General features: G+C 43.7%; 2 protein-coding genes across 10 annotated transcripts; one reads left to right on the top strand and one right to left on the bottom strand.

Annotated features, from left to right (window-relative positions):
• Positions 1 to 15,957: 15,957 nt before the first annotated feature.
• Positions 15,958 to 50,671, bottom strand: LOC144247053 (centrosomal protein of 89 kDa-like). 9 transcript variants are annotated; one of them, XM_077786274.1, is made up of 19 exons: positions 49,983 to 50,051; positions 48,190 to 48,296; positions 46,814 to 46,969; positions 44,294 to 44,492; positions 42,951 to 43,053; positions 41,102 to 41,130; positions 39,876 to 39,930; positions 39,058 to 39,276; positions 38,500 to 38,642; positions 38,097 to 38,147; positions 36,917 to 37,000; positions 35,989 to 36,090; positions 35,005 to 35,116; positions 34,189 to 34,264; positions 33,171 to 33,338; positions 32,210 to 32,351; positions 30,868 to 30,957; positions 23,841 to 24,010; positions 15,958 to 18,865 (listed from the first exon to the last, which is right to left on the bottom strand). In XM_077786274.1, the coding sequence occupies exons 1-19, from the start codon at positions 50,019 to 50,021 to the stop codon at positions 18,643 to 18,645; spliced, it is 2,268 nt and encodes a 755-aa protein (XP_077642400.1). In that variant the 5' UTR covers positions 50,022 to 50,051; the 3' UTR covers positions 15,958 to 18,642. The 9 variants fall into 9 exon arrangements, with proteins under 9 accessions (XP_077642400.1, XP_077642398.1, XP_077642397.1 ...); XM_077786272.1 differs by having other exon boundaries at positions 34,189 to 34,369; positions 44,294 to 44,462; positions 49,983 to 50,049; XM_077786271.1 differs by having other exon boundaries at positions 32,219 to 32,351; positions 34,189 to 34,369; positions 49,983 to 50,049.
• On the top strand, positions 50,559 to 53,637 carry LOC144247057 (Fanconi anemia core complex-associated protein 24-like). The gene is made up of 5 exons (XM_077786291.1): positions 50,559 to 50,673; positions 50,960 to 51,111; positions 51,730 to 51,869; positions 52,150 to 52,302; positions 52,892 to 53,637. The coding sequence occupies exons 2-5, from the start codon at positions 51,000 to 51,002 to the stop codon at positions 53,132 to 53,134; spliced, it is 648 nt and encodes a 215-aa protein (XP_077642417.1). The 5' UTR covers positions 50,559 to 50,673; positions 50,960 to 50,999; the 3' UTR covers positions 53,135 to 53,637.
• The last annotated feature ends 17,410 nt before the right edge of the window (positions 53,638 to 71,047 follow it).

A 71,047-nucleotide genomic window follows, 5' to 3' on the forward strand; every position in this document is an offset into this window, starting at 1 on the left:
ATGCTGGCTGCTCTGGAGCTTTGGAGCTGGGCTGCTGCTCTTGGGAGGCACTGGGTCAAGGCAGTAAAGAAATTAAAGCAATCTGCAGTCAATTATACCAATGAGATAAGGGAGATGGAAAAAAAAGAACAAGAAAGTTACTATTTAGCAAGAGAAAAGTGGTGAGTAGGTCTGCCTATAGTAGAGAAACAATCATGCTGGCTTTGTTTTTGGAGGAAAAGTCCTGCTTTTTTTATTTTGGAACTCAAGAGGGAATCTTTCACCATCAAACAATTGATTCTCCTCTGTCCATCCTCCAAACTGTTCATGGGATGTTTCTGCATAAGCAGCTTTCTCCTTGAGCAAGGGCAGGTGTCTCTTGTTGAGAGGTGTAGAGCAGAGCCAGTGGCAGTCCTGTGAATACAACAGAAGGCACAGTTCACTGGTCCTTGATTTTTAACCAGAAGGCAGAGTGGGCATTGATTGGCATCTGCCATGAAATAAACTCGTGAGTGTTGTGCAGCTTCAAGTGCTGATTTTCAGTTAGTGACTTTTGGAGTCTGTCTGCTGAGGTCAAGGACAGGTGAGGTGCTGTGCTAGATGCAGGACACCCTTTTTTGTTTGTTGAAGCTTTTGCCCTTGGCTGTGCCAGCTGGTGCACTGCTGACAAGCTGCTCCTTCTCTCTAGGATTCATCTGTCCACTGCGTAGAACTGTTGCTGCTCTTTTCAGAGGATGTTTGGGGCTCCCCTGGATTCATGTCTCAAACCTCTCTCTGTAATGATTGTGTGGGTCAAGCTCCTCCATGGGAGCAGCAGTTCCAGCTCAGAAGTAGCAAAGCAGGGAACCTGTGGTTGGAAAGGCTGCTTACAGAAGTTTGTGGGGATACCTTTATGTCCATCACGTTACAGATGGGGAAACTGAGGCACAGGGCAATGTCTGGGTGTGTGTTCAGGGTCCTTCATGGGACCACCAGCAACCAGGGGGCTTTTCCTGCCTGCCCTGTCCCCAAAGCCCCATCAGTGGCTGTTGGCTGCTGGCCACTTGGCTTTAGCTGCCTCCTGTCCACAGGGGCCCTGCGCTGAGCTCATGGGGACGTGTTGATTTGAGCCCCACAGTGCCTGACACCAGGTTTTGCACCGCCGAGCCACGACAGCCGGACCTTTGCAATTCCCTTTAACCAAGCCATGTCCTCCTCTGTCCTCGCCATTGCAGGGGCAGTGTCATTCGACCAGCTTTACACTTCAACGTCGATGAGCTCAGCTTCGGGGACATCTCCTTTGGTGAGTGTTCCCTGGGCTGGGACACAGCGTGAGGGATCTGTGTGTTCCACAATGGAGCACTTGAACATCAAAGCATCCCTCGCTCCTGTTCTGCCACAGCAGCCTCTTCAGGGTGTGAACTCCAGGGCTGCTGGTGCCTCAGGTAGCCTTTTGCCATTGTGAGATCAAACAGAGCCAAGGCATATCGGGTCAGGACAGCAGAGACAACAATGCAAGAGCAGATGTTTCCCACCCGCCAAGTAGTGCTTCTGCCCTTTGGTGTAGTTATGATCACAGCAGGAGGAGCTGTGGGGATCTGGGCACTGCCCAGCAGCAGCAGGCAGGAGCGGGGAAGGCAGGCAGGCTGGATCCCAGCGCTGAGCCGCAGCCCAGGGCAGTCCCGGGCCAAGCACACAACCTCCCGCAGCAGCAGCAGCCGACCTTCGATCCCGAGCGGGAGGAAGGGAAGCTCCGCTCCCTGCCGAACCTCGGCTCCGGCCTCACAGCCGCCCGTGGCATCATGCCACAACTCCCAAAAACCCGAATTGAAAAGTCCACCCCCAGAGCCAAAACCCCCCAAAACCCCTATCTCCCTTCCCAGCCCAAGGGCAACATTCACTACTACGACTAAGCCTTTAACAATGAAATTCAGGAACTAATTGCCGTTCCTGATCTGCTTCTTCCCCACCCTACATCACCACTGAGGCACTTTGTTAAGTTGCCTTTTGAATAAATGGAACAAGAAAAGCAACAGTAATCACAGGGGGCAGCATGGGTGTGAACTCATGTTCACTCACTTGTTTATGTACCTTGAAAACGGTGGGAGTGTTGGCAGCCTTAATGGAGAAATTTACAGCTTGAATTCTCAGAGTAAATGCTCGGTCTGGGTGCACACTCACCACTGAGAAATAACTGATGCTGGTTTGGGGCAGGTGAGGCAGCTCCTCCCCATCACAAAGAGAGAAGCTTGCAGTGTTCAGCAGGGCTAGGAGTGGGCATTTTCAAGGCTGCAGTCTGGAATCGGTGTCAAAGGGAACTAAGTGATGATCAATTCCTCCTGCAGCTTCTCGGTGAGCTGTAGTTCAGACAATAAAGAGCTGAACTCCAGTGACACTTTCATCCTACCAGGATATTCACCCCAAGGGTTATGCCATAATTGGTGCCTAAATGGATATTTGTGTCCTTTCCTAGGCTTTCCCTACACCCAGAGCTGTCGCCTGACTAACACCTCCTCAGTGGCCATGACATTCAAGCTCCGCATGTCCGATGATGGCACACAGCCTTCTGTGAACGTCTATGATCAGATAGGCAGAGACAATGACCCGTCCTGGAGGGAGGGAATTCGTTTTTATGTGGAGCCAAGGGAGTTTACAATGAATCCCAGCCAAGGGACCATCCTACCCCAGGGACACCAGGATATCGAGGTATGGGAAGAGCCCAGCCACAGACGCTTCAGCACCAGGGCTGAAGCTTCCCTGGAGTGTGGGAGGGCTTTAGCTCAGGTGCCAGCTTTGAGCACTTGGAGCCCTGTGTGAGTGAGAGATCTGCACTGGGGAGAGGCCTCTGCTGGCTGGCTTCCTCGGGATGTTCCTCAAGGAGCACCGTGTTGTTTCCAAAATCACAAGCTGAGATCACATACCATATGGTCAAGTACTGAAGCCATTCTGTGTTTTTGAGAGAGATTTCTTTGACTGCAAGTGGGCAGAGGAGGGATGAGAACAGAAGGTGGCTGTTAGAGAGATGTCATTGTATAACTCAGTTTTTCTTCTTGGTCTCATTTCCCCTCTCCTGCGGAGGAGAATGATTTGTGTTCACTGTAGGGATCTCCAGTGGACGCAAAAAAAATGCAACCATGAACTGCCCAGCACCTGTTTGGCCCCACTTTGACCTCAGCTTCCTGCTGTAAAGATGAACTCATTCTGTTCAAGTCAGCAGATTTCCTCTGCATTTATGTCATTGCAGTCAGTTGAAACACTGGGCCCTTAATTTGAATACAGTGGTGCATAGAGCTTTAGTCGAATGTTTTAATGTAGATGACCTATGCCCTGATAGTAAGGTTTATTTAACAAATCTGGTCTTGCCAGAAGGCTTTTGTTACTCCCAGACTGTGCTGTACACATGAACCAGCAGAAGAATTAAGGCAAAATCTGCCCTTTCTTTACCATGAAACAAGAGCTGGAGGATATCACACGTGGGTAATGAGCTTTTGTAAGGAAGAATTTACTGCTCTTCTCTTCACCAGGTGACCCTGTGTTCCAACACAGTGATGGAATTCTGTCGGAGAATGCTGGTGGACCTGGAGGGTGTTGGCAAGGGAATGGCATCACTGGTCATCACAGCCAGGTACCAGCCCTTCCCTGGCCTCCCCCAGCCGCTGCCTTGCACGGGGTTTGCTGGCTGCAGCTCCCAAGGAGAAGTGCTGTCTAATGACCTCCTGTGGTGCCCCCCTGGACATGAGAACAGCGGTGCTTGGACAGCAGCCTGTGCTGAAAAGCACCCCTGCTCACAGCCCAGCACGGTTCTGGGCCCTTTCCTAAAGGGACCAGGAATGATAAATTTTATTGGCCTGGTTTTTGCTGCTTGAGCTGGAGCAAATTTCCCAAGGGCCTCCTCTCCTTCTTCCTGCAAGAGGTGGAGTTGTGCTGGTTGTGGCCACCCTGCACTGGTTTGGGACACACCAAGCAGCCTGCTGAGAGTCAGGGTCTGGTTCTGTCAATGAGGGCACATGGCAGGGGAAGTGGCTCACAGCAAGAGTGGTGAGGGCAAGGTCTTACAAGGGGAAAACAGCCCTTGATGTGGCAGGTCAGCTCTAGTTTTTCTCCCTCCCTCTGCTTCCCATTTTGAGCTTTAATGTTCTCAGGCTCAACCCAAAAGTCGTTCTTGCTGCAGCAGAATTCCATCCTGCTATGCTGCTCTGGCTGTCATTTAATGACAGGAGGGATGCAGCTCCCTGGTGCTGTTCCCTGTCCCAGGCAGAGCCAGTCAGTGCCTGGGCTGCCATTTTGTCAAGCAAGTGCAACTGGGGACAGTCAGTGCATGGAGCTGTGGAGTGAGGGACTGAGGGAGCTGTAGGACCTGGGAGGGGAGATCACCCACTCTGCAGGGCAGGGGGTGTCTCGTGCCCTCCAAGGCTGGGACAAACAGCTGAGTTCTCAGGCAGGGCAACAGCACCGTGGGAGAGAAGAGAATCATTTTTACTGAGACGCTGGAGTTGTGTGTTCCTGGGGCCCTAGTGAGCACTGATCCTTGTTGGGAAGGCTCCCCCAGAGCTCATGGATGATTGGGACTGTTACTGGAGTCCTTGCAAGCCCCCTTGGGTAAAGGAGGGGCTGAGGCAGCCCCTGTGGGACAAAGTGCCCTGCCTGGGGCACTTGGCAGCCTCTGGGCTGTCTCTCAGGATTTGCCCCTCCTTGACAAGACGTGTTCAAGTGGGAAGACTTTAAAGGCAATTTATCACTGTAGGGCTGTTAAATGTCTGTTTGACAGTGACAAATGTGTTATGCTCCATTTCACAATCTTTGGGGGTAAACATTCTCCATTCTCTCAGTATCTCTGATTCCCCTGGGGTCATCTCTTTGCCCAGGTGTCTTGTCCCTGAGCTGCAAGTGTACCCCGAAATCCTGCTCTACGATGAGTGTCAGCTGAAGGTGCCATACCAGAGGAAGTTCCTCGTTGCAAATAACACCGACCTTCCTGGCTGCTACGGGCTTATTCCCCAGGTTTGGCATCGCATCTACCTCCTCCTCCTCTCAAATATTACTGAGGAGATTATTATGGGAAAAAGGGTTTGGATAAGACCTTGCTGGTTTCTGTTCAGTCTTAAAGATCTGCGGAGAACAGCATCCTACCTGAATGCAAACTTTAGGAGGCAGTTTAACCTCCTGAGGAAACAGTTCATGTTCTAGTCTTCAGGGTGTTTTCTTGTGGGAGATCTTAGAGGGTTGTGAAAAGCTGCTGCATCCACAGACACCAGTGCCCGTGCTGGCAGCCTCCTTGCAGGAGGACCCCCTGAGAATGCTAAGCCTACAATTCTTGCATCTTGTTTGTGCCTTTTACCTTTGTCCTGGGGATTTTTAAAAATGTGTGTAAGTTGCTGTTGCGGTGGATGTTAAGGAGTCTATAATTTATTCAGAGGTCCCTCTGAAGCTGCATTTGATTCTGTCCCTTCCAGGAACGCAAGGAGGACTCTCCTGTATTCTACTCCAGCCCCAAACCGTGTGGGATTGTCCAGCCTCACAGCATTGCGGAGATTCCACTTACAATTGAAGTCCAAACACTGGGCAAGCATCGCACCAATGTTCTTATCGGCGTGTTTGGGGATGAGAGAAACCCACTGGTGAGTGCAAGGGGAGATGTGTGCCTTTGTGCAACTGCTCCTGGCAGGGTGCAAGGGTACAGGGATTCTCCTGGGGAAAACAGGCACAGGCTGCTGAGGAGAAGGACAGGAGGGATCGGTGGCACAAACAGCTCACGCCTTAGAGGTGGTAATCTCAGTGTCTGACACAGAAGGTAGTTCATCTAAGCAGCAATCAAGGATAATGTTAGTTAATTGTTCTTTAAAATGCTATTAACTTTGGAAACCTCTGTTTTTAAATGTCATCTCTCTGAGCACAAAAGAGGATGGCAGACTTCTGGGAACGTTGAGCTTTCTGTAAAAGAAAGGAAAGCTGGCATTTGAAGAGTGGTTGCAAGGATTTAAACTTATATTAAAACATAAGGAAATGACAATGCCAAATTCCCTGGACGGCACCAAACATCTGAACCTGGGCCATTGTGGCACTGCATGTAAAGCAGTCAACAGGAAGGGCAGGCGATGCAGGCTGTGCCAGGGAGCCTGAAGTTTGACAAAACAGTTTCTTTCAACTATCAGGCTGCTTGCCTTAAAGAGGAGGGTGTCTCCCCAGCAGAATAACCAGTTGTTTAACTATCAGCCTGGTCTTAACTAGAGATTTCTTGCAAAGTTTTTACCTTTGGGCCAATAATTTGTAGTTTGAAAGTTTCTTGTACCTTAATCCTTTTTAATTTGGAGTTGACTATGTATTTTTTTTTTTTTCCCTAAAAGCCCAGCATTGCAGGTGAAGAGTAGCTGTCTCTAAAGAAATAACTTGGGCACGGTTTTTTAGGTTTCCTTGTTGTGGTTTGTTTTGTGTTTTTCTTTTTTTTTTAATCTTTCTTGCTTGTTTCCTGGAACAGAGACCAGAATTACGGAGCTCTGGACAGCTGGCAGGAATCTACCCAAGTCCCAGGCTGATAGACTTTGGCATGCTCCCAGTACTACAGCCTACATCACAAAGCTTTACCCTCTTCAACTACAGTCTTGTCCCTACAGACTTCAGGATGGAGATTGTAAGTATCTGTGGGGCTGTTTTCCAGGGAAATTGACTGGTCAGTAGCTGCCATGACTTGGTTTTTATATGCAAGATTTCCATATGGCCCTGTGTGAGAGGAGGCAAGATACTCCAATGTTCCATCTGAGCGAGGCAAGAGGAACCTGGCTCTGGAGTGCTGTTAGCTGGGGCACCCCTCAGTGAAGCCAGGTGCCTCTGGAGCAGAAACTAGTCTGCATTGTGTTGACAAGTTCTCCCTTAATTTTATCTTTTTCTTTAGCTGTGTGTGTCACATTTTTGGAGCTCTGAGATCAAGAGAAACCTGTGCTCCTTTGCTCCCCAGAGAACGTGGACTTCCCTATGGTTTCCCTGTTCCATCTGCATTTGCTTTGTGCCAGACTGCTGTTCATAGTAGAGAGCAGGGTGCGGGGTCTGTCCTCAGACTGCTCGTGGGGAGGCAATTTTCACACCTCCTGTGGGTCAGGCCAGCTGGGCTGTCCACACAAAGACGTGTGGGGCTGTGCACCCCCACAGCCTGTGATCTCTGTGCCATTGAAGAGCATCTTTGGGCACCAGCTGCAGAGAAAGGCAGTTCAATATTGGAGGCTGCACAGGGCAGAAGGAGCTGGGGCTGCTCCCCTGGCAGGGGGAGCAGGGCTGGTGCAGCCAGGAAGGGCCTGGGCTGGGTGGGATGTCTGCTGGAGGGGGAGCTCTGTGAGAGGCTTGAGGTTTGTTCTTCTTCATGCTGGGTGTGTTGGACTTGTGGAGTTGCTTAAAACCTGATACTAAGGACTTGTTTGTGGCCTTGAGCCTTTGTGAGAAGCCAGGAGACAGAAAGCAGCTTTCCTTGGCACACACCCCAGAGAAAGACTGGGGAAGGAACACACTCCTGAGGATAAGCGTCCCTTGGGTTGGGCAAAACTGGGTTGATGGGGTGAGCCTATTAAAGGAGAGCAAAAGACAGGTTGTATGAACTCTGCTGTTGCCCAATATTGTATTCTAGGGATTTTAAGCCTTTATGATTTTTATCCTCACCTCTTTAGTCTTTTTTGTTTGTTTCCCACAAGACACCAGGGTGTATGGTTCCCATCCTAAATGTGTATTATGCTTGTCTTACAGATTCACAGACCCCACTGCTTTGTCATCGAACCCAGAGAAGGAGTGATCCCAGCTAGGGGTGAGGTGCCTGTGACTGTCACAGCAACCCTGGATCACACTGGGATCATTGCTGACATTGTCCGGCTTTTCCTTGGGAACGACCTTCGCATTCCCGTCTGGCTGGTGGCTTTGGGCACTGGCACACAATTGTCCTAGAAAAAACATTTGCCCCAGAGCTCAACTTGGGACACTAATTCCAGCAGGAGATCACTCCCACCTCTCCTCCTGTCGCCACAAGAAGCAGTTTTGCTGCCGTCATTCAGGCAAGATCTTCTTCAGTGTCCAAAGCCCTGACTCTTTCCCTGAAGACAGAGATTTGTTGCCCTGATGTTTAAAAGTATTAAAGTTCTCATAAAACTTCTTTAGCCTTCGATAATGTTTACATATTTGAGAGTCAGAGTTCCCACACCATTTCATGTATAGAGTAGTTTACATATTTCTCTGTGGGTGGAGAGAAGTGATTGATTGATTGATCGATCTTTGGACCAGTGTGGTTGGAGAGGTGGTAATTCCATCCTCCAGTCCACTGTGACCTTTAGAATTCTATAAATACCAGATGTTTTAATAAAACTTGGTCTTTTTCTCTTTTGAACTTATCAAGCTTCTGTGTACTCATTTCATGTCCAGTGGCAACAGATTCCTTTAGAAACATGCGATGGCCAGTTGAGAGTTGTTAGATACCCTCAAAAGCCACTGACACAGGGAAGCCAGTTGCTAAATTGCCACTGAATTGTCTTTAGTTCTAATACATTGATGTCCTCACTTGATCAAGTAAGGCTCAAGTGATGATGGCAGGCTCCCCCAGAACAAAAGGTTCCCAAAATGGTGCCCGGATGAGGCGGTCCCTCTGTGTGGCTGAGGGACCAAGGGAAGATGGCATCACACCCTTCCCTTCCAAAATGGCATGCAGGGGCCCTGGGATCAAAGAGACAGGAGGGTGGCAATCTCCACCAGGAAAGCAGGAACCCACAGAGCAGTTCCAGAGGCAGAGTTGCCAGCAGAGTTTGCAAAGTTCACTTCCAAACCGTTTATAATTGCAAAATGAAGTTTCTACAAGTGACACTCAATAATTTTGTTTGTAATTTCCCCCTTAATCTCTTCTGGTATGAGAGAAAAAGAAAAAAAATCAAAACCTAGATTATTGAATCTAATTAGAACAATCTTCGCCTTGTGGCTATTACCAGAAAATGGCTAGTCAGGTCTTCCTCCTGCTCAGAGCACTTCCCACACAACCCACTTGGTTTAATTCAGTAATGAACAGCCCAAACTTTATGACAGTATTTGCGAGAGGATAATAGTTACACTCTGGCACAGAACGTCTGATAGAGTTGCTCTCAGTCATTTACTTGTCCGGCCGCAGGGTTATCTTCAAATCTCGGGTGGAGGGAGGTGATTTCCCACTCCGGTGCCCGTCCTGGAGATCGACTTTCTTCACCCTTGACGCGTGTGTCTGCCCCTTTTCTGCAGTTTGTATAGCAGTATCTGTAGTTAAAAGGACAATGTAGGGTCCCTCCTAATGAGGCGTGAATGTTGACTCCTTTGATGCTTTTATCAGTATTCTGTCTCCAGGCTGTATTTTACTCATTGTTGTATCTTATATATCAAGAAGCCCGGGGGCAGGCGGCGGGGGGAGGGTGGGTGGGGTGGGGTGCTGTGCTGCATGATCACCCCCTCGAGATTCTTATTTTATGCCATCAGGTATGGTTGTATCTGTCTATTCTCTACTCCCCGATGCCCTACAGGCATACCATGGGTATAAGGCATCCCATGTTACATTTCAAAAGGTGAAAATCCCATTTCAGAATGAGGCATAGTTCTTGTGTTTAATAAGGCGAATGGGATGCATTTTATTTATGACAGTTGTTTTTAACATCAATTTGGCTAATTTGGCTTCTAACATTTGCTTAATTCTTTTGACTGGTCCGGAATTCTGAGGGTGCCATGGGGTGTGATAGCCCCACCAAATACCTAAGGTATCTGCTAGTTGTCTGACAAGTTTTGAAGTAAAATGTGTTCCTTGGTCCAAATTAAGGCAGCTTGCTAACCCGTATCGAGGTATGATTTCTTCCAATAAGATTCTTGATACTGTTTGGGCTGTAGCCCAGGAGCTTGGGAAAGCTTCCACCCAGTGGGTTAGTTTGTCCACTATGACTAATAAGAATTTGTATCTCCCGACCTTAGGTAGATCAGTGAAATCTCCTTGGATTCTTTTAAAAGGTTGGTAAACTACTGGGCAACTCCCCATTGTTAGTTTTTGTGAGTTTGCCCTATTTATTTTCTTGCAAATTATGCACCCTTGCACCTCTTGTTTAGTCAATTGTATATACCTTTGTAGCCAAAGAATCTCAGGAATTGCTCTGTTAGGGCTTGGGCCCCCCAGTGTGTTTGTTAATGCAATCTCCTTAGAATTTTCTTAGTATATTCCTTTCACAATAATTCCCTCCCGTCTGGTAACTTCCACTTACCTTCTTCCAGATGCCCCCCCCAATCTTCTGTGTTTTCTCTCCTCGTCTTACACTGAGTTCTACTGGCGGGAGGAGATGTGTTTTTCCCCAGTGAGAAGCGTGTGTGTGTGTGTGTGTGTGTGTGTGTGTGTGTGTGTGTGTGTGTGTGGTGTGTGTGTGTGTGTGGTGTGTGTGTGTGTGTGTGTGTGTGTGTGTGTGTGTGTGTGTCCCCGTGTTGTGTGAGATGAGGGAGGAAGGCTGAGAAGGTCTCGGCGTGTCTGCAGCTGATATTTGTGCATTAGGGGCGATGCAGACTGATCTGGAGGTGGGGGGAGCTGCTGAGACCTGTGCTTGTGATGGAGGAATTTGGTATGGGGGTGGCAGCTTCCCCGTACTTACCTTGCAGCCAGTTGTCTTAATAGGGAACAGCCGCGCGCTGGCATATTCCTACAGCCTGGCATAATCCAGCTCCTCATTGTCCCACTCCCATTTGTTATAAATGAGAATTTATTCAGCCAGATTAAAAATAAAAATAATTTTATTTGCGGTCAGATTCTATCTAATCAGCCACACGGAAAGGACAGAGCCGAGCCCGGGATCGACCCTGGGTGTGCAACAAGGAGTCAGCCTCAGCAGAGGTTTTCTCCTATGCCCACACCTCCATCCTGGCACAGGCGGTTTTTATAGGGAAAATTCTGCCTGAGGCCAAGGTTTTAGCAATCAGTCCTTTCTTCTATTTGGAGTCCATATGTTAAAAAGGATTTCTTTTTGGTGATGAGTAGAAAAATTCAATGTTGGGTGTTTACCGGAAGGCTTCATCCACATGGATCTGTCTGAGTATTTCCATGATATCCATCTTGGACGATCAGCAGACAATGGCCCATCTCCCGGCCGAGCCACATCCCTTTACTTGTAAATCAGTTTCCAGTATACACTCAAGTCTCACCTACAAAAGGGGGGAGGAGGGGGGGAGGAACTAATACAACGGGCATGATTTAACAAGCATCCAATATTACATATTTCATACAAGAAATGGCGCGAATTATATTTACTATACATAACCTATTTTAGGCGTAAAATGCACAGCACAACTTTATACTGAGCAGAAACAAAACAAATTCGCTACCGGTTTCTAAAAACCGCAGTTGAGAAGCGAAAGCACTTAGATTTCAGCCCTGCAGAGCAGCAGCAGCTTGTGCTGCTTTTAAAACTGCCGCCTGCAGGAACGGGGACTTCCCACGGCCCAGAGTGGGTGAGGTTTACCAATTTCTCAAGTCCACGAGACCCTTCCCTCCCCCGACCTGTCCATAGATGGATCCCTGTAACTCCCAGAGTTTCAGGTCGTATGGGTGTTGTGAGTATACCCAAGTTCTTTTGCTTCCCCCATGACCTCCCTCGCGGGCTGGTGGAACCGCGGTTCGTTGGGGTTCGCTCTCGCACCGTGACTATGTCACGTCTCTCACACACCACCCACACAGCACCCAACCACCCAGTACTTCTGGCTCCTTTTCCCGCGTGGATTCTTTGTGCACGTTGATTTTACGAGTGAAAGTTTGCTGCTGCAGCCTTGGAGATTTAGCTCCGAGCTCCAAGAGTTCTGGGCCCGTTTATACCCTTTCCTTAACGTGGCTTTTTGGATGTTTTTGGAATCTGGTTGGTTCTGTGGAGTTCCTCAGTCCTGTCCGGCCGCTGAAATCAGTGGGGCACCGCCCGGATCGAGGATAGGGAACTCCCTGGATAGCCCCAAACCAGACGGCGTAGGAGTCACCAAGTTTGTTATGAATGAAAATTTGTCCAGCCAAATTTAAAGTGAAAAAATAAAATATTTACTTGCAATCAAATTCTATTTAGCCAGTCACAAGGAAAGAACAGAGCTGAGCCCGGGGTTGGCCCTGGGTGTGCCACAAAGAGGTCAGCCTCAGCAGAGGTTTTCCTCTGTGCCCACATACCTCCATCCTGGCACAAGCGGTTTTTATAGGGAAAATTCTGCCTGAGGCCAAGATTTCGGCAGTCAGTCTTTTCTTCTATTCAGAGTCCATAGGTTAATGAGATTTTCTTTTTTGGTGATGAAGAAGAACAATTCAGTGTCCAGAGTTGTTGAATCCCTTGATGAAATTTACTGAACGCTGCATTCACATGGATCTGCCTGAGGATTTCCATGAGATCTATCTCGGGTTTTTCACAGGATGATCAGCACCTGGGGTCCCGTATCTCCCCAGCCATGGTCCATCCCCATCTCCTGGCCCAGCCGCATCCTTTTACTTGTAAATCGGGTTTCAACAGACACCAGGTTTCACCTGTGAGGGTGGGGGGGAGTCCTAGTACAAACGTGTATACTCCAACAAATATTCAATATCACATATATCATATTAGAAATGGCACAAATTATATCTACTACACATAACAGTGTTAAAAATAGCTTAGAAACGGTTGTAAAACAGTTGAAATTTGTTAAGTACACGCTGTTAGTTTGGTTACGGTAAAAGAGGTTAAAAGGGTACTTATAAGAAATACGGTACTTAACGTACTGTATTACACCTAAGTAAAGCGCACCACCCCCAGCAAATGAGCCTGGACAGAACCGTCATGGGCCAATCGAGGCCTTAAACCTTCATGCAGATGAGGGATCCAAACAGAAACCAATCCACAGGGACAAAAAAACAGGATAAAAAGGGTATCTGATCCACTGAACCCGTGCCGCTCCACCTGGAACAGGGACTCAGCAGCCCCAGCGCCGGCACCGCAGCATCCTCGACGTGAACATTCCTGCTCGGCCCGTGGGCCCCCTTGCTTCAGGCCTTTCCTTTTATTATAATAAATGCTGAAATCACTTCTAGTACTGGGAGTGTCGTCCCATTGCGAACAATGGGGATGCAGCAATCCACCACAGCCCATGGGGATCCATGGGGGATGCAGAGATCCATGGGGGATGCAGAGATCCACCACAGCCCCTGGGGATCCATGGGGGATGCAGCAATCCACCACAGCCCCTGGGGATCCATGGGGGATGCAAAGATCCACCACAGCCCCTGGGGATCCATGGGGGATGCAGAGATCCACCACAGCCCCTGGGGATCCATGGGGGATGCAGAGATCCACCACAGCCCCTGAGGATCCATGGGGGATGCAGAGATCCACCACAGCCCCTGGCAGAGGTGCCCACACTTGAGCAGTGGTGCCTGGAGGGGGCCCAGAACTGGACACAGCACTCAAGGTGTGGCCTCACCAGTGCCCAGCACAGAGGGACAATCATTGCCCTGGTCCAGCTGCACTATTTTTGATGCAAGCCAGGTCATGCCATTGGCCATCTGGGCACTCCTGGGCCCAGGTTCAGCTGTTGTGGACCAGCATCCCACCCACTCTTCCCCCAGCCTCTAGCACTGCATGGGTTTGTGACCCAAGGATAGGAGCTGGAACTGCACCTGAACCTCAGCCCATCTACACAGCCTGCCTGGATCCCTCTGCAGAGCCTTTCTGCCCTCCTGCACAGCAACATCCCCACCCAACTTGGTGGTGCCTTCCAACTGACTGGGGGCATACTGGATCCTCTCATCAAAATAAAGAATGCCTGGAGCAGATGCTCTGCCCTGGAATGTGGTCAAGAAACTTGGACAATGCCTATTTACAATGTTATCAATGACAGGGGTTTATGCTGCTTTTGGTGTTGAATTAACCTAAAACCACTATTACACATCAATCCCAAATTAATATTCTGACAATGAGGCAAAGATTTGGCAGACAAGCTGCTAAGCTACCTGGACACATATGACTGGCAGCCAATCCTATAAAAGTTCAGTCCTCCATATGACACACTGCTTCTTGGAGTGTGTATGGAGATTCCTCCTTTGGCTGGAGACACCCCTCAAAATTACTCTTCAAGACTGAGCGAACAGGATTTGCCCCAAGCCTGGGTGAGTTGTATGGCTGAGTTACATCAATCTCTATTTAATAATTTGGTTTTTTGATAGCTTTGATGTAATTGCTTTAATATGACTGCTTTGATATAGTGCAGTCATGCTATCCTATGCTATACCATACTAGTAGTTTTGGCTTCTATACTAATGCAGTAATTAATTCTGATTAAGATCCTTTGTCGAATAATCTATCAAAATAAATAATTTTTATATAAATACATCTAATTTGCCATCCTTAATTCTGCAGGACAAAGTTGTACAAATGATCAATCACGCCTCTGTAATTCCTGAGACTTCAGTTGCTGACAGTTTGGGGCTAAGATTGGATCCCGCCGCCCCCGGGCCCCTCTCTGGGGAGTTTAGAAAGAACAGGGTCCTTTGCACCTCACTGGAAGCTTCTCTAATAAACTTTATCTGAAGTTTCCTTTCCACCCATGATGATACTGAACAGGACTGGCCCCAGTAGTGACCCTTAGAGAACTCCACTAATTTCCAGCTGCCCACTGGATTTGACTCCCTTCACCACCACTCCCTTGGCCCAGCCATCCAGCCAGTTTTTAACCACGTGAAGATGTCTAATCCATGAGCTGCCCACTTCTCCAGGAGAATGTTTTGAGACACAGTAGTGAAAGCATTGCTGAAGTCTTGGTTGTGGATATCAACCTTTCCCTCATCTAAGAGGTCATTCATTGGTCATCAAAGGAGATCAGGTTTGCCAAGCAGGACCTGTATTCCCTAAATCCGTGCTGGCTGGGCCTGATCCCTTGCTTGTGCTGTATGTGCCATGTGAAGGTACTCAATAAGATTTATGACAGTGGCATAAATCATTAAATGGTCTTAAGACTAAAACCCTCATCTTCCAGAATGCTGATTTGGTTACAGCAGGACACACTTAGAAGATATGAAAATCATCTAGAGACTGAAGAAAAGGAGAGCAGGAAAAAATGAGAGCTATAAAAAATGCTATTAAGAATGAGAGCAGGAAATGCATGTGAAATCAGTTAAGGGCTGCAATATCAAGACAGTATCTGATCTCCTGTGATCTTAGCACCTTTGTTAATCTTTGATATTTTTTTGATTGCAACAAATGTGCTTCTACTTAGATTAAAAAGCACTCGCCATGTTACGCTGTACCTTTTGCACTTACACTGATCCAACACCAAATGACACTCGGTAAAACCCTTCTGCCAGCTCTTGCAAAAAGCTATTCAGCTGATTGGAACCGAGGTGACACAGCTCCACCCACCTGGCTTCAGCTGAGAAAGAAATAATGGCAGCAGATAATGTGAAAGAATAAAGGGTAAACAACAGAGTGTATTTTACTATAGCAAATTCTTATGGAATTAAATCTAAACATATTACCTCATACAGTATTAGATAGAGCTGCAGCTGAACCCTAATTAACTACTTGGATCTGGTTATCTTTCCTCTACAGAGTGAAAGATGACTTACAGAATCACAGAATATCCTGAGTTGGAAGGAACCCACAAGGATTGAGCCCAGTTCCTGGCACTGCACACACATTTTGAGTTCTTCCTTCTAGACAGCTTTTGAGACATTGGATTTTCATTTGATTAGGTAGTGGTATTGCCTACTAGGCAATTTAACTCCTAAAATTACCAACTTTGTTAGACATTTTAGCAGGACTTTTCTCTTGGTTTTTATTTTTCCTTTTATGTTTAAATGTTGCATGTTTTAATAAAAAACATATTTTCTTTTTTTCAAAAGAATATTTATTCATGTAATGCTAGCCTTTTAATATTTTCTTTCTAGTCCTAAAATCAATGGCCAACAATAAGCATTATATTGCATGTTTACTGTAGATAGAATTATACTACAACCAAGTTGCAAAACTTAATGCAAGACGAAAAACATACAGAGCATAAGGTTTATGTTTCATCTCAAAGAGATTTACAGGAAAACACTTTCAGCTGTTAATAAAAGAGAATCAACTTGGAAGGAACTGGAGGGAAGCACCTGTCTAATTATCAATTCTACTTGTACAGCACTTGGCACACTTGCAAATGGGTTTACTTTTGCTGATCTGAAACAATTCCAGTATTTTACATCCAAATATGTCAAATGGGTTCATGTGTATTTGAAATATGTTCATATGTATTTAAAATAGCCTATAACCGGATTTTTGTTATGCCAGAAAAGTGTTCCTGAGCCACAGAAAGACTTTTTCATCCATGGGACGTAACGTTTTATCAATTTTCTTCCTGTGGAAACTGAGTATGGAGAATCAACCAGGGATTTGATTAAATGTTAGTTTATTTAAAGTTTAATGTCGTATTTTAATGATATGCGAATGGCAAAGTAAGTGTAGCATTTCTGAACAAAGCTGCTGCCCTTTGAACCATGTATTGAAATCTACTCTAAAACAAGAGCTGTGAAAACGGGCAGCAGGTGTGGCAAAAGTACAGTTCTAAGACATTCCCAGGTCACGTCAGTGGAAGAACAGTTAGGCCAACATTGAGAGTTTTGAAAATCTTGCTTCTGTTTCTAAGAAATTACCAGTACAATAGCTTTTCCTTGTGAAGCTGCTGATTTTTACAAACTCTCAAAACATACTCAAAAGGGCAATTAAACCCAGATGAGGATAATATTGTAAATAATGAATCAGCTCTGAGATTGTATTTGCATATTGAGAGATGCTTATATTAAAAAATATGACCTGAAGGACTTATTTTCCAAACCTGCCTTTAAAAAGGTGAGAAGCTGAGGGTATGGCCATGTTCCATGCTGCTCCAGAGTCTGCACAACTGCAGATTGGAGCTTGTGTGGAAACCAGAGGAGTGTGTACGCCTGTCTAACTGACCTGAAGAGGTATTTCAGACCTGACATTTCAAATTCGTTTCTTTTTCAAATTCAAGGAACATAGGGGACAGGACTGGTTTAGTGATAGACCATCCCCGTGACAATTTCACATATTAATGAAGTTATTTAAGACTGTGCTTAAAAATAGTTTCTGGTTGTTATGCTGAGGCATGGAGTCCTAAAATAATGAAGTTGAAAAAGCCAGGAGAGTGAAAGGATTCAAAGTGTAGCTCTTGTTAAGTCTCTGGGCAGAGACCAAAAGCTAGTGTGCTGTTAGACAGTAGTTCTGTTAATCAGTGTCTAAAGACTCTGGCATGCTGAAGTCGTATCTTGATGAACTGGTAAGGCTGTTGCACTCGTGTTATTCCTATTATAGGGAAGGAATTAAAGTACATCCTGAAACCTTGCCTGCATATATATGACTCAGCTACTTTGGTGCTTTCCTACAATCAGGGCAGTATCTGAGGGCACTGAGGTTCTGACAGTGCTCTGGAAGCCTGTAGATATTTTAGCTTTGCACTGCACTGCAGAACCTGGCTTTGAAAGCTGAAAATCTGCCTGTCCCTGAACATCACTGTGTGATAGGAAGTGCTGTCCCCACCCTCTCCTGAACAAAGCCATAGCATGATGAAAAACGCTGCAGGAACCTTTTTAGACACAAACATTATGTATTTTTTTTAGTATTTTAACATGGCATTATGCTCTTTTTGTTAATTTTGCTCAAAGTCAATGAAATTCTTCATTATTTCTAATTCTACACAACTATGATATAGTTACATGCTTTTTGTATTGTTACAATTTTCTGGTATCATTTGTGTTCCGTTATGAAAATGAAGCAAAACCAAAAAGCTCATCCAGCAAGTTAAATGTCAATCCAAAACAAAGCCATATCAGAGCAATACATACTACTAGAAAGTTGATGTGCAATATTGTGAAAATCAACAAATCTGAAAGCTAAGACAAATACAGGTCAATAATCTAAAGGCATATACAGGAAGCACTGTTTCAGAGAATACTCTGGGTGGCTTTTGAAGCCACAGAGTCTGAAGCAGGATGAACCAAACAATCTGGAAGAGCATTCTGGGCTGGCAGCTCCTCCCCTTGGCAAACTCATGGTAGGAGCTTCCCAACACCTCCAGGGATCCTGTAAATCTACACACAGCACAGTTGTGCATTCAGGCACCAGGAGTTGTCATGAGCATGTTTCAGTCTTGTCTGCTCCACAGTCAAATTTTTCTCTGTCCTTGATTTTTGGCACACTATCTAGGACATCCTTGCATCTGAGGAAGTCAAGATGCTTCCTCAGGAGAAAGATTACAAGCCACACTTTTTGGATCATCCTCCATCTGGCACTTTAGGGAGAATTTACTGAAAGTTGTCCTTTTAATTTTAACAAGCACTGTCTTGCTGCTCACTGGTTTTGTGGCATGGTGTGTGCCTGTGCTGAGCACCAAGCTTACCAGCACCTTATCCTGTTAACTAGTTATTTGTCTTGACATGTTAAGGTTGTACCACATTTTGTCTTAAAAATTAATAGCTTTTGCTTCAAAGAGCAAAGTAATATTTTAGGCTAGATTTACATTATTCACAGTACAAGTAGAGAATGTGCTGCTGTCATTTTGATGACTTTAAAAATACACTAATATTGATGACAGCAAACATTCCATCACACCTTGTGCTGCTGAAAAAGTCAAATTAAGGCACCAAGTTTTCTTTCTTGGATGAGAAGCAGATTCTTATCACTGACATTCTTGCTGAATTTCATTTTCAGTAGGGAATGAAGTTTTCACATCACAGTAGCTAAAATCATGTCCATAAACTAGGTCCTGAGAGTGTGGTTCATGAACTGTGACAGCATTCCAGGTGTTGTTCTTCCTCAGGGATTTCTGTAAGAGTTCTCTCATTCTCCTGTTTTCTTTGGCTGTGGATTCCCACATGATTTCAAGTTCCCCTTCTGTTTTCCTAGGAAAAAAATGAAGAGAAATCCCAACTTTAACAATGTTTCAGCAGTGCAGAATTACACTATGTGGATAAGCAAATTAGAAATGGCCTGTATTTAGGTGCTTGAAATTGCCTGATTGAAATGAATTCATTTCTTGCTTTTGAAAAAGCTCATTAAATGTAATGCTAAAAAGGATATGACCAGAAAAGTACCCATATAAAACTACCCATTATGTAATAAAACTTGGATTAAGTGTGCACACAGAGCAGTGCACGTGAGACCCAAATAGTGTGATACCACTCTCCACTGACTGAGGCTCCCTGGTGAGCACAGCTCTGCTTCCCACACAGCACTGCCCCTTCTGCCCAGAGCACTGTGCTCACCCCTTGAGCCCAAAGGTCTGATCAGTGCCAGACTCTGTGCTCAGCTTCTTTGTGGGAGCCAAACAAAGTGGTAGCAACTTAGAAGGTAGATAAATCCCAGGAACCTGGATTTCCTTTGACTCCTAGTGTATGCCAAAATACAAAATAAGGAAATGAAGATCAATTGACGTGGAAAGCATAGCTGATGTATGGAAAATAGGAACACATATTTTAATACAGAACCAGAGGACACAGTCTCAAGCAGTGTCAAGGGCAATATCTGTTGGACATTGGGAAAAAGTTTTTTACAGAATGAGTGATAAAGTTCTGGAATGGCTGCCCAGGGAGGTGGTGGAGTCACCATCCCTGGATGTGTTTAACTAAGCTGGGATGTGGCACTGGGTGCCAGGGTTGAGTTGAGGTGTTGGGGCTGGGTTGCACTCGATGTTCTTGAATGTCTCTTCCAAGCCAGTCATTCTGTGAATCTGAACTCTTCTTGGAGGACTAATTTTAAACAGAGCTGAGAGCTGCAGAGCCAGAGAGTGCAGACTGACCTGGCTTTGGAGCAGTCAGAGCACCCTGCTGCACACACAGCACGCTGCAGTCCCAGGTAAGGCTCTGCAGTGTGGCACAACGTGCTGCTTCACAGTTCAGCTGCTTCCCAGGTCAGCATCTGAGAAGAAGCAGCGGCATCCCAAGTGTAGTTACACAAGAGGGTTTTGCTTGAAAATTCTGACCTGATTGGAATTTAAAAATGCACTCAGCAGAGCTGGCTGAGGAGAGGGTGTCTTTTTGCTAGTCACAACTTCCCTTCCCTTAAGGAATTTGGATTACAGAGCAGTTTGGTTGCTACAGCTGCTGGTGGTCTGTACATCTTTCTCAACACCAAAATTTCCTTGCCTCTACAGCTGGTTTGCCTCTTGAAATACAAGTCTTGGCCACTTGGCATTTAAAACTAGATACATATGCTGTTTCCAGATGCCTTCAGACAAAAGGCATTAATTTCTTATTAATGTAGGCTATTATTAATTAAAAATAAAAATTTCATTCAACCTCTAACCTAGCCAAAATGTAGGATTTTATAACTTACTGAGAGTAAGCAAAATTCCAGTGCCCCACTGATGTTTGAGGGTGAAAAAATTACTAGAAGTAGGTTCTGAAAGATTCTGCTTTAAAAAAGCCATGCTCTCATTGAACAAAATTCATTCAGCCTTAAATCTCAGAATCTTATTTGGGCTGCTCAAGAATCCATTTTCATCTATCCTGTGACAGTTTATTTGTATATGCCTCATCACAAAGGTTTTTATTATGGTTATAATTTTGTATGTCACCTCAGATAACACAACTCCTCCCCCTTGCCTACGCACAACTGCAAAGCTTTTCTGCTGTTGATCCTCTTCCAAGGACAGTTTAATGCACTTTCAAATTTACATTCTGCATCCAAAGCACAGCAGCTGTAACTACCTTGAGGTACTGTTTCTCAGCAGAAGTCTTATGAAATAAACTTTGACCAAGAAAACTCATAAAGGTCTATGACCTGTCAAATAAGACTGGAAACACTTATGAACCTGGTTTTTTTACCCTAGAATCACGTAATTAACTTTGTTTATATCTCAAACCTCTTATTTAAGGAAAGGTTGATATTGATATCTCTTAAGGTTACTCAGTGACTAATAAAGATGTCATTATCAGCTGCCTGAAAAAAAAAATGCTATTGCTTTCTCATTAAAGGTTGCTGGGAATTTGCAATATTGTCTAGCAAAGGCTGTAATTACCAATAAGGCTCTAAAGAGCAGCTTCCAGGAAGGGAAATCTGCCTATCTTTAAAAGCTTTTATTTATCAAAAGTACAACTATATCTATATGTGTTTCTTTTTGAAAACTAAGTAGAAAAATTCTCATCCCTTGGATGCAATGACTAAGTAGTGGAACTCCTGATTTTTGTTATGAGGTGAAAGAATGCAGGAGGGGAGAAAAAAAAAGGCAAGTCATGTCTGTTCTGTTTGATGAAAGCCCATGCTAGTTTGGATACACTTGTTAAGAACAGAAGACATCTCAGTCTCCACAGCATTCCCTGGGGCCGTGCTGTGACTGCAGCTTCTCTGCCCCTGGGCACACGGGGCTGTGCAGGGTGCTGGGACCTGCCACCGGCCGGGCGTGCTGAGCTCCTCTCCAGCTTCACCCCGGGGCTGCTGATCCTGCAGGGGCTCACTGGCAGCACGCTGCTGCTTCCAGAGCTGAAGGGGGATCTCACTTTGCTTTTCAAGAAAACTCACCAGCAACAATGGGTACAGTATGCTTTTCTCAGAAAGAATTTCATGGTGGTAGCTAAGTCAGACTTGTCCCAATTTCCTGACTCCATATTATTAAACTAAATGCAAGAGCAAAATAAATGATATGAAATAGTTTTCTGTCTTCACCTGCTTACAGTGATTCATCACACCTTCAGCTGGATTTTAAAGTAAACTGGCTTTTCTGCTTAAAATGTGGCATGCTACTCTGATTTGCATTATCTAACAGTGAAATTGGAGAATAAATTAGAAATTAGACAATAAATACTTATTGTATGCACTTATCTTAATGTAGGCATTTTGCACAGAGACATTATCACCTAGATAGTATTCTGGACTAGAAATCTACTCTGTAAATACAGCTAGTCACAATAAATCTAAATGTTTGGTACTCTCCTAGCACTACTGACTAGTTGCCAAGCTGTAGATGTTGAGCAACATCTGAACTACAAATAATTTTCCCCTCCTTACTCCTGTGACTGTGTGAACAGAGAGAGAAAATAATAAACTTTGTAAAATTGTAAATACACAAAGGAGACCAAAATACATGCTCAGTTTCTGTCTGATAGGTGTAAAAGAGTAGATACATATTTGGATTACCTTGGTAAACTATTTTATATTGCAGTACTTGAGAAAAATAATGGAATATGAAGAAACTAGTTCATAAGAAGAGTATCAGCCAACAGTATCACTAGTTCATAAGAACATCCTCATGTTAGTTGGTTTCATAGATTTTGTTTCATAAGCATAAAAACTTATTATTGCTTATATAGGTGTAGAATTCAGCTGATCTCTCAGTAGCATTTAAAATTTTTTAATCTACATTTTTTATATAGTAATCAAATGAAAATAGTGAATCATGAGTTAACCAAAATACTACTTGTAAGATGACAGTAAAAATTCTTTTTTACTTTTAGAGTTGTGTTCATTATATTGTAGTCTAATAATTACAGTTGAGATTTAACAACCACTAAAAAAACGAAGTCACTCATTATACCATTCAATAATGTTGGAAACTACAGAAATAAAAGACATATCTTGATGGGGTTAATCTTGGGCTGGTTTCCATAAACCACTTTTCTTCATTATCATATAGTTAAAATGGATTACAATGGTGTAGTTCCAGGTGCAGATCCTGTTTCTTAAAAGGTAGCTGCAAGTATTAATTGTGTTTACTGAAGAAAAAATTAATTAATTTCAACTGAAAAGGCAAAAGTGATTTAGTATACTGTATGGAAAGTGTAATTAATTATTTTATTCATCTGGGTTACATCATCTAATTTGTCTACTTTGGGGCTAGAAGGGTAAATTTTGAATTATTAATATTGTGGGACTTCAAACTATGCTCTATCCTACTTTGAAAGAAACCCTTTTTTATTTAATTGCTGTTCTCTAGAGTAAAAATCTGTAACATGAGCCCAGACATATGAAAGTCATTTAATTAGTTTAAAATCCTAAATAAATGTTTTCAGAGAAATGTGGATCAGTTCAATTTGGTTTTTAATGCAAATTTCAGAGATTAACTGAATGTTCATTGTACAACTCTGCTACTTACAACTGTTTAATTGCACTGTATAAAGTAACTGAGAAGGTCTGCAGTGATATAAGGTAGATGATACCAAGCCCTGTTTTTCTATTTTCTGATAAAATCTATTTAAATCTATTATTTCACAATAGCACTGATGACTTGAGAAATGACTGCAGTTTCTTCAGTTGTAAACTGAAACTAGTTTTCTTTTATGCTGATAATGTAAACGTGCTATGAAGCTTTCCACTATCAGAGGGAAAAATACCTTTAAAGGACTCTCTATTTAAAGGATATCTCAACACTGCAGTCATAATCTTCTATAAATCTGTTACATTTTCTTCTCTTTACTTTGCACACAGCCAGTCTAAGTCACTTGTTAATAGATCAGTAAAACAGATTCAAAAGAAAATGGATCTTTGGTGTCCTCATTAGATTCCCTTCACTTCCTACTATTCTGAAAACTGTTGAGGGGTATGAATGGGAAAGTGTTCAGCCTTTAGCAGAAGGTTCTACTAAAATAAATCAACATATATTTTGATTTATAGAATCCTTTCAAATTATCAGATTTGCACAGATTGACATCCTTCTCAGACTGATATCCTTCTTAAGAAGTCTTAAGAACAGCAGTAGCCATATAGAATAAATTCCTCTTTCCAAAGACCTTTCTGGGAGCTGGGAATCACGAGCAGGGTTTCAGCATTTTCATTTTCAGAACATACCACAGGAGACTCTGCTGGTGGCTGTGTGCAGGTGCTTTCCCTTGTCCCTTTACCTGTCTGCCCTGCCTGGATGGCTCCTGCCTGTGCCCCACTCACCTGTTTTGCTGCAGCACTTCATTGAGGGTTTCCTCTTTGTCTTGCAGCAGACGCTGCAGGTGCTTCTTTTCTTGCTCATACTGAGCAGTCTTCCTTTCAAATTCTTTCTCCTGCTCAGTCATCTTGAGATTAATATCTTCAAGCTTCCCAGCTGCTTTCTTTTTATATACCTGTAAGGGTTAAAGTTAATAGAAAAAAAAAGTGTGATTATAGGAGAAATAAGGACAAGTCATTACCAACAAAAGAGTTAAATATTTTCAACTGAATCTTTAGATCTATGCTGCCTTGCTTAATTATGCCAGGTAGGCTGCACTATGGATCTTTTTAACCTATTTGTTAAGTTGAAGGTATTACACTTCATTTTGTTCTGCATATAAAACTAGTGTGTACAATGAATACCATACTGTATGTTTGTTTTACAGTAAACACAATTACCTGCAAAAAGAGGTTTGTTTCCCAAGATACAATGCTACACTTTACAGCACATGTTGCTTACCACTTGCTGAGCAGTCATACTTATCAGTACATGCCATGAAAAAGTGTTTCTGTTTTGTTAGATGTTTAATCTTAATACTAAGAGGAAGAAAAGAATACTTTGCTTGCTGCTTCACGTAAAAGTCCTCTTGTTCAGTGAGCACAAGTGATTTTTTCATTAATCGCTGTAATAACTAAATGGTAAGTAATGACTGGTCTCATCTCAAAAGTAAGAAATTATTTTTGTACAAAGTAACTGCTTTCTGAAATAACATCCCCACTAAACTGCATAAGCACACAAGAAACTGAAAACTGGTTTGTGTACTGTTATGCATTTCTAGATGCTGCTGCTCTTGACAATACCAAAATCCAGTATTAACTTACTTTTCTCATGAGTACAAATGGAATGCTAAAACTGTTATTTTTCTCTGCACACTGTGATGTTTCCCACAGGCTACAGAACAGAGTTTTGGGATGGAAACACCTCCTTTAATAAAACTGTAAACTAATTTAGGGAAGCTTTGACAATACTGCTATTTATATCTTGCTAATATAAAGTTTTATTTCAGGTGCTAATCACTAAGGTTTTATCTACATCTGAATCAGGGGAGAAAGATTTAAGTTTGCCTTTCGGAGGGATTAAATAAAAAGGCATTTTTAGACATACTGTATATAAGGCTATATAACCCCACAAACTGTTTCCTTTTTAGCACTTGCAAAATGTGGCATTGTGAAGTTTAATTTTCTAGAGGTAATAGGATAACAACAGATAATATTTACCTAGAATATTAGCAATTCAATATTTAAGGCTGACTTACATAGGATTTTTATCCTAACTTTTCCCTGACAGTTCTAATAGAAGAATAAGAAGCTTGCAAGTTAACCAGTAACAATGCTCAACTTTTTAGATTCCCAGAGAAGCCTTCAAAATGCAGAGTAATGTTATAGAAGGCTAAAAGTAAACAGGTTCCTTCTGAGCAGAAGGTTGCTCAGAGCCAGCCTAGAGGAAGTGCAGAGTATAGGGAAACAGCTGAACCTTCCCCTCCATCAGTAAAAGCCCAGCACTTGCCAGGTCCAGCCAAGTGTGAGACCTGAAATGCCCTCTGTAGATTAGATGCCCATAATCATTTCAAAGAACAAGAGCAAACCTCCCTCTCGACCTTATCACGGGGAAGGCTGGTGAAACCCTGCTTTCCATCACTGCTCACTGATGCAGCTACAGGGTGGCGTGTGTTTCAAGCTGAGGTTTGTGTTTCAAGCTGCACTCTGCCTGAGATGCTTCAGGCCTCTGGCTCCTCCATAGCCCACAGCTGCCTCTGCTGCCTCTGCACTCCTGCTCTACCTTTGCCAACTGAAGCCGAGTCCCATGTGCAGAATGGTTGCAAAATCAGAGGGGAAAAGTGCACCTTTTTATTATGGCCATATGATTATAGTCTGAAACAAGACATGAGTGATACATTGCTCTGATCTTGCCTCTATGGATGAATTATAATTAAGTCTGTAAAATGCAGCCTGGGCAGGGTGGGATGGTCCTGGGCACACTGACACATGCAACTGCTGGCATTTATAGATCCTTCACACCTTTGAATTGTTCAAGATAACCTATTACTGTTCTCTGAAGTGAAGCAGGTAGCAGCAAACAGACTGGTGGAGATGACAGTTTTCAGGAAGAGGATGTGAGCACATAGCTGGAAGTCAGGATATTCTCCTCTAGAGCTGGCCATGGCACCCCATGTACATAACAAGCAGGACGAGAAATGATTATGGATGCAGGTGCTGGTACTGAAGAGGACATTATTTACTCACAGGTAAAGAGACAGTAAAGCAGACTGGACATAGAGGAAATATGCATATATGATTTTTTTGGGTCATTCTGCCATTCTGGCTTGTCTCCTAGGAGGCCCTTGGTTCCTGGGTTTGTCACAGAGATCTTGGAAATAGATGGTTTTGTTGCAGTCATAGAAAGACAGGTTCTAGTCAGCAGGCTCAGAATGCCTGAGACATATAACCAACTTTCCTGGGGATATTATTCTCTTCCCTGACTTTTGGCAGCACTTTTGTGTGAGTGGCAGTGTGTGCAAGTCACATTCTGAGTTCACAGTTGAGTGGAAAAGTGTGAGGAAACTGAAACAGCTTCAGACAAAAGCCAGCATGAATTTGGGTACATTCTCTCTCCTCTGTATCCAGATCAACTTATGAGTGTGAAACAGAATCCAGTGTTTCCTTACCAGTAAGATGAATGCATTTCCTTTCAATTTGGTTTATACTTTCTGTTTTCTATGCAAACATGATTAACTCAGAGAAATAAGCTACATTGTATACAAAATAGTGACATACACCAGAATAATTTAGAGATTCTGAGTATACATCAGCTAACATCAAAAAGTGTAAGATTTTGAACATATGAATGAAGGGAATGAATGGAAAATGGGTGTTGCAATATTATATGCTGTACTACCTAGGCCCTTGTATTTCCTGACTGGTAACTTGGGCAAAAATAGGGGTGAATTCCTGCCCTAATAATTAAAAGATTTGGGGAAAAATAGTCCATCTTTAGGACTGACAAAACAATGGAAGCAGTTTCTTAAGTGGCTGCATTTAAAAAACCAGCAATGCTCCATGAATTTTCAAGGGTCTCCTATGGGAAAAATCTAGAGTCTAACAAAGCAGAATGAACACTCTGAACAGAAAAGCCATGTAGGCAACAAGATTTAAATCAACCCATGGTATCCTGATTTCAGACACAAAGCACCTTCCCCTAAGTCCAGATTAATGTTGACAGGAACGTGGCAAAGGAGCACTGGTGATAAGAACATTGTCTCCTTCAAATATGCTGGCATGAGCAACTCCTTATACTAATAGGAAGTTCTACAATGAGTAAGTGTAGTTCTGAAATACACAGCTCCTCATACAGGGCAGTAGGAGAGTTAAATATAGTAAATATATTCTGAAATACACAGCTCCTCATATAGGGCAGTTACAGTAGGAGATGGTAAATGCCTTAAATACAAAGGTTGTTTCTGTTCTTACTAAAATCTCATGACTAAAAATTATTATCAAATACAGGTTCAGAATGAATGAACTTGTTGTAATCTAAATCTTGCTTTCAACAGTGTGTGCATAACTTAAAGATGAATTACACTTGCAATGAATGAAAGGAAAAGGTGGCTAATGATGAACTGGAGGGCAAATTCTGTTACCAGAGACTTACTATTCACAGTTCTAAGTCCAAAACCCTGGTTTATTTTCACAGAATTTGTAAGAGATGTTTGACTAAAATACCTTTTTAGTAAAATCTTTTTTATAAAACATTTTTCTGTGTTTTATAAAAGATTTTTCTTTGTTAGCTGTCCCCCTTGCATGAAGGACTCCCTGATGAGACAAACTATATGTCCAAGCTCATGTTAAAAGAGAAAACAGTGCTGAACTCTGACTGTAAAGGAATAGTTTTAATACCAGAAAAACTGGCTTCCTCAAATTCTTCTTACCATGGATCATCAAACTGCTTGGTAATTACAATTATGAACTACAAAGAGACCTCCCAGGGAACCCCAGCCAAAGCAGCACCTCAGGTTATCATGCTGACCATGGCACTGAGTCACGATCTCTCAGTTCACAGAATCACAGATTTAATTAGGTTGGAAAAGAGCTTTGTGATTATGAAGTCCAACCTATGACCTAACACCTCCTCATCAACTAAACCACGGCACTGAGCACCACATCCAGCCACCTTAAACAGCTCCAAGGACAGAGACCCCACCGCCGCCCTGGGCAGTCCATTCCAGGGCCCAATCACTCTTCCTGTGAAGAATTGTTTCCTAATCTCTAGCCTAAACCTCCCCTGGCACAGCTTAAGGCTGTGTCCTCTTGTCCTGTCACTAAATGCCTGGGAGAAAAGACCAACCCCCACGTGAGCACAGCCTCCTTTCACATAGAGAGTGATAAGGTCACCCCTGGGTCTCCTTTTCTCCAGACTAATCAACCCCAGCTCCCTCAGTTGTTCCTCACAGCACTTGTGTTCCAAGCCTCTCGCCAGCCTTCTTGCCTTCTCTGGACATGTTCAAGCATCTCAATGTCCTTCCCAAACTGAGGGGCCAGAACAGGACACAGCACTCGAGCTGTGACCTCACCAGTACCAAAGACCTCCCTGCTCCTGCTGGCCACACCATTCCTGATCCAGGCCAGGAGCCACTGGCCTTCCTGGCCACCTGGGCACACTGCTGGCTCGTGTTCAGCTGGCTGTTGACCAGGACCTCCAGGTCCCTTTCTGCCTGGGCACTCTCCAGCCACTCTGCAGCGCTGCAGGGGCTGTTGTGGCCAAAATGCAGGACTCGGCACTTGGACTTGTTAAATCCCACATTGTTGGACTTAGCCCATCTATCTAGCCTGTCCAGGTCCCTCTGCAGAGCCCTCCTACCCTCCAGCAGGCCAACATATGCTCCCAGCTGGGTGCCATCTGCAAATTTACTGATGGTGGACTCAGTCTCCTCATGCAGGTCATCATTGAAGAGGATATTGAACAGGACTGATCAGTGCCTCAGCACAGAGCCCTGGGGGACACCACTGGTGCCTGTCCCCAGCTGGGTGCAGCACCCTCACCACCACTCTCTGGGCCTGCCCTGCAGCCAGTTCTGAGCCCAGCACAGAGCGCTCCTGGCCCAGCCATGGGCTGCAGCTTTCCAGGAGTGTGCTGTGGGAGACAGTGCCAAAGGCTTTGCTGAAGTCCAGGCAGACACATCCACAGCCTGTCCTGCATCCACCAGGAGGTCACCTGGTCATAGAAGGAGATCAGGTTGCTCAGGCAGGTCCCGCCCCTCCTAAGCCCACGCTGGCTGGCTCTGATCCCCTGGCCATCCTGTGGGTGCCCTGTGATGGCACTCAGGATGATCTGTTCCATAATCTTACCAGCACCGAGGTCAGGCTGACAGAGTTGACGTTTCCCAGATCCTCCTTCCAGCCCTTCCTGAGGATGGGCTTCACATTGGCACCTGCAGTCCCCTGGACCTCTCTGGTGAGCCAGGACTGATGATAAGCTCATGTGCCAGCTCCCTCATCACCCTGGGTGGATCCCCTCTGGGCCCACAGCCTTGTAAGCATCTAAATGGTTTAGCACAGCTCTGACTGCTTCCTCCTAGGTTATAGAGGGGCTATTCTCCAGAGGGCTCCCTTTTCCCATCTACCAGCTCAGGAGGCCAGCTGTCCTGAGAGCAACCTGCCTTACTGCTGAAAACGGAGAAAAAGATGGTGTTAAGTACGTCTGCCTTCTCTTCATCCCAAGTTAATGTATTCCCTCCTGCATCCAGTGAAGTATGGAGGTTGTCCTTGCCTGCTCTTTTGTCAGTATTGGTTTTGCACTTATAATTCACTACATGTAAATGTTCTTAATATTATGCCAACCTTTTCTCTATCACTTACAGTAGTCACAGATCTATTACACTGCAGAAGATCCACATTTAACAAGAATACAAACCACTGTCTTAGTAGGGGAGCTAGACAGGAGTGATAGTGAAAAAAGCTAAAAATATTTGATGGCTGTCTTGATATAATTAAGTAACTCTTTTACATTAGTGTTTTGTGCATTCAGGTATTTTATTAAGGGGTCCATGCAAATTCAAGCTGTTTTTCAGCTTACTGCTCTCTCTTTACACTTACAATTTCATTTCTTTTCTTTGTTGCTAATTTCTATGCTGTGTTGATCCTAACAATGAAAGCGCAGAAGGAGATAGTCTCCATTAACATAGTGGTGGAGCACATTTGTGTCATTTGATGCAGGAATAGCAGTGGAGGTCTTGACTGGCAAAGTAGAATATGGAGACTCTCTGCTTTAGGATAAACTGAACAAACTTGACTTAATATAAAACAGCTTTTGAAAGTAATAGATACATAACTTTCTAGACACAGAAACCAATATAACATCTTTCTCCTTTCATTTTTTAAGATTACAGTAGAAATAATCATGGTAGCACCAAAGATGCTGAAACATAAATGTTTCAAACTTATTTCACTGTTATACTGCAATTATATCCTGTGCTTTTTGTTTAGAAAGTTGTAAAGATAACTTATAATGTATTCTCTAACTAGGCTGGGTGTTTGAACATCCTCTGAGTTTCTTAACCTTCTACCCTATGGTCACAAGAAAGCACTTGATGAAAACTGTACACCTGAGATAACATTTTCATTCTTCCAAATTGAATGGTAATGGACTTCAAGTCGAAGGAGTGCTACAGCCTCAAAAAAGTAGAAGACGGAACACTTGGATTACAACAGAGAGCAAAAAATGAAACAAAAATAATCTTTAAATATTATTACAACTAGTCATAATTCTCCAAGTAGCGATGTAAACATGATGATCTGGCAGATACGCAATGCACAAATACAATGGAAGAAGACACTAGTGAAAATTAGAATGATGATCTATTTTGCTTTTTCAAAACTTCTAAAGATAATCCATACATAAATCTTTCATAAAAACATAGCCAGAGATTAACTACTTTTCTCACTAAAAAAACCCAAACATTTCACAGTAGCTGTTTAGCTCAGAAACACTGCTTACCTTAACTTTTTCTTCCAATCTTCCTAAGCGCAGACTGCCTTCTACAATTTTCTTGAGAACCCCATGATTCTCATTTTCCAAACATCTGGCCTGCAACCATGCAGTAAAAAAAGCTATGTGTAACCACTCTGTTTGTTTGTCAGGGCAGACACTGCAATTCCATTTTGAACTCCAACATTCTGAAGAACCAACATGGATAAAGAGTCCTGGAAATTATTTTCATAACGGCTCATTAATAATTTGTCAACTGACTGTGAATACTGTGAAAGAGTATTATTCTGAAATGGAACATACTGTAAACCAAACCAATTCTGCGGTTTTTTTCCTACAGATATAAGTATGCACACGTGGGGATCCCATTTTTAAGCATAAGACTTATCCTTTAGGTCACATTTAGTAATCTGCTCGCAAACAAGCCCTTGACATTGGCAGGCATTCAGGCAAGGATATTTCTAATATGGTATGACTAATATTTAAAAGCAGGTATCCCAGAGATTGAGATCTTAAGAATAAATTCTCCCAGTTTCTAGGATACATTTGTTGTGCCCAGTTTCACAATCCTGAAGTCCAGTTTGTAGTGGACAAGGATTTGAGCTGTATCACCCATAGCTCCTCTTCTAGAATCAGGAACTAACTGCTGTATCTTTTTATTTAATGCTGATGACAACCTTTGTCTACTACCTGAACAACAAGCAAAAGAAGCTTTATTTTAACAAAGTTTTGTGCAATTATTTCAGATTCCATTTGAAGACAAGCGTATGAATATGAAAAATTTAAATTGTGCCCAGTATCCTGTAAAAGAAACAAAATGGGCTTACAAAAAGCCCAGAAACCCCCATGCCAGGCACTTCCAATAAACAGAAGTTGTTCCAGAACTCTCATTCAGCCTGTCAATATGACTGCTAACCAATAAGCAGAAACAATATGCATATGCATCCACAGCAGGTCACTTCAAGCATAACAGTCCACCCTTAAGACTCAAAAACAATATTAAAGTTTTATGATTGCGTGCTATTTTTAAATAGGTGCAGCTCAACATCAATTTCTAAAACCAGGTTAAAAAAGTCTTTTAAACTTGGTAAGTGCCACTGCAGACCCTAATGTTCATGTGAATTATGGCTTAATTATATAACCTCCAGCAATAAGGGTGGTTGCTTTTAACTGTTACTCTAGAAAATCTTTTGCTGCTCCCATCCTATTTGCTAAAGTCTACTTAAATGAAGCTAAATCCTTAAACTGGAATTACAGCTTTATTCTTTGATAATTCAGACTAATAGTAAATTGTGCCAGTAGCATGATGACTGTGTGAAATACCAATGAACACCCATTTAAAGGTAATTACCAAAAATACCAGATGATCACGTTCCTTAGCTATCTTCTCCACCAGCCCAACAACGTCTGCTAGATAGTGATGGGCTGTGACTTCTTTTTCCATTGCTTCCTCCAGCTGCAGTTGCAAAAGACCTATTTTCTTCTTTAATCGTCTATAAAAGAAAAGGGAGAATCTTTGGATTGGGAATTAGTAAAGGCCTTAAAGAGCTTGTATCACATGTGCAAATCAACATGTACAAGTCTCAAACAATCATACATACTGTTAAAAATGCACTGGCGCAGAGTATTTGCAATGCCAATAGAATCATGCTCCAATTTTTGGGGCTGCTTTTTCTTTACAATATGTTATCTGAATAACAACAGTAACAATGATTCAAAAGAACAGTTTGTGCAATGGCTACAAGCTCATATTCCTTAACATATAGAAAAACATTGTCTTTTTAAAATACTGTGAACTCCTTTCTGAGCAACCAGGTGCATGAGAAGATCTATAAATAGTGTAAGTCTTATCCTTATCTAACTGCAAATAGTGTATGCCTGCTCATATTATTTTCAGATAAGTACACCTAATGATTAATTGCTATAGCTAGCTACTAACTACTCAAAGATATATTCTTAATAGTGTAAGTCTTATCCTTACACTGTGTATATAGTGTATGTCTGCTCATCTTCTTTTCAGATAAGTACACCTAGTAATCAATTGCTATAGCTAATTGCTACTTACTAAATTAAAGATATATTCCTAGCTTGAACATAGACACAGAAAAGTGAGCGTGAAAACAGACAAAGGTTAGCAAAACGTGACAACCAGGCCTCTAGACATGACAAAAATATGTTTAGGTAACGTGGGCTTTTTTTTTTTGCACTAGGTAGAAGATACACATTATGGGAAGTTAGACAATATTTTTACAGATAATTCTGTTGGTTTTAGAAATAGAAGTATTTCTGTACAAGTGAAACTTTGGTAAGACCTGTTTGTCTTTTGAGTCATCTGCATCTCAGTTTCCAGGATCTTCTTGTCAGCCATGAAGTTATTTTTCTCTAAGAGCAGTTTCTTGTTTTCAGTTTGCAGTAATGCTATCTTTCCCATTACAGCTTCCACCTCACAGCGCTTCTTCTCCTGCTCCTGCTGTAAACAGCTGCAAAAACCAACAGTGTAGAACAGGTATCATGTACAGATCTGTAGATCACTAAAATGCTAAGTTACAGTAAGATACCCACGTTGAAGTTACGAAATAAGATACACTGAGAATGCTCAATGTTCATTGGTGACAACAGAGAGGTGTTACAATCTCAGATCAAATTATTCAAGTAATTCCTTCTGACTGCGCTTTATTTAAATTATAAGAATACATGGTCCAGATATAATTCCCTTGTGTTTCTTTTCAAATCAATTATTATCAATGCCAAAATACAAGGTCTGAGGCCTTCTCAAGATGGCACTGTACCATGAAACACTAACCTATCCAAAGGCTCAAAAGCATACAAATTTATGGAATGTCTTCACAGAAACATTACTCTGCAGATTATGCTGCACTTTTGAGTTGTGATGTTTCATGTCATTTCCATATTGTAACAACTGCAGAAACTTCTAGAACTTCTAGTTCAGAATTTCAGGATTCTTTAGACATGTTCCAAAGATGGGAACGCAAGAATGAGAACATTTTATATATAGTACTGATAGAAGCAGATTTGACAAAAATGGCATTTTTAGCGCCTCCTCTTCGACGACTCAAAATGGTACAACCAGCAGTAGGTACTCTTGGTGAAAACACTTCTACCAATATTTCTAGAACTGTCATTTAAAAACTAAGACAGCATTTTATAAATACTTCTTTCCCTTTCTCTGTGCTTTGGTAGTTACCTTCCTGGATTACCAGCATAAGTTTCCACTGGCCTCCTACCTACAGAGTATTACGTGTGCAGCTCTGGCCATGTGCATGCTTTGCACCAATGTTTCTCCATATGTGCACCATATGCAACTCATACCTTTTTAAATCATTCACCACAGCCAAGTGCTCCTCTGCTGTTATTCTGCTATCCAGTTTGGCTTTCAGCTCTTCACCTGTAGAACATAAAACTTCTAGCTGCTTCTGGTACTTTGTTATTTCTTCCTCTTGACTCTTTTTCTTATCTTCTAAGATTCCTATTTGTTTGGCCAACTCTGAAGCTTTTGGAAGGAGGAAAAAAAAGTCAACTGTGTGTAGCAGAACTAGGTCAACCACAGAGTGAAACTTCAACAAAGCCATTAGTACCTTCATTCCGAGTTATTTAAAACATTATGTAGCAGAGCATTTGTCAGTTTGTGTTTTAACAGGTTGGACTTGACTTTTTGCTGTCTCAAGCAACTTGTTTTGGAAAAGTGCAGAAATTTCAAGAGTACTTCTTTTCAAGGCTATAAGCTCATTGAAATGCTGTTTTACTCTGAAAAATTCTGATTCAGTTTAAAGTGCTCTTCAATTATGCAAATGACTGTATTGCTGTTTAACAGTTCTCCTCACTTTTTCAGAAGAAGTAAGTCAAAATGGAGTCTTTTTTATAGTGTCAATTGGTGATAACGACCTAATGATTTTTTTTAAGTATCAGCTGACATCCAGAACTTGATCTCCTATAACGTTACCTATGTTCAAGGACACTTTTTAGGCATATATAAAGTTGCAAAAAATCTTCCAGCCAACCAAAACACTGTCAAGCTGGCCAAAACAAAAAATGACAACAGAAAACAAACAAAAACTCTACAAAAATCAAAACCTGCAGTACCACCTTTAATGTAGTTCCGATGACTAGCAAGTCAAGCACTTTTACCTTCTTGAACATGCTGTCTGTGACTATCTTTTGCTTTAGCTTGTTGAATTTTGAGTTGCTCCATCAACACTCCATTTTCTTCCAAGACCAGCTTGGCCTGAGTTTGCAGCAGCTGCCTGCAATGATAACTGGCTTGTAAATAAAATGTTACTCAGAAGATATGTCAGAAGAACAAACACAACTGATTTTCAACAGTGTAAACATACAAAATCGTATTTGAACCTCCTTAAAAAACAGATTAAAATCCTTATTGAAAGCAATATCAGGACCTGAGGTAACCAAATCTATGCAGATACTAATACCTGTATGTGGCAAGCACATTTCTCTCCCTCTCAGGATTTTTCATAGAGGTGCACAGAGAGAAATGAAAGAGAAAACAATTTCTATTTCTGCTCCTTGTTTTTCCTATGTGGAATGTGTTTGGACAATTGTTTACCTGTAGTGAGTGCTTGATTGGATTCTGGTGAGGATTGTTTGAGCCTGATGGCCAATCCAACCCACCTATGGCTGGATTCTCGAGAGAGGGTCATGAATTGTGTTAAGAGTCAGAGAAAGTAGTATGTCGTTTTAGTATCCTCCTTTTATATAGCATATTAATGTATTTTAGCATGGTTGTAATAAAGAAATAATTCAGCCTTCTGAATTGAGTCAGACATCATAATGACACATTGCAATGCTCTTTTGCATTAGTGGAAAACTGATGTCATTGGCACACTGTAAAGGTATGTAACCTGCAATATCTAGGATGGAATTACATGGCCTTCCAGTGCAAAACTCCACATTCATATGTAATCTTTACTCCACAATTATTCCAGGCATTGCAGATCAGCTTTGTAATAACATGGCAGTCGTGATGCTATTAATTCCTCAGAAAAACAATGTTTGAAGATAAAACAAATTTTCCTTAAGATCTGTAATTTTACAAGTTTGTATGAAATAAGCAAAACAATTTTTAACTTCGAAATTAATTTTTAGTAATGTAACTTGCCATTCTGTAGGGGTAACAAAGTTATTTAATTGCTCATGCAAATCCTCGTTCTCCTTCACCAACTCTTCAACTCGTGCTTTAAAATTCTTCATATCCTCCTGGAAGACAATGGATTTCATATAAAAATTTTTATAATCATTTTGCTTTAATTTTTACATTAGGGAAAATTTTTATAAGTACACATATTTAGGTGCCTTCTAGTTCTTTTCATAATAGAATATTGTCTCACTACTCACTCATCTCTAATTCAGGTGTGCATATTTTATTTCTAAATTGTTTCATTAATCTAGTCATATTTGATTAAAAATAATCCTGATATTGTGCCACATTTTTGCAAGTTGTAGACCCTTACAAGATAGGTTTAAAAAGCTGAATTCTGGAAATTACTGGACGATACTATCCATTTTCAGTAGGCGTGACATGGGTTTGAACATGGTAAAACAACACAGTGAATGTACAGTAATATAAAAAAACCCTTGCTGCTTTCTGCTTATTTTATGGCTGAATTTTTTGAAGGAAATACATTTGTACTCTAAAATAAGTATCTATTTTTCAAAGATTCAGTGACAAAAAATACTTCTAAAAAGCAAAAAGAGTACCCATTCTTTTCATACCTAGAAATAGGTATTCTTCTACCACAAAACCCACAAGCAAGAGCACTGAATTCCCATCATGAATGAGAAAAATTCTTTCTACCACTGACTAGTTAATGGCTCACTCTGTTTTCAGAGCACATTGTGCATATCTCAGTGTAGTGCATGCTCCTCAATGTGAACAGGCTGAAAAAACAAACAAGCCAATGCATGGAAAAGTAAAACAAAGTCACTTTAAATTTTTGGCAGAGAACATCATTGGCAAATCCCTTTAAAAAATTCAGTCACTTATTTCTGCTTTGGTGTGTATTTTTTCTAAATGGTAACCTGCCTCATGTTCAAGAATAAAATCTTCCTTTTCTCTTATTCTATCTTCATATGCCAAGAGAAGAGGTGACAAATACTTCATATCCAACTGAAAATGAAAAAATAAATACATGTAAATTAATTACAAGCCATAATTTCATCTCTGTCTTTTACTTTAGTTAATCTACTTGGCTAGAGATTATTAGTTTTGAAAGCTGTTAAAGGGGTTTCATGTACGACTTGCAGACTAAAGTGCAAAACTTATACAAGCACACAGACCATCATATGCAGAATGATGCTGCAGAAACACTTCACAGTACTGTATTAGGAGCAAGCTTTGGAAAAGAGAAGACCTCATGCTTTCCTTGCATCTTTCTTCTAAAAAGCAGCTTTAACTTATCACTATATGTAACACAGCAGATTACGGATGCAAATGAATACAAAACAAGAGTCAAACATTATAGCATTTACTACTGCAAGAATAAATTATCCCAGATTCATTAGTAAGTGGGAAAGGAATTTTTACACTCTCAAATCTGCATCTTTAAGACTAAATACATACGTATGTGATTACTGGCTATTTTGGCTAAAAAGACAGAGCAGGAGAATTTTCCCATTCTGTATCATTCTGTACAGTTCTCAGTAACAGCGAGGAAGGAAACTATAAGATTAGTATTTCAAGGAGAAATTGTTTTTACATATTACAAATGCATTCCCTTTCACAAACTATTTGCCTTCCCCTTGTCAGAAATTCATGGGCTGCTACTGGATCCATGACCATTCCAATAATCAGAAATATTGGGTTTTCTTGTAGCATAATCGCAAAAAAAGTAACAGCAAAAGATTACCAATTCAGAGTAACAATCAAGCAATAGACCTTGAAAGACTTTGAAGCAAACTATATGCTGGACAATTCTAAGTGAAGATGGCATTTATGAGTCTCAGAATAACAATACTTTTCAATAGTTCAAAGTTGGGGACTATGTGCAGTTTGTAGCTTACTGTACATTCAACTGGAACTGCACACATTCATGATAAAGTTCTGCCATACATATTTTTCTGCAACAAAAGAAATGTTTATAATATTCTATTATTAGGTCATAGTTCAGCAGAGTAAGAGCTGAACACTTTGATTCCAGCAAAGAAATTCTACTTCTTTGCTTAGAGAGGAAGGAACAGTTAAGTGCAAATATTATTTGACTTACCAGCCATGGTGGTGGTGGTCCTTCCATGGGGAAGCTTTTCAGCTTTGCATTCTAGAATAGATATTTTAAAAGATACCGACATTCATTCCTGCTTTTTGAAGCACCAGCAACTGTCCACTGCAGTCACAATTATCACCCCAAACAAGCTTATGTTTTCATTACATGTGTTGCATATGTAACACACACCCAGTAAAACTGAAAATTCAGTATCTTAGTGATACAAAATAATACTGAATTCTTAATATCAGACTTAATGATAAAGACTTATTTTAAATTTCAGAAAAAACCTGTGCAATTTGTAGACTTGATGGCAAATCTGGAGAAAACAGTCATAAAAACTCAAAAGATTAAATAACAGACGCCAGACATTTCAGTAGAAACTGTCTTGATAACCAAGTCTCACCTCTTCTTGGGACAATGACCTGAATTTAGTTTGATAGCGACTTAATTCCACATTTAAACGATGGACCACCATTTTCAAAGCATCATTTTCATCTACCAGTTCTTGTGCTTGTTGTCTGAGAGACAGTAATTCTGTTGCCTCCTCTAATTAAAACAAACATGCAATAAGAAAGTTCCATTAAAATTCAAGAAATGTTCACAACAATTTAGTAATTGTAATGAAAAAAAATTAAATAAGCTAGAATAATAACTAATAACTTCTCTCAAAACACTGCTATGGAAAAATCCCATGAAAAACTACTAGTAAAAAATCCATTACATTTCAAACAACAAGTAATTATTAACAAGTAATAAACAATTAAGTAATTTTTTTTATCATGTACATATTGCTTGACAAAAAGGAAATTTCTACAAATGTAGAAACACTGTTTGGAAACTACTTCTGCATACATACTTGTCTAAATCAGTGACTTGAAACCTGCTGCTAGAGGAAAAGGTTGCAAGAAATTAGAAAAATTGAAACAAGATAACTACAGAATAGCTTATATGCTTCTTCCACCTTCTCTAGGTGAGTTCTCTGCAGCTTCTTTAAGCCTTTTGTTTTCTTCTTCTAGTCTCTTCAGCTTTAATTGCTGTTCTTCGATGAGCTGCTTTGTTCCCTCATATTGCTGGACCACAGCTTGGTATGCCTTGCTCAGAGACCAGTTTTCGTGTTGTAGTTCTCTGAACTTTTCTTTGCTTCTATTTCCCCATACTTGCCTTGCCCGGACAGACACATCTGTAATGCCACAGAACAAGGTATTTAAATGGCATCCAGACTGGAACAGGAGTTTCAGCAAATTACAATCCATTTTTTCTAATATTAACATTATATATGAGTCCCACTTTATATGATCTAAGTCAGCTCATGACTCCCAAAAGGTAAGACCAGAAACAACATAAAAAAGCGGATTTGGAAAGAGAGCTGTGGAGTGACTGCAAGTTCCCATCTTTTCTCTCAGACACTAAAAACATTCCTTCTTTTAATGGAAAAGATAGTGTCAGCAGATCTCTCTCTTCCAAACATCAGTGACTGGAGAGGTGAAACTAAAATGTCCACTGCAATAAGCAAAGTCTTTGTGCCCTGCATGGACTAGTCAGTATTCTTGATCCCTGCAAATTTTAATCACCCATACAATGAAAACTTTGCATTCTTTCCCACTGAACATCTTCAGTGTTACTGAATAGAAGTTACTGAACAATTCTTACAAAAGTAAACTTCTAGATTATCTGCAAAACTGTGTATATAGTGCTGCATCAGAAAAACTGATTTTCATATACACATGCATATTAATAAAGTGAAAATGTCTAGCAAAGTCACAGAAAAATCCAAAGTACCTGGGGATGGTGGGGGTTTCTCATGTATCAGATTTTCAGCTACTAATTTTTCCTCCTAGCAGAGAAATAAAAAAAGAGATAATCTGCTTTAACAGCATCACTGCTGACGAACTTAAGAAATAAAACTTTTGAAGGCATTTCTTTTGTATCAACTACATTGAAGATTGATTTCACTTTTGATAACACACATCTTACCATCTACTCATCTAGATATCATTTTATCAATTATCACTGCCATCAGTCACTTAAAAAACCTAAAAACTCACTAGTATCTTTAGTAGTCAGAAACATACCATTCTCAAAACAGTTTTGTTTACAGCTGACATAAAAGTCTCAAACACAAAGCTTCTTGACAAAACAGGAAAGGTATTCTTCCCACTTGTTAGTTTGTAGAGTAAGACTTTGGACTAATCAATTATGTCAGGTATCAGCAAATCAATTCAAATGTAACATGTTTTTCAGAGTTGATGAACTTTGTTCTTGCTTTACTGGAAAAAATACAGAAGTATTTGTATGTTTTGAGAAGGTTCTTTCACCAGGAAAGAATTACAGGGTCATTTATGCTAATGTATTTACTTGAGGCGAAGGTGATGTAGAGACTTTCTCCATGTTTTTAAACAGCAGTGAAGTTTTGTAAGGATGTGCTGTCATGTAATTTAACACACCATTGATGATACTGTGCGACACCAATGACTAAATGAGACAAAACTCATGAACAATTTCAAAGAAAAAGATATGTGGTTAAGAACCTGTAGAAAAGAAGCTATGATAACAATGGAAGAACTAACTATTTTCATAAACCATCTTCTGGCAAGTTGATCTGAGAAACTAAATATTTAGGTATTCCTTTTCAAGCTTAAGAAAGCAGTCAGATCAGCTCAAAAAGAAAACTATACAAAAATGCAGTAAAGTCATTTCAGAATTTGAATATTAACAGTTTGAGCTATCTCTTGCTATAGCATGTTGTCTCTCATTCTCAGTTTCTTTCTTTCACATGAGGAATAACAGATGACATACTATAAAAAAACTCAACAACTTTTGTATGGCCCATTTACCTACATAGTTGCATTTTTTAAAAAGGAATGATTAGCCATTCCTGTACTCCAAAAGGAAAATATTCCATAGTGGCAATAAATTGGTTTTCTTTTAAGTGACTGCAAACCTATCAGCTTTTTATGACACCCTATTTTCTAAAATGCATAAATCAACCTTTATAAAAGTCTTACCTTTACATTCAAGCCAAGATTTTGGTCTTCTGTTAAAGAAAAACAGATCTTTCAGTCAATTAGAAAAAAAAATTATTTTAAGTCCATAAGCTGTAAGGGCTCATAAGAATATGTATGCACACATGTAATAAATGCAAGGGAGTCCTTCCCAAACCATAGATGCTTTCAAGACCTGCAGCACTTACTGTGTAGAAGAGGGATTAGAAACAGTGCATATATTCTACCTTTTTTCAGTTTAATGCCTTCACTTCCCAAATGGTTATATCAAAGTAACCCTTCTTTCTGAATATTGTTCTCTATGAAATAGAGAAATAAACAGAGTCCACTGAAAGAATACTGAAAAAAATCCTGGGATCCAACATGAATAAAAGTCAGAAAGATGCAATTTTTTGCAAATTGACTCAGTTTTGCTTCTTCTTTCCTATCCACTAGCTACAGAGTGCAACCATCTGTAGGAGATAAGAAAAATCTTACATAATAAGGGCTTGACAAGCCTCTGCTCACTTCTATTCATTCCTGTCACTTCAGCTCACCAGAAAGCACTCTGGGAAAGCCTCAGCTAAGGGGATGACAGAAAACAAGTCACATAACCTAAAAACCAAGTCATGTAAACAGAAAACGAGTAATATAACTGGTGTGTGATCACCTCTTGTTTGGGATTCTGATGGGTCAAGGGGACATGTGGACACTGAGTGATCAAAAAGGTGATTGTGTGAAAGAACATGCAAACAGCAACACCTGCAGTGGCAGGTAGCCAATGCATTTTTGTTCTGTTTCAGGAGAATGGAAACAGGTAAGAATTTACTCTCTGAATGCACCATAAAAAGGTCTGGTTTTTTGCAAGAAACCATTTTCCTTTGCAACTGCTATGGGGAGTCCATGTTTTTCCATTCATCATTGCTACAACCATCCTCTGTAAAAACTGTGTTGTCCAGCTCTGAAACTAATTCTTATTTCCCTTTTCCTGATTTGAAAATAACAGACAAGACAATTATGCAAGAAAACTGCTATTACCACTAGATTGGTCTTGCTCTATTGTTATAACTTTTATGTCCACAAGATTCTATTGTTTTAAGAAAATAGCCTTAGAAAATAAGGACACATCCAGCAACAACCCAAATGTCCCTAATCTAACAAAAACTATTTACTGAAAAAAACCTATTTGTGAAGCTTAAAAATTCAGTGCTTAGATTGATAGCCTGAGACTGATTATTATGTTTTCTTCTCTATTCTGAAAAAACATCAGGACACCAAGAATGATCCAATTTTTGTAGAAGGTATAAACAACACTACTACCATGCCATTTAAGTATTAAAAAACTCAACAAGTTTTCACTACTGTTTTTCAGACATGGCATTTTTTCATACAAGTAAAATAACTGACTAAAATTGTTTTCCTCTATCTCTAGCTTTTTTTTTTTAACATTGCTCGTTTCTACAGCTTCTACATTCTTCCGTTTTGTTTTTGTTTTTTTTTTTTCTCCTGAACACAGTAGCACTCCAAAAAGTTCCATATTACAAACCTGACTGCTTCTGGCACCTGTACCAACAAAAGCATAGTAGAGAATGACTGTACTTTACAAGACAAGAGTTCACAAAACCTTCACCCCACACACTCATTTTACCGTGGCTGACAGTTCATTCCACAGTGAATAGAGACTAATCTTCCCTCTTTATGCAGGTTTTAAATTTTCTGTAACTATTAGAAATCGTGAAGTATTTATTAGTATTTCTTTAACTGCCCTTTTAAAAGGAGTATAATATTACAATATAGTACTATGTTTATTTTATTAATTTTTTTCCCAATGGTATTAAAAGGTATGGATGGCATTTTGACTAAGTTTACTTACCTTCTATTTGCACACTTGACTTATCCACCACCACCTCACACTCAGTTTCATGGGAAGAAACCTCTTTCTTGTCAGCATTAGGAATAGGAGATGGAAACTCCTCCTATGTAAAAATAAGACAAACCTCTCTAAATCATGAGATCACTCTTAAAATAGCCCACTGATAGTACCTTGATATCTGTATGACAGATTTAGTGTATTAACATCTCAGTCTCCTTCAGAATTGCTGACTAGTATTTTAAAATAGTAAAATATAAGATTTTTTCTTCTCTTGCTTTCATGGGAGGACTTTGTGGGGTTTTTTGTGTTGCTGTTGTTTCGGGCTCTATGTAAATAAAATTGAAACCTTACAATGACCAATGGGAGGCTAGCAAGTATGAAGTGATTAGTTCAAGTATTCTCTGTCACCTTATTTGGTTACAAAAGTCCATGAAATTATTCTCTTTTGCTTGTTTGCTGGGGTGTACATGACCTTGATTATCAACCATTTATCTACTGTATCACTGCTGTGAGGGATTAATGAACCATTGTTAACATTCTCTTTGCTGGTTTTCCCACTGATCACACAAAATGTTTCACATATTTTACTCATTCCCTCTCACCTTTTTTTTTATTTCTTCCCCTTCTCTCCTCTTAATGTCTCTTCACCTTGGGGTGTTTTATGGATTCTTTCACGTTTTGGGATTTGTGGTTTACACTCTAAGACTGATCGTTCTACTTTACTGGTGCTGGGTTTTTTTTGAAGAAACATTTTTTAAGAGATTTTTTATTGCCTTTTTCCTACTCAGGTACTTCTTCCTCTTAAATTTTTGTCTCATTTTTGATTTAACTTTAAATGTGCCTTAGGAGTGTTAAGTTCATTATTGGCTAAGACAATCCAAAACATACAAAAATTCCCTGGTCTTCAAGAAAAGGTTCAATTATTTTGTTTGATTCAAAATCTTCCCATTTCTGTATAGGTCTGTGCTCATTAGCACAATAGTGAACCATTAACTAAGCTTTCACCATGTATCAGTGCTTTTAACAAACCACCTACTATGTTAGTACCATGCTCAATATAAATTAGTGGACATTTTACAAGACTATGCATGATAATTATATACAATATAATTATGCATGATAATTATGTACAATACCAATGTACTCCTAATAACCAGAGAGAAAGAGTCTGTGACAACCAACAAACCTACCTAACTCATGTAAATGAATCACAAAAATTAGCATGCAAAATAAATATTGAATACATGTCTAAAGACAAGAAGAGAATGCAAAGCATCTGAAATATTGACGTGCATTAATATATTAAAACATGGTAAAGGAACAAATGCGTTTAAAAATCTTACCTTTTTAGTTTTGCAGGGAACAGCATAAATAGCATTGATGCTAAAGCTTCCTTCCCCTTTCTCATTACTCTTACAGCTGGACTCTGCCTCTTTATAAGCATCTGAAAGATATGTATCCATGTCTTCTTCTTCACCATAACTGCCCGTTACTTCCAGGGACTGTAGAGACCTGTCACAACCATCAAGTCTCCAGTCAGAGCTGCAAAAAGCAATTTAATGCCTGTTTCAGCAGTGCCTACTCTTCAAAATAATTCAACACTAGCAAAGCAGAACCATCAGTCTTAAAATATACACAAATCCAGAGAGTCAGACAGACATCTAAGCCTCTGTTAGCTGCAAACAAAGAATGTAGTTGTCTTGCTTTTGAGACAAATTTCAGGAGAAAACACCCTGGAATGAGCATTTCCTCTAAAGAGAAGGTGTCGCTATAGGACATGTGAAAGCACGACGTGAGCCACTGCTATTTGCAAGGTGAAAAGAAGGAAGGTTTATTTTCTGACTCCAGCTTTCTACTTTTCCAAAGGTGACAATGGACTGGAGAGTGAATGTGCCACCGCTCCAAAGGCATTGGACAAACTACTAATACATCAAGTTTCTCCACCCCTATGAAGAAATGCAAATCAATAGGTTGCTTACAGAAAGTTGTGTGATAAAATTCTCGAACAGAATGTAAACTCAGAAGGCTTTAGAAAATCTTAAGAACCAGGGCAACAAGAAGGGGCTTCAATAACTCCCTTTCCTTCTGCCAATGAGAGAAATGGATAACAGGGGGTGAAAGTGAAAAAAACCTGTTTATTAAAAAAAAAAAAATGAGGATACCTGCAAGGCACAGAACCAGAAAAAAAAAAAAAAAAAGCTAAATGTTGAAACTGTGGAACCTCACCCCCCCAGAATCCCCGCAGCAGCCTCGGCTGCCTGCACGCGCCCCTGGCTGCAGTTACGCCTGCAGCCAGCAGGGGCGCTGCTGGCTCCCGGCCGGCCGCGCGGGTGCGATGATTCCTCCACGGCCTCAGGGGGCGCTGTGGCTCCGCGCCTTCGGCCGGACAATGGCGGGCGCAGCCGGCACACGGGGATGGAGACGGCGCCGCCATCGCAAACTCGCAGGGGCAGCCGGCCGCGGTGCCCGCTCCGGACGGCAAAGGGGCTGCAGCAGGAAACCGCAGAGCAGCAAGCCGGAACAGCACGGCGGGCTCCCCTGGGACAGCAAGCAAGAGGCAGCACAAACTCTGCAGCTGTAGATGGACTTTTTACCACCTGGAGGGGAAGGGCAAAACAGCTTCTCCTCAAAAAAGCAGGAAAAACCACGGAGCCACAGCTGAGGCACTGCAGAGGGGGCTGGCAGCAGCAGCCCAGCTCCCAGAGACGGCAGAGGGACCACCCGGGATTGCTGCCTGGAGCTGGCTGCTCCCTGGGCCTGGGCTGTGCAGAGGTCCTGGCAGGCACACACTGGTCCTGGGCTTCCCGAGGGCAGAGCAGCAAGAGGCCAAGCCAGCAAGCTCAGTCACACTGCCAAACATCATAAAAAAACCCCAAAGAAACCAGCCAAACAAAAAACCCAAACCAACCAACCAAACAAAAAAAACCCAAAAATACTTAAGGAAAGGGAAGGGAAAAGAGGGGAACAGAAAAGAAGAGGAAGAGGAAGAGGAAGAGGAAGAGGAAGAGGAAGAGGAAGAGGAAGAGGAAGAGGAAGAGGAAGAGGAAGAGGAAGAGGAAGAGGAAGAGGAAGAGGAAGAGGAAGAGGAAGAGGAAAGCCCAACCTAACAACTAACTAACCAAAAAAACAAAAACAACAACAACAAAAAAAAACCAACCCAAAAAGCAGCAGGCAAAACCCACAGAAACAGCAAGATCCTTGGTCAGTGTGTCCACTGGAATGAGCCCATGCCCCTCACCCCCCCCCAAATTCCCTCCAGACACCCTAGCTTGGCTCCCATTCTTCACAAAAGTCCAGAGGCAGGAAGGACGGGGGCTGAAGCAGGAGTAGCAACCACCCTGGGCACAAACTAAACCGAACAGATCAAAACCCCAAAATGGTATGGGATAATAAACCATCTCCAGGACAGTGTCTATGTGTATACTCTAAAATAGACAATTAACACTAGTACTACCCTTTCATCTCTATCTTAAAATGTCAGACTAGAGATAGAAGGTTCCTAATTCTACCAAAATGACAGTTTGAAATAATCATTTTAGCAAAAAGGGAATATCTTCCATGTACTTCAAGTGATTCCTCAGTCTATCACATTCTGTAAAATTGATCATAATTGACAAAAATAGTATATGATTTTGCTTATGACTGTTGTACAAACAAAATCTGCCTCTCTGAAGATTGTATATGTGACATCACTTTACAAGAAATGGAATAAGGGTTGTTAGACACTTCAGACTGAATTTATGATATGGTAAGAAAAAAGTAAGTATCTGTAACAGCAGGAATTTGCTGTCACTCTTTGGTAAAGTTGATCATTGAGAGATTCTATTTCTAATTAAGGTATCAAATCAGAAAGCATACACTACCCTGTTCTGAGCTCTGTGACTGTTGCATATGGTTCAAAACATTCTTGTTCCAAGAAGGTGGAATCACTTTCAGAAAGGGATCTCTGCCGAGGCTGAGGAATAGCAACAGTGCGCCCTGTTAGTGTTGTTGCAAGGATTGCTGCTGCTAGAGCAGACCTGGAAGAAAACAGAACAGAGCAATGAAGCAATACTGAGGCTTTCTCTGTGCTCCACATTTGATACCTTTTCCTTTGCAAAATGGCTTTGCTACTTAATCAAAGCAAACTGTTCACAGTTAACAAGCATAAATATCACTGAATGCTATGGGACTGGTTATAAACTGGTTATAAACCTCCCAAAGTAAAGCACAAAACAGCTTGCTATTGTAGTGCAGCTATCCAAGAGTAAGGTGCAGTATCTACTGGTTTTCCCAAATCACATCTGTGATAATCTTGGAATATACTGAGCTACTTTCCCAAAATTCACATCAATAATTTACAGTATTTAGCATTCACTTTAGCCATAACAATACTTCCTTGTGTTGTGTTGTGTTGAAAAGGTTTTCCATGTCCCGCTATTTTGTCTCCATTATTCTCTACTCTAAACCTTTTACTGATGATTCTGAAGTTGTTAATAAATCATGGCACACTGCAAACCAGGACAAGCAAACAGAAGTGCCTATTTGTGTGATGCTGTGGAGTACGGAGAAGGGTATGATGAAAAGGAAAAATAATATCTCTTCCAGAATGTTGCAACTAAGACAAATGAATTGAAATGCTCATAACTGTAAAATGAATAACAAGAACTTGAGGCCAAAAAGAAAGAAGAAATTAGCTAGAATTAAGTAGGAATGTGACAGACACTAAAAAGGCCATGGAAAACAACTAGAATGTAGAGAAAGCATAGAATAAGAACTGTAAGAAACTACAACTTAAAAATAAGTTGCATTTTTCCAATCCAGCATGGTGCTACATGTCAGTTTTTTAAATCCTTGGTATGGTAGCAAGGTTTAATTCATGTTTTTCTAATGAGCCAACACTTCCTGATTTACAGCACTCGTGCTGCTGCAGTCCTACACTCTACTGTAGTAGCCAAATTAAAAATTCCACTAACTTTAAATAGTTAATTCGTCTTTAATTGACTCAGATAAGTCACATGTTCATAACAGTTACTGTCCTGAAGATTTACCATGCTTAGGAGTGGGGAAAAAAGTTCAGAATGTGAAACTGCCCCCCCACCAAAAATATATTCTTTTTATGTAAAGTTTTGTAAATATTGTAAAGACATGCAATTCTTCTAATCAGATTTTTATAGTATGCTACAATATCTGATGAAACAACAAAAATATATAAAAAAAGAAAAAAATAATTCAAAAAATCCCCAAAACCAACACATACCTGGGCCTTTCTGGAGAAGGGTTTGGACTACGAGGGGGAGGGGTGCGGGGAACTGCAGGTTTAGGAGCTATGGTAGCAGCAGGGACCAGGCCATGAGCTATATGTTTCTAAATGATTTAAAATAAAATTAGTTGACTTTAAGCATTACAATGAGAAAAAACACAGAACTGAATGTGCACAGAAACTAACAATGCAAAATAATACAAAAAGGTGAACGATTACATGCAATTAATGTAAACAGAGACTTGAAATGGCATTTCATTCCCCTTAAAATCAGAACACCATGTAAAGCTGGCAAGTTCATTTAACATTTATGAACAGCTGCTCTTGAAGGTTAGAAATGTAATTTACATGAGACCCATTAATGTACATTTTCTATCCATTATATCACAATTTGCAAAACCAGAATTGTAACTTACTCATCTTTTTCCTATAGATATACAAGAAAATTGGACTAGAAAATAACTTTTTTCAAAGTATCGGAATGCTGCTTCAGACTAACGATATTAGTCCAAAAAAACCCTGCCACTAAGTTTTGCAGTCAAAGGTTCAACCTTAATTATAAAAAAATAAAAAAAAAACCCATTTTTTTCATCAGCAAGCACAGTATTTTTTTTTTTTTTTTAATGGTATAACCTTAAATACCAGCTCAGAAAATCAGGACCAGAGTTCCTACAAAAGTACTGTGAAGGAAACTGTATACTGCCTGAGGTTGGAAGGGAGCTCTGGAGATTGTCTAGCTCAGGCTCCTGCTCAAAGCTGGGTCAGCCACAAGAGGGTTGCTTGGCATCCTGTCCAATCAAGTCCTGTGTATCTTGCTGAACCATCCCACAACATTTTATTATTATGCTAAAGCTGAATTGTCTGTGCTTGAGTTTGTGCTCATTACCTTTTGTTCTCTCTCTAGGCATCATAATAATAATGAAGTCCATAATAAAGTCCATCACCTTTGGGCAGATTTTACTTTCCTATGGAGTGAAACAGACTAAGCTCCTGCTATTTCTGCTACAGATCTTTCCCCCCCAGTTATTCTTTAATTCACTTCAGCACGAGACTGAAGATGTGAACTGGGAAATATTTCGGTTTTACATTAAGTCACACCAAATAATTAAATGGTGCATTAGAAGACGGCCTTTTTACTCAGTCTTGCAAATGCACTGCTCCCTAATTTGGCACGTGTGTCTGGCATGCGCCATTTCGTTTACTACAGGCTGTTGACTGCAGACACGACTACGACTGACCCTACTAAGACTGCCAGGGAACACAGCTGGAGTAAAGTCATCCCACGGTAAGAGTATGACAACGACAAAAGATCAATATTCCGCTGTAGCAATGAACAAAGATTCATTAGTTCAAATACTCTGGAAAAGACGACCCGCACAGCCGCTGACACCCGCACAGCCTTCGGTTGCTCTGAGCCGCCGATCAGAACTTTTCTCAGCTCACTTGACAGCAGAACGGCGCTCGGAGGGCGGCCCGGCAAGCGCGGGGAGCGAGCGAGCGGCGCTGCCAGCCCGGGCCGCGCCCAGCGCTTCCCGGAGCGGAGGCGCGCCGAGGGAAGCTCGGCGCTTCTGAGGAGCCGGCAGGCCCGGCACCGAGCCAAAGGAGCGCACCGGCCCCCGGACACCATTTTATCTCGCCTCGGGCTTCATTCTTCTCCCCGGTTTTCGCTCCAAAGTGCTCAGCGATACCGGCATCAGCCGCAGAAGCCGCCCCCGGTCCCAGCCGCGCACTGAGCCCCGTGTCCTGCTGTCCCCGCTCTCGGTGGCGGCGCTCAGCACAGCGATACTCACGAAGGGGCCCCTCCGGCCTCTCCCGAACAGGAACGCCATCAGGACGGTTCGGCTCCAAGCACCGCCTCACAGCCGCTTCCCCGCCGCGCCGGACGCTTCGCCCTGGCGACCCGCCTGGAAACAAGGCCAGGGCGGATTTGCTGCGGGCCGCGCTTCTCCAGTCAGCGCGGGCCTTACTCAGCCTCGCTCGGCCGTAGCAACCGCCCCGGCTGAGGCGCCTCCGCTCCTCCGCTCCTCCTCCCGCTGCCGCCGCCCGGCCCCGCGGTCCGGCGGCCCGTGGCTGCTGCGGGCGGCTCCCCCGGGCCGGCGGCTCCCCCGGGCCGGCGGCTCCCCCGGGCCGGCGGCTCCCCCGGGCCGGCGGCTCCCCCGGGCCGGCGGCTCCCCCGGGCCGGGCAGCGCCCTGCGGCCTCTCCCCGCTCCCCGGCGCGGGCTCCGCTCCGGCATCCGTTTCGGTGTGCGAATGTGCCGTGGTGCCGGCTGCTCGGTGGTGCTTGTACTTAGATCGTACCTTAGCCTCCAAGGCTTGTTAAAGTCAGAACACCGCGTAAAGCTGGCAAACCTGAAAACAATCTCTCCCAGCAGCTACCTTGTAATAATTGGTCTGGAGACTTCCACCAGCTGAGGGATGGAGGTGCCTCTGGAGTTGGCTTTGTAATTCAGGAAGATTTTCTCCCAGCAAGGGTGGCTGAAGGTATGGAAAAGGCAATGTGGGTTTTTTCACCATCTGTGTGTTTTAATTCAGGCGTTTTTCAGACTGAGCGGTAAAGCGCAAAGTGGAATTTGCAAGCCAGCCCAACAGCCTGTATTAAAGTGAACAGACTGCTGGCTGATTTGATATGCTCACCTTAGCTGTAAGGAAGCTTGAGGAAGGAGGTAGTGCCTCTTCCAGAATATTGCATCCTAAGTTAATGATTAAAATTTATAAGCTTGGAATAGGTTTGTAAAATGCGTTCCTACTTTTCCACATTTCTTTCTAGGGTATATCTGCTACTGAAGGAGGATTTTAAGGGAGGTCTGATGACAACAAAAGCAAACCTTCCTGTGACAGCAGGATCTATAGTTGTCCCTTACGGGCATGTGATTGGAAATGAGAAGTGGAGAGGGTCAGAGCTAGCCCAAAGGCTACAAGGTAAGCACAAACAAATTGGAAGAGGAAAAGCAAGTCAGGCAAATCATCCCCCTCTATTGCCCAGTAAAGTTAAATGGCTGGAATGCGCTTTACTCTGTGCCTGACTGATCCCATATTTGTGGTATGGACTATGGTAGCAGGCTGAAAGATCCCGTTTGTTTGGCACGTATCTGGGAGATCAGCTCAGTTTTCACAGCTGCAGAGCATTGCAGGGAAGCAGCACAATCTGCTGTTGTGGGGCTTTGCGGATAAGCATCTCCCCTAAGCTCCCTTGAATTTACATCTCTACTCTGCTACCATCTTGCTGGCACAACAAACTAAATTGTGATGATCCCTCCAGAAAAGCATGTGATATTTTTGTTCAAGTCTAGGGTTCACTGAACAGCTCTAGTACTTTTAAATCTGTAGATTGGAACTGCTATTAATTTACATTACTAAAGACATCACACAGTAGTTCAGATTGCTTGTAATAGATTTACTTAAAGGGAAAAAAGGCTTTTAATAAAGTTCAGTATGAAGTCACTAGAATTACTGATACTTCAGGAAGGCTGTGCTGTGAAATAATTGTTAGTACATATTTAACTACAGTATTTTTTCCTCTAACAATCTCACCCTAAGGGAAAGTTAGACTCATCTTTGAAGATGCCTTGGGACTGGTGGACTTCCATCTTCCAAACAGAACTTGCATTTTACTTATTTCTGAAGCAGATTTGGTTGCAGGGGATGAATTCAAACGAAGATTGGTTAGGTTTAGAAATGTAAGTGCTATATAAACAGAAAAGTTTTCATCTGATACTTGTTTATTCCATGCTTCTGAGAACATTCTTCTTGTGGTTTTTTTTTTTTTTTTAAATTCCATTTGAGGTGACTTTTTGGGATAATTTTCACCTGGGAACTGAAAAATTCTGCAGCTGTGTGATAGTGCTGTATTAAACCTCTGTCCTGTTCCTGCAACTTGTGTTCTTCCTCTGATTTGCTATTAGGCATTAACTTGTCATTAACAAGGTTTTTCCTAATATCTTTTTCGTTTCAATACAGGCCAGCAGTCTTAGGGGAATTGTAATCGTAGAGAAAACCCAAATCAGTGATCAGTACTACCTAGGAGTACAAAAACTTGTTGTACTCGAACTTGGAATGGTGTTGCTTCCTGTGGCGAATCAAGGAGAAGCTTCTCAGCTTATTATTCAACTAGTAAGTTTCTGTGCTATATTAAAATATGTGATGTACAGCAAAGCAGGTAGATCTCCCCAGTGATCACCTCATTGCAGAGAGAATACATAGGATCTTAAAGGAGCACAGCATCATTTGAATGTAAGGAGTAAATCTTCTGCAACAGTGATACAGTAGTACAGTTCAGTGTGAAGAAGGTTCATTTGGGAACAAAGAAAAAAGGCTGAAGAATATAATCCTGGATTTTTAAAATGTAATCTTGTATGAGGTGCCACTAGGTCGCATTAGGCAACTATCACTGTCAAAATCAACTTGAAATTTTGCTTTCTCTAAGGTTAGGGAAACTGTTTTTAAATTGTTTCTTGTTACCCATTCTCTGATTGCATCCAAAAGGTGACAGAAACAATTGTTTTCATTTGTTGTTGCTGTTAAGAAATTGTTCCTTAGTAAGGTTTTGTCGAAGCGCATCCGATAAGGGGTGGAGGAGGGAGCTTGCATGTCCAGCTTGCTAGCGATTGCCGTGAGCTGTGCAGGGGTGACGGCCTGTGCCAGCCTGGCCGCAGGGCTCTGGCGGCAGCGCTGGGGTCGCTGACAGCTCTCTCCGCTCCAGGTGCGGGAGCAGAGCAGGGACCGCGGCGCCAGCCCCTTCCTCGGCAAGCAGCGCGCCCAGCTGCCAGAAGCCGCGGTGCTGCAGGCGGTGCAGCGCATCCCCGGCGTTGGGAAAACAAAAGCTCTGCTTTTACTGCAGCGCTTTGGAAGCATCCACCGGCTTTGTAACGCAGCCATCCGTGAGCTTGAGCAAGCAGTTGGACAAACAGTAGCGCAACAAATTTATACTTTTTTACATTCCTGACGTGCATGAGCAGTGCTATTTTGCAAAATCAAATCTTGTTTTTTTTCTTCTCAATTATAAAGGTTTGGTTTTAATAATCACATATTATGCTGATTTCTGTAACTGGACTCTGATGCTTCTTTTTTTTACATCTGCTCAGTTCATATAGATTAAGCTGTGCAAATTGCCTTGGAAAGAAGTCTGTATTTTGCATTTATCTGGAAGAAATAAAAACCAAGAGAGCTGTCTTTTTCAACATCTGTATTTCAATATGGAAGAGCAATCTGCTTGCTTACTTTGGTCTACCAGAAGAAAAAACCACCATATGAATATGTGCATAGTAACTTCTCAGTAACTGGAAATAGGTTATGTGTGTTTAAAAAGTTAGCATATATTGCTTTAGAGTAACACCTTTGATTTATAACTTTTTGGAGTTCCTTTGGAAACTCCTACTGGAATACAGGTTTGACTTCATGCTATTCAGGGTAGTTAATTCTTATTAAAGTAGCCATCCATCTGCAAAAGTCTCAATGATCACTTTATTATTTTGCCCCCCTCATCCCTGCCAAGGATTTTCGGAATCATAGAGGAGCTTTGAGAAGTTTTGATGAAACACAGTGATTGAATTAAGAAGTACAACAGCAGGCTAAATATAAGCAATACTAATTTCTCAAATCTGTGAGAAATTTTGTACCAGTTCATCTAAGTAGCAAAGGATTAATAATTTATATAAAACATAAAGATTCAGTAAATCATCAAGTTAAGATCCTACTTGCTATTACATTTTCAGACATTATGAGTTAGCAGCTTTGGAACTGCAACCATCAGCATTTCAAATGTTAAATGTATTTTTAACACTGGTTAAGACTGCATAAGAAATTATAGAAGGTCACCCTTTTGAAAAACTTACCTGTGCATGTGTAATTTGATGTATGTAACATAATGCATTATGAACATCAGGTTTGTATTGTGCAATTTTATTGCATTAGGACAGCACAAGCTGCATTTTATTTCACCTTCTCCCAACAAAGTCACTGACTAAGAGTTGCATTTCCATGGCAAAGATCTGCCTTTTGAGAAACTTCAGACACAGAAATACCATTTTTACTAGATGTGTGCAAGGCCAGGCCTCATTGAAGGCACAGCTTTTCTCACAACTCTCATCATCTTTAACTGAAAAAGAATTAAGCAGTGTGATAATGAGTCTGGCAGCTCAGCCAGAAAGGCCAGGTATTAGTGGGGAGAAGTCAGCCTATAAGATTTTCTCTTTCATTGGCTGTCAATAATGATAATCAGGATATATCTGTACATGTTTGTTGCCTGCTGATGAGAAGGCAGGCGACCTGGTTCCAAGGGACAGCACGGCAGCCCGGCCTCGCCTGGGCCACTTGGGCCACAGACATACACAGACACCAATGTGGTGGATGGTCAAATGGCGTTTATTACCTTATCTCGTGAGGTTAAATAGTCAAGGGGGCTTTGCTACGTCAAAGGAAGAAGGTAGGGTCTCTAGGGTTAGTAAGGGGTGGAAAACTACTGAGTTAGGAGGGGTTACATGTCTCAGGGGTGATGGATTACATATCACAGGATGAGGGGGGAAGGGTCTTGCTTTCCATTACATCCCGAAATCTGTTCGCTTGTCCCTATCTACCGCACATGTTAACATTAAGGTGTTTGTATTTACATATGCAATAATATATCTCTAACGACTTTTGAATTCTCTTCAAGGAAAAGGAAATTTGAACAAATAATTGTCGTGGTTTGACACGGAAAAAGAATTTTTCTCCGAAGGAAGAGGTCAATTTGGATATTGACCAATTGAAGGTGGACACACCTCTGAGAACACAGAGGGGTTAAAAGCAGAATTCCCAGGGGAACTCACTCTCTTTGGTTCTGGTCAGCACGCAGTGCAGCCTCTCCCCTGCCGTGGCTGGGTGGGGAGGGGAAAAGCCATGTGGCCTTCAGAGGTAGGCCCAAGGGTGGAGGGACAGAACTGGGCTGGTCCCCTGCAGATGGAAGGGTGGAGAAATCTGGTGTATCTCAGTTCCCCCCCCCAAGAGTCTCTCTCCTCTCTCTCTGTCTCTCTCTGTCTCTCTCTGTCTCTCTCTCTCTCTCTCTCAACAGACATCAGCAGTTTTGTCAGCAGTTCACCACAGGGAAGGAGAAGAGCAGGGGGCCCGCAAGGTGCCCAGCTGCCCGTGGGAGCTGGAGCCTGGGCAGTGAGCCATTCTTTGGAATCGGGACTTTTAACCCTTCCTGAGAAATGAAAGCTTTGTGAAATTTTTCTCCTTCTCGGTTTGAAAGAGAGGAAGAGAGACAGCTTGAACCCTGGGATGTTAGAAGGAGAAATTCTAGGTGGGAGGAGATGATGGAGTGGCTTTTGGCTGGACGTTTTCTTGGTAGCCACAGACTGAACTGATCTTCTCCTTCAAGAGAGACTGTATTTTAGGAGGATGCCGGTGAGCCAAAGAGACCTGCTTCAGCTGGGAAAAGACAGAAGTGGAGCAAACAGAGAAGAGTTAGGGGGTTTGTGGTGGTGCCCCGTCTTCAGAGAAGAAAATCTCTGTTCTTGGACCCTCGGAAAATGGGGGGACTGTGGTCCCAAAAAAATGAAAAACTGAACTGTTGTTTTTTCCCCTCTTGGCAGGGCATCCTTGAAAGGAAAAATCCTAAAAGCAGTCTGTCCATCCATGCATTGGTGGTGAGAGCACTGTGCATGGAAAGGAGAGGGTCACCATTGGCAAACTTTTCTCCGGGCGGTGCCATATGTGACATGGAAACACAGGATGTGGCAGCTGTGTTTCCTGGGGGGTCTGTGGCACAGAGGAGGGGCTCCTCTCTCCCTCAATGGACTGAGTATCGACTGTCTGGAGGGTGGAAACCTGATTGGGGTCCAGATTGTGTCTCACTGTGGTTTGTTGGAGTTGGGTGGTGGGAGGAGGAATGCTTTGGAAGGTTTTCATTTTTAATTTTGTATGTGTTTTTTCTTTCTTTTTTCCTTGTATAACAGTATAGTAGTAGTAGCTTAATAAAGTTTGTTTTTTTCCTTGTTATTAAGCTTGGGCCTGCTTTGCTCTATTCTCAGTCACATTTCACAGCATTCAATTGAGAGATTGCATTTTCATGGGAGCATTGGCATTGTGCCAGTGTCAAACCATGACAATAATCTGTTATAGATATATAACACTGTCTTTTTGCAAATATTAAAATGGATTTATGTGTGTGGTGTTAAAGTAACTTTGTTATAAAGATACAGTTTTTATTTCTGCTGTTAATTCAGCTTAAACATAGTAGTGAATCAGGTGATATCAGTGTGTTTGTGTTACAATGCCTGCTTAGATGGGATAACACTGTTATAAATGAGAATTTATTCAGCCAGATTAAAAATAAAAATAATTTTATTTGCGGTTAAATTCTATCTAGCCAGCCACACGGAAAGGACAGAGCCAAACCCGGGATCGAACCTGGGTGTGCAACAAGGAGTCAGCCTCAGCAGAGGTTTTCTCCTATGCCCACACCTCCATCCTGGCACAAGCGGTTTTTATAGGGAAAATTCCGCCTGAGGCCAAGATTTGAGCAGTTAGTCTTTTCTTCTCTTCAGATCTACAGGTCAATAAGATTTTCATTTTTTGGTGATGAGGAGAAATAATTCAATGTCCGGAGTAGTTGAATTCTTGATGAGAGTTTACAGGAAGGCTGCATTCACATGGATCTGTCTGAGGATTTCCATGATACCCATTTTGGACGATCAGCACCGATGATTGTGATGATCAACAGCTGGAGCCCAGACATGGCCCATCTCCTGGCTGAGCCACATCTTTTTACTTGTAAATCAGTTTCCAATATACATTCAGTCTCGCCTGTAAGGGGTGGGTGGGGAACTAATACAATGGGCATGATTTAACAAGTATTCAATATTACATATTTCATACAAGGAATGGCGTGAATTATATTTATTACACATAACAACACCCAATGAACACAGGATGAGGACACCTGGACAGATCTGCCAGCCAGCAGCATTCACCCTCTGAAGGCAGTGTGCACCAAGGTCCAAACTGGAAGTGGTAAGGAGAAGGAGCCAAAACCACAGCCAAGAAACATGCATGCTCTAAAAAAGCGGGCCTGAGGAGGGGCCATGTAAAATAGTTCCTGGAAAATGTAAACTCATTTATGGATATGCAAAAGACTATGCATATGCAACAGGCTGATATAAGGGAAGAGGTATTTAAGGGGTATCCTCAAAGGTAAAAGTGTGGTCTTGGCTCACTGCCAAGATATACCCAGCTGTAATAACCTTTGCTTAATGGTCCTTGTCTCCTATAGTCCTTTAGTAACTTTTTTAATTTTCACAGGAGAGTAAACATCTTTTTCACAAATCCTTTCTTAATAGAAAGGTCCAATATAACTTTTCACTAAAGAGGCTAACCCAAGGGCACTTCAGGTAATGCTGTTTTTACATGCCACTGTAGTGATGGGTAAGACACCTATTTCTTCATGCACAATAGCCCATCTTTATTCTTCACAGCTCCTATTTATATCGTTTTCTAAAGGCATTGTGTTTCATTTTAATTGGTTAGTAACTTACTGCAACTCAGTTCATTGGTTAGTAGTTGCTAATGTACGTGTCAGTCAAAAACTCCTCTCTAACAATGTTTACATTCTTGTCTCCTGGATAGAAGATATTTCACATGGGTAGAAGTCTTCTCACAGGTGCAAATTTCTTTCTCAGGGAACTTGTCAGACTAGCTTTTATGTGTACTTAGCTCAAGTAGCAGACCCAAGACATAATTTGACAAGGGTAACAAGGCTCTTATTTTATAAGGCTTTACCTATATGCAACATTGACGTATGATTATATCAATCTTAAATAATAATCTTAAATTTCCTTCACGCAAATTTTGACTTCTGTAATATTTTTGTATGATAGATTTGGAGTTAAAATCTATTTTGAATCGCCACTTCATAGACTCGTAGGCTCATCGAATCATTAAGGTTGGAAAAGCCCTCCAAGGCCATGGAGTCCCAGCCCAGTTCCTGATGCCCAGCTTGTCCCCAGCCCAGAGCTCTGAGTGCCACCTCCAGCCCTTCCTGGGACACCTCCAGGGATGGGCACTCCAGACCTCCCTGGGCAGCCCTGCCAAGGCCTGAGCACCCTTTCCATGGGGAAATTCCTGCTGGAGTCCACCTGAGCCTGCCCTGGCCCAGCTGAGGCCGTTCCCTCTGCTCCTGTCCCTGTTCCTGGAGCACAGCCCGAACCCCCGGCTGTCCCCTCCTGGCAGGAGCTGTGCAGAGCCAGAAGGGCCCTGAGCCTCCTTTGCTCCAGGCTGAGCCCCTGCCCAGCTCCCTCAGCCCCTCCTGGGGCTCCAGCCAGGAGAGAATACTGCTGCTGCACAAAGAGCAATCTAGAGACCTGACATAGGTGCCTTTATCACCACATTTTAACTTGCATAAATATTTTTTGAAAGACTCTTCAGAAAGCTCCACAGTTGTGGAGTTGCGTTATTTGTATGTTTTATTATCCCTGTATTATGTATTGGTTTATTCCTTTGTACCTCCATGTACAACTTGGTTTGTCCCCAGTTTTCCCGCCTTGTCCCCCCTTCCCGCCTTTCCAGTAACTGTCCATCACCCTGGAAGAGGCGCAGTCTTTCCCTTTACCCCTCCCTGGTGCCTTGTCTGTCACTCGGTGCCCCTTCCCATCCATCCAGAAGCTTCTACTCAGGGCACCGGGTGATTGGGCGAGGGCCTGGGGCCCCTCCCGTGTCCTTCTCCCGCTGGTCCACAGGTGCATCACCCATCCCGGAGCCACTCCCTACCTCCATCCCTACTGGTTACCGGTTTTCCCCTCCCTTACAGTTTATAAGCCGGTGCAAGCAGCTCGTGCTCGTTCCTGTTAGCTGGCACCGTTCTAGGATATTTGGCCCCGTTGGGCTACAATAAACTTGGACTTAGCCCCCAGCAGGATCCGCTCTTCATTTACCACCGCGAGGCGTGCTAGCGCTGCCCGGGACCCACAAAGGCACTCTCCAAACTCCAGCTGGGAGAGGCGGAGGGTGCCTCCATCGCCCGCCCTCGCCCCACAAGAGCTAGCCGGGGCTGAGATAAAGGGATCTGGGGCGGGAGCGCGGCACACAGTCAAGTCAGTAGGAAATGCGACAATCTCCTTTGAAAACCAACGCGGCGCGGCCCGGCCCAGGTCCCAAAGCTCGGCCCCGGCCCAGGTCCCAAAGCTCGGCCCCGGCCCGGCTCTGTCCCGGCCCCGGCCCGGCCCGGCTCGGCCCCGGCTCGGCTCGGCCCCGGCTCGGCTCGGTCCGGCCCGGCTCGGCTCGGCTCGGCCCCGGCTCGGCTCGGCCCCGGCTCGGCTCGGCCCCGGCTCGGCTCGGCCCGGCCCGGCCCGGCCCGGCTCGGCCCCGGCTCTGCCCCGGCTCGGCCCGGCCCGGCCCGGCCCGGCCCCGCAGTCGGTTCCGCGGTTGCCGGGTAACCGGGACGGGCCCGCAGCGTCTGTGACGGCGCTGCGGCCTCAGCTGCCCAGAGCTCGCCCCGGGCTGGTTGTTCACAGCCCCGGCGCCTTCAGGCGGCTGCGCTCGGCCATTCCCCGAGGGAAGTGTTCGCGGAGCATCGCTCCGTGCCAGCGAGTCCTGAACTCGCAAAGTCCCTCTGTGAATTTCCCTGAATTCCGCTTGAAGGTAAAGATTGCCTCGAGCTGTGCTTTCTGCTTTTGTCACAGCTGTGCTCCAAAAGAGAATGCCAAAGGGAAATACAGCATGGGACAATGCCAGTCTTCAGTTCGGTGGCATGTATACAACTAAGAGGATGAACAAGATAGGGTCTACTGATGGTGCTTTTTTCTCACTGAAGAAAAGCAACATTTCCTAAACATACTAGTCTATCCATTTTCCCCTGTAGTATTTACTTCAGCTGCTTAAAGGTGAATGAGTTCTGATCAAATTTCAGTGGGTTGTTACGATCTGGTTCTTAAAATGGTTAGGGAGATGCCCCTGAATTAAGGTGCAAAATTAGACTACATTCCAAGGTCAGTAGTCTGGATTTTATGAAAGAGTAAATGTGAGGAAGAGAGAAATAGAGAAGGGGGTTGGAGAGGGTGAAAGAGTGACAGATTAAGTAGAAGGTATCACCATTGCATGGATCTCACCAGCATACAATTAAATCCTCTTCTGGTCTTCTCTGTGGTGAGGTCTTGCAAAACGTAAGATTCCAGTGGATTAATGCAGATTTGGGCAAGGTGGGACTGCCCAGGTACCTCCCTGGGTCGGGCAAGTTGGACTCTGTCTCTTGCTACTTTTCAGTAATACCAAATCCTGAGCACCAGTATATCCTTTGGGTCTGCCACGAATTGGGTTGTGGATTTTCAGGTCTGTTGTGTTACGTGGCTTGCCATGCAGTCATCTGGTGTGAGGCCTCAGGGAAGGGTCTGGGGGCACTTTGGAGGTCTTTGATGGGTTATGACACCCCCTGAGCTGCCCCTGGTGGGAATGTGCCCTGGATGTGGCCTTCTGGGGCTGGGGGGTTTTAGAGCTGAGCCAGTTTGTGTGAGGAAGGATGGGTGTCCACTGCCCCTTACCAGAGGTGACACCGCACACCCAAAATTTCCTCCTTCCCCTCTCTTGATGGGAGGTCTGTGTGCAAACCTGGCCTCAGCAGATGAGTTTGGGGCTATGACTTCCCCAGCCTGAAGGCAGACAGAACTGATTTTCAGGACAGCTGCTGGGTTTGGCTGTGTTGTGGATATAGTTTTCTCCCTCAGCCTTGTTCACTTCTCCCCACACCTGAGCTAACAGGAGAGTTGTGTCACCTTTATCTTGTCTCAATTTCCCTTAGGCAGCTTAACTCACAGTCCCAAGTTCCAGTCAGGAGGCATTTTCAGGGCAGGGTGGGCTTGGGTGGTCTCAGCTTCTTTATTCAGTTTTGACACAATGGGCAAGAAGTCCTTTATCACAATATTTAATCCATTAGCCATAGCATTCCAGTCTCTCACAAGTCCTGTGAGGAGCAGCTGAGAGGGCAGGGCTTGTTTAGCCTAAAGAAGAGAAGGTCCATTCAAGCTATTTTTAAATGATATTTAAGCTACAGTTTTTTCTATTCTAACTATTATTAATATCCAGCTTTTTAGCTCCAGGTTTCAGTATGAGCCATCTTTGAATTGTACAGCATAGCCATATAGTTCAAATAAAGTCCAGCTAGAGGCCTAACAATACTAGCTACTTGTGCCAAACAAGCACTCAGCTACTTTCAAATAATAGCAATGTTTTTAGCACCAGTATATCCCTTGAATCCGCCATTAATTGGGTTCTGGATTTTCAGAGTTCCTTTGTTGCTCTTTCCAGTTTTATTGGGGCATTGTTGCTCATTGGGGATATCCTGCCTTCAAAATGGCTTCTGGATTCCCAGAAAAGACACCAACACCTCCATCTTCTGTCCAGGAAGATGCTGAAGTCTTTTCCAGTAAGTACCCACTGGGGCTGTGTTAAGGCTGGAAATTCCCCTCGTGTCCCTCCTCTCCCTGCCCCTGCTGTCAGCAGCGCTGTGAAGCTGCAGACCCCCTCGCCACCTCTTTGTGCCCTGCTCCTGCTCTTGGTGGATGCTGTCCTGGGGCAGCAGGGAAGGCTGTGTGATGTTTCAGGGACAGTCCAGCATCCTGCCTGGCTGTGCCACCGGAGCCAAGTGAAACCAATGTGCAGCTGAAGCCCTGAGCAAGTGCTTCTTTCCCTTTCCCTTTGCCACAGCAATTCCTTCTGTCAGGCTGGACACTCACCTGTGCTGCCCTGAGCAACCTGCCCGTGGGCACCTGGGCATGTGGGGGGGGAAGCTCAAACAATGCTCAAAGCCTTGAGAGACACGGCTGGTCCCAGCTGGAAGAGCTTCCAGGCCAGCTGTTCTCTCTCATCTCCTGTGTGGGTGCAGATCCAGCCCTGCAGGCAGCACTGGAGTCAGGCCACAGAGGTCCCTTGGTGTCTGGAGCTCACTGGAGTGAAGATGCCCCACTGCTGAGGCTCTGTCAAGGAGATCCCTCTGTTTTCTTCTGTGGAGGGGCCTGTGAGCCCAGAGAGAGAAAACAAATGCTAATGAGCAGAGAGAATGAAAACTTGGACACATTCCTGTGCACCTCACTCTTGGTACAACTTTGCTTTCTGTTCTTTGTTCCAGGTGAAGAAAGTATCCAGAGAAACCTCCATGGAGAAGCTGTAGATCTCAACGTTGGGTTGAGCAGAAATTCTGTAGAGATTAAGAAAACCTTCATCACCATGACAAACCACACAACTGTGTTCATCAAAAACACGAGTAACATCACAGCTCACTTCCAGTGGAAGACTTTTCCTACTGAGGAAGATGACAATGGAGAGAAGAGGAGGTTGGTTTGAAAGATGCATTTCAGTGAGAGACATGGCCCAAGACTGAAACTGGCGTGTGGCCTCAGGGGGGTGTTGGTGCTTTTGAATGGTAAAGGAAGTAAACCATCCCTGGCCAAGTAAACCATCCCTGGCCCTAGGGTGTGTGTCCCTGGGCTTCAGGAGCTCAGCACTGAGCATTCCAGTTCCATTTATACTCCAACCATGGCATTTGGGGAAGCAAAGGTTGGTTACAAGGACTGGATTTCCTCAGGTTCTAATTGGGCTTTTGTCTCTCTAATCTTCTTCCTACATGACCTGGCAACATCCTTAAACATTTCCTGAGTTGCCAGCCCCTCTTTCCAAAGGTGATGCACCCTCTTTTTCTCCCTTAGTTCCTTCAAAAGCTCCTTGCCCATCCAGGCTGGTTGTCTTCCCCATCAGCTCATCTTTCAGGACACAGGGACAGTCTGTTCCTGTGCCTTCAAGACTTCTTTCTTGAAGTATGTCCATTCTTCCTGAACTCCTTTGCTTTTAAGGGCTGTTTCCCAAGGTACTCTCCAAATCAGTCTCTTGAACAGGCTGAATCTGCCCTCCAGAAGTCCAGACTGGAAATTTTCTTGATGCCCATCCTTGTTTCACTGAATATTGAGAACTCTTATTATTTCATGGTCACTGTACTGCAGACAGTGGTGAACAGATAAAGTTCATTTAGTCATTGGGGAATCTCCTGGTGATATCCAGTACCTGGATCCCAGGGAGGCAGCACACTGCCCTGTGGAATGCATCTGATCTGATATACAGGGCCCTCAGCTCCCCTTAGAAGGGAGTCACCTACTACCACTACCCTTCTTTTCTTCTTAATACTTGAGGCCGTGATCTGTCTGACAGACAAGTGCAACTGGGAGACTCTCCAGACAGAATTTTTTCTTTAGTGTCGTCTGCCAGACCCTCTGGAGCCAGGGCCTCATACCTATTCTCTCAGGGCACCTGGGTAGGTGATGGGGGTCAGGAAGGAATTTTACTACCTCCCCAGTAGAGACCCATTTCTATTCCCCACTGTCTCTTAGGTCTCCTCCTTCTGCCTCATCACAAGAAGGGCAGGACTCCTCTGGCTCCTGCTGAGCATTTCTCAGGGTTAGAAGGGTGTAACTCTGCCAGTTTATTTCTGTTTCACTCTCCCTAATGCTCCCCAGCCTTTCCACTTCTTCCTTAAGCTCTGGCACTGGACAGAGCAGATCATTCACCTGCTGACACCACACACAGGTGTCTCTCACACTGTCCTCTGATATCAACACCAGGCTCAGACCCTCCCTGCAGCCAGGGGCCTGGACAGCTGCGTCCTTCCTGGGGGGTTCTGTTTGAGTTAGTACACTCCTGCTGGCAGCAGCAGCCACAGCTTTTCATCATTTGTAAAACATTGCTGGGGATAAAAAAAGGCCGAAAGAAGAAAGGAAAAAAAAAAAAGGCAAGCACCTCACAAGCAGCCAAAAGACACAACCCACTACACAAGGAGGGTGGCTGGCTGCACCCTTTCTGCTCAGGCTGCTTGTGCCAACTGCCACGCAAAAGCTCAAAGAACTGCAACCTGCCATGCCCAAAAAGCTCTAGATCATGGAAAGGCCTCTCCAAGAGCTTGCTGTTCCCTCCTGCACAACAAAGTCCCTTCCCCTCTCAGAGCCTCTGTTTTCATGCATATTGCATATAAAACCTAGAATGCCACTGAAGGGATTTGGTGCCTGAATTCATCCATTTCCTTTGGAAGTGCTCTGGGATGCTCTTGTGAAAGGCAGAGTAGGGAATAGGGCAGATCCAAAATGGCAGAAACAAAGAGTGATGCTGGTAACATGTAGCTGCAACCCAGGGAAGTCCTGCAGTGGGTGCTCCATGATCTTTATCTGCCTCCCCCAAATACTCAGTAGTAGGAGAAGCCAGCTGAGGTGGCTGCTGGATTCTCCCTCAGCTGTGGAAGAGGCTTTGAGCCAGGAGGTTCTCTTGAGGGATGCTGGCTTTGGAAACCTCTCCTGAGCTCACAAGTGTGGAGTAAAACGACCTGCTGTGCCAGTGAACAGCATGTTATCCTCTGATCCATGTGGGACCCTCATGGCTTGGGGTCAGCCCTTGCTGGGGAGCTGCTGCTGCTCCTCCCCAAGTGCTTTCCCTCCTGCACTCACACTTCCCTATGCAAATAAGTGGTTTATTAAACGATCTGCTGGCCTTGTCTCTCTCCCTGTGGCTGCAGGCAGTGTCGTTTGCTGCACCCGCCAAATGAGGTGTGGGCAGAAAAGTTCATGGAGGAGAAAGAGAAGGAGAAGGACTCTTGTGAAGATTGCCCTGCTCTCCTGAGCAACGTGGTCCAGGAGGAGATGGCAAAGGTTCAACAAGACCCCCTGCTGTTCTCCAATGATGTTTTTTCCATTGAGCCAATGGTAAGTGATAGCTGAGAACCTCATTTTCCTCCTCCCCCTCTTCCTCTTCCTCCTCCCACCCACCCTCTCCCCGGCCCCCTTCCCCCCAGATGAGGGCACTCGGCGGATCCTCAGCTGGCTGGAAGTGCTGGGAGGGAGGACATGGAGTTTCTGGAGCGGCTGCAGAGCGCCCTGCTGGAAGCATTTCTGCCCTGCAGGCTCAAGGCAGGGCTGGGAGCCTGACAGAGCCGAGCTCTGCTGCCAGGGCTCGAGCTCAAGGGCGCTCTGTGCTGTCCTTGCAGTGTCCACGGGGAGCAGTTCTTGTAGGCAGGGGCTCCCCTGACACGTGGTGCGTGGGGCTCAGCAGAGGCTGTTGCAGCTCTGCCAGTTCACATACTGACCTCAAGCTTGCAATGGTTCGCTGGAGGCCAAATTCAGCCCAAGGTTAATCACAGAACTGCCAATCCCCTCCTGTCACCACACCTTGCACTATTTCTGAGTGTCCCTTCCAGTGTCATCTGAGAGCCTGGACACAAGGGTGGAAGGTTTAAATGGGCCTTTTGAGTTCTCTTGCACACAGGGACAGAAAACCTTTTCCTTTTCTGCTTGTGCAAGCAAACTGCCACGTCCTCCCACCAACCCGAGCCCTGATTCTGAGTACTGGCATTGTGAGAATGATGAATGCCTGGTGTCTGCACAGTGCAAAATCCCTCCTCATCTTGGAGTAAACCCCAGAATAAGACCAACCTCTGCATTCTTTCAAAACAGGTTAACTAATACTTGTATTTCAAGGAAGGGAATCATGTTCTCTCCTTGGCTACTCCTATGGCCCATCTAAGGCCAAGAGCCACCAGTGCACAGTGGCAGTTGCATCCCACTGTAGGTGACAGCAGCATGATGTGAGCAAGAGCTTGTGTCAGAGCAGTAGGAATATTGTGGAGAGTGGGAGCTGATCAGCTGAGCATTGAGAGAGTCTGGCGGTGTGCTGAGCTGGGTTTGGAGTGCTGCCTTGGGCTCCTTGTGCTGTTCACTCATCACGGATGCTCTAAATAAAGGCTTACATGACTGTGGTTGAAAACAAGAAATGTGAAGTTTGAAGATAAATGTTTTGTTGTCCCTTTCTGTTCTAGGAGGGAGAAATTAGGCCAAATAGTATGGCTGAAATCAAGGTGACCTTCAAACCCCTGGAAGCACGGGAGTATCAAAGTGTGGCTTACTGCAACATCTCAGGTAGAGCTCCTTTCCCCTGCTGCTCTCAGCCACAGTGAAGCCACGGTGCAAGCCTGAGCCCACTGGGCTCCCTGTAACTGCTGGGAAGAGTCCCTGGTCAGCAGGGCAGTGCTGGCACATCCCCACTGGCCCTGCAGCTTCCAGGGAGTCTCCTGTGCAAGGCCAGGGCTCAGAATCCTGTGTCTGGGTTACTGATCCCAGAACAACCCAGGCAGTGCAGGGAGAGGTTTTTCTGCCATGGCTTTGCCAGCATTCCCTCAAAGGCCAAAGAGCTGCAGAGCACAACAGCTTTAGTAAACAAGCACTGAGCCCCTCTAGGCCACTGACCTCCAGGATGGGTCCATTTGCCATGGCTCCATCATCAGGTGGTAGGAGCTGAGTTAGAAATGGGCTCCCTGACCCTGGATCACTCCCACTGCCCAGGCACCACCAGACCAGAGTGGCTGAGCCCCACTGAGCCCAGGGTGTTTGTAGAAGGAGCACCCTTGGCCAGCACCTGCTTCTGTCCCTGTGTGGGAATTGTCACCTTGCAGCTCAGCCTGTGGAAGTAGAACACAATGCTGAGTGCCAGAAGTTGAGGATTTTGGTAACAAAGTCGTGTGCTACTGGGCCAGGTAGTTTGGCAATTGCCAAACTCTTGATGAGCTTTGTGCCTTCACTGAATGGATTTCAGAGCTCCTCTAAGTGCATGGGAAGGAAACCACAGAATCACAGTATGGTAAGGATGGAAGGGACCTTAAAGATCATCCAGTCCCAAGGGCCCTGCCATGGGCAGGGACACCTCCCCCTAAACCAGGTCACTCCAAGCCCCATCCAGCCTGGCTCTGAACACTTTTGGGGCTGCAACATTCACATCCTCCCCGGAGAACCTCTCCAGTGTCTCACAGTAAAATAATTCTCACCCTCACAGTGAAATAATTCTTCTTAATATCTAACCTGATTTTCCTTCCTTTCAATTTCTACCCATTGCTCCTTGGCCTGTCACTACATCAGAGATGTTTTAAACTCAGCAAACTGGTGGCTAAAATTGTAAGCCAGCCCAAGGAATGGGTTAGAAATTGCAAGTCAGCCCCAAGGGATATCTCCTGAGGGAAGAGAAGGGTCCATAACTTCTCCTGCAGCATCAGGAGCTGGTTGCATCCAGCTCAGAGTCAGGGACTAGCACTGAGGCAGCCTGGAAAATGCAGTGTAACAGAGGGATTATTGTACTGAAATGGACATCTCTCCCCAGGCCGTGAGAGCAGGCTGCCCCTGCACCTCAGAGGGGAAGGCCAAGGACCCTTGGTTGAATTCAGCCCTCCTTCACTTAACATTGGGAATATTCTTGTCAATACCCGCCACGTCTATGAGGTGAGCAGCAGGGCTTGGGATGGATCCTGATGGCTCCTGAGACAGCAGAAGCCTGGTGGGGCTGTGGAATTCCTGCCAACCTGGGCAGTTGTGAGCAGGGAATATTTGATATAATGGTCAAATCTGGGGGGGTCAGAAAAGTGTGTCAGTTGCTCATGAAGCCCCAGTCCCTGCTTTTGGGCAGCCTTCCTTAGGGATCAGCTGGGAGCTTCCTGCAAAACAACCCCTTGGCACATGAAAGCAACAGGGGGTCAGATAGCTGCACCTTCAGAGGCTTTTGTGGCAGTGCCAGACACAAGGCACCTTTGTACTGGGCTGTTGAGAAGCATCTGGAGCAAACTGGCTGCGTTTGGGCTCCAGTCCACTGCAAACAGCTTCCAGTCAAGTGTCTCCTGCTCATTCCTGGAAGCCACAGGAAAGCCATCCAGCCTCCTGGCTCAGTGCTGGCCCTTGCAAAGGGCTTGGGAGTTCTTTCCCTTGCTGACAAATCTCTCACAGCACTTCAGTCTTGGTGCATTTCAGGCTCCAGAAAAAGAAACATGTTCCTGGGAATAAAGCAAAGGATTTTTCTACCTATTTTCCTTCCCCCAATAGTGTCAAGTTTACAAAAAAAGTCATGAGAGAGCAACTGAAAGAGGTAGAAAATGAGGCACTACCTCATGCCAGACACTTTCAAAAGTTTGGCTGGGGAAGGCAAAGACATGCTGAGTTTTCTTACCAAAAGATGGTGCTGTCTATACATTTAGATGCTGATGCCTCCTAATCAATGTATTGTTTTCATGGTGTGAGAAAAGGTGAATGAGTAGATGGTACTGTTGGAGCTGTGCTCGCTGGGGCAGCAGCAGCAGCTCTGTGGTGATTCACTACCCAGCTGCAGTCACCCCACGTTGCTGTCAGGGCCAGGTCTGAATGAGCCTGGTGGTGCTGACCAGAGGTGACTGCTCTGTGTCCATGGGATAACCCCAGGGTGACTGCAGTTATGTGGAGTTACCAGGGCTTTGCATGAAAACCCAAAGGCAGAGCTTGTCCTGTTGTATCTTTTAACTTCTGCCATTCAGCAGCACAAAGCACCTTCTGCCTTTTCTGGGTGTTAATTGCATCATTAGAAAATAACTCACAAGAAGGGAAGATTCCATGTGTATTTCCATTTTGCTTTCTTGCTGCTGCAGGTGAAGCTGATTAACCAAGGACCTCTTGATGCTCCGTTCACCTATGTCCCTTCAAATGCAAGCATGGGCTTCAAGTTTGCACCTGAGAAGGGCATAATTGCACCAGGTGTGATCCAGACTGTTTGGATCTCCTTCGGTGCCACTGTGCTGGGGGTGTTTGAAGAAAAATTCCAGTTCAGTGTGGCTGGATCTCCTGTGCCTGCAATCCTGACCATCAAGTAAGGACTGTGGGAGCTTGGTGGGCACATCTGGGAGATCCCCTTCATATCTAATTTTGGGGCTGAGTAGAGAAAAAAGGTCTTTCCTGAGGACTTAATCTCTGCTCTGATCCTGGAGTTACCTTAGTGTGAGGATGCCTCCTGCCCTGTGTGGTACCCAGGAGCTGGAATGACTCTTCCCTGCAGGGATCTTCCTCTGCCTTGGGCCATGGCAGGCAGTGGGATGGATCAGCTTTGGGCAGTAGCTGCTCTGGGATGTCCTCCTGCACAGCCAGCAAGGCCCCCAGGGCTTTGGAGGTGGGCCAGCCTGGGTGATTCTGCACCAGCAGCAGTGTTTGTAAAAACTTGTGTTAATAATCCATCCCAGATGGGCAGCAGCAGCAGCCTCCCCTCACCTCTCACAGCCATGCTGTGGGGCACAAGCTGTGCTCTCAGCTCCTGTGCAGAGAGTGCCCTGGTAGCTCCTTTCCACAGCCAGGAAAAGGCTGATGTGGGAGACAGGGAACTGTGCAGCAGGAACTGTGCCAAGGACAGGGGTGTCATCCCATGGGCTGGTGCCATGGCAAGAGATAATCCTGGCCCAGCAAAAGGGAGAAGGGCTGATAGCAGGGGAGGCAGAGCTCAGTCCTCAGCACCACAGCAGCATGAGGGCTTGTCCCTGCTAGCCTGAGCCATGTGCTGCTAGGATCATGTAGGGTAAGCAGGAGAGCTGATGCTGGCTGCTCTGGAGCTTTGGAGCTGGGCTGCTGCTCTTGGGAGGCACTGGGTCAAGGCAGTAAAGAAATTAAAGCAATCTGCAGTCAATTATACCAATGAGATAAGGGAGATGGAAAAAAAAGAACAAGAAAGTTACTATTTAGCAAGAGAAAAGTGGTGAGTAGGTCTGCCTATAGTAGAGAAACAATCATGCTGGCTTTGTTTTTGGAGGAAAAGTCCTGCTTTTTTTATTTTGGAACTCAAGAGGGAATCTTTCACCATCAAACAATTGATTCTCCTCTGTCCATCCTCCAAACTGTTCATGGGATGTTTCTGCATAAGCAGCTTTCTCCTTGAGCAAGGGCAGGTGTCTCTTGTTGAGAGGTGTAGAGCAGAGCCAGTGGCAGTCCTGTGAATACAACAGAAGGCACAGTTCACTGGTCCTTGATTTTTAACCAGAAGGCAGAGTGGGCATTGACTGGCATCTGCCATGAAATAAACTCGTGAGTGTTGTGCAGCTTCAAGTGCTGATTTTCAGTTAGTGACTTTTGGAGTCTGTCTGCTGAGTTCAAGGACAGGTGAGGTGCTGTGCTAGATGCAGGACACCCTTTTTTGGTTGTTGAAGCTTTTGCCCTTGGCTGTGCCAGCTGGTGCACTGCTGACAAGCTGCTCCTTCTCTCTAGGATTCATCTGTCCACTGCGTAGAACTGTTGCTGCTCTTTTCAGAGGATGTTTGGGGCTCCCCTGGATTCATGTCTCAAACCTCTCTCTGTAATGACTGTGTGGGTCAAGCTCCTCCATGGGAGCAGCAGTTCCAGCTCAGAAGTAGCAAAGCAGGGAACCTGTGGTTGGAAAGGCTGCTTACAGAAGTTTGTGGGGACACCTTTATGTCCATCACGTTACAGATGGGGAAACTGAGGCACAGGGCAATGTCTGGGTGTGTGTTCAGGGTCCTTCATGGGACCACCAGCAACCAGGGGGCTTTTCCTGCCTGCCCTGTCCCCAAAGCCCCATCAGTGGCTGTTGGCTGCTGGCCACTTGGCTTTAGCTGCCTCCTGTCCACAGGGGCCCTGCGCTGAGCTCATGGGGACGTGTTGATTTGAGCCCCACAGTGCCTGACACCAGGTTTTGCACCGCCGAGCCACGACAGCCGGACCTTTGCAATTCCCTTTAACCAAGCCATGTCCTCCTCTGTCCTCGCCATTGCAGGGGCAGTGTCATTCGACCACCTTTACACTTCAACCTCGATGAGCTCAGCTTCGGGGACATCTCCTTTGGTGAGTGTTCCCTGGGCTGGGACACAGCGTGAGGGGTCTGTGTGTTCCACAATGGAGCACTTGAACATCAAAGCATCCCTCGCTCCTGTTCTGCCACAGCAGCCTCTTCAGGGTGTGAACTCCAGGGCTGCTGGTGCCTCAGGTAGCCTTTTGCCATTGTGAGATCAAACAGAGCCAAGGCATATCAGGTCAGGACAGCAGAGACAGCAATGCAAGAGCAGATGTTTCCCACCCGC

The sequence above is a fragment of the Lonchura striata genome, chromosome 13 (genome assembly GCF_046129695.1).
Source record: "Lonchura striata isolate bLonStr1 chromosome 13, bLonStr1.mat, whole genome shotgun sequence".
NCBI lineage: Eukaryota > Metazoa > Chordata > Aves > Passeriformes > Estrildidae > Lonchura > Lonchura striata.

What these genes read in the sequence shown, in the direction of transcription:
- LOC144247053 (XM_077786270.1), bottom strand. Translation starts at nt 50,021, where the DNA reads ATGGCGTTCCTGTTCGGGAGAGGCCGGAGGGGCCCCTTC. An exon ending in GAGGCCGGAGGGGCCCCTTC is followed by an intron (nt 48,297 to 49,982) that starts GTGAGTATCGCT and finishes TAAATCATTTAG; the next exon opens with AAACATATAGCTCATGGCCT. An exon ending in GAAACCCCCACCATCCCCAG is followed by an intron (nt 39,277 to 39,875) that starts GTACTTTGGATT and finishes GTGGCATTACAG; the next exon opens with ATGTGTCTGTCCGGGCAAGG.
- LOC144247057 (XM_077786291.1), top strand. Translation starts at nt 51,000, where the DNA reads ATGACAACAAAAGCAAACCTTCCTGTGACAGCAGGATCTATAGTTGTC. An exon ending in GATTGGTTAGGTTTAGAAAT is followed by an intron (nt 51,870 to 52,149) that starts GTAAGTGCTATA and finishes GTTTCAATACAG; the next exon opens with GCCAGCAGTCTTAGGGGAAT. An exon ending in CTCAGCTTATTATTCAACTA is followed by an intron (nt 52,303 to 52,891) that starts GTAAGTTTCTGT and finishes TCTCCGCTCCAG; the next exon opens with GTGCGGGAGCAGAGCAGGGA.